General features: G+C 37.6%; 13 protein-coding genes across 22 annotated transcripts in view; 6 read left to right on the plus strand and 7 right to left on the minus strand.

The window, feature by feature from the left end:
* LOC125193956 (calcineurin B-like protein 3) overlaps positions 1-6,428 on the minus strand; it is an 8,225-nt gene extending 1,797 nt beyond the window's left edge. Inside the window, exons 1-7 of the mRNA XM_048091917.1 lie at positions 6,234-6,428; positions 4,707-4,861; positions 3,301-3,383; positions 3,090-3,149; positions 2,897-3,005; positions 956-1,008; positions 561-641 (exon numbers count right to left, since the gene is read on the minus strand). Coding sequence (XP_047947874.1) covers positions 561-641; positions 956-1,008; positions 2,897-3,005; positions 3,090-3,149; positions 3,301-3,383; positions 4,707-4,830 — 510 coding nt within the window. The 5' untranslated portion in view covers positions 4,831-4,861; positions 6,234-6,428. The remainder of the gene's footprint in view (positions 1-560; positions 642-955; positions 1,009-2,896; positions 3,006-3,089; positions 3,150-3,300; positions 3,384-4,706; positions 4,862-6,233) is intronic.
* A 1,092-nt stretch (positions 6,429-7,520) lies between these two features.
* Positions 7,521-9,743, minus strand: LOC125193955 (malate synthase, glyoxysomal-like). 2 transcript variants are annotated; one of them, XM_048091916.1, is made up of 3 exons: positions 9,309-9,743; positions 8,569-9,225; positions 7,521-8,247 (listed from the first exon to the last, which is right to left on the minus strand). In XM_048091916.1, the coding sequence occupies exons 1-3, from the start codon at positions 9,645-9,647 to the stop codon at positions 7,624-7,626; spliced, it is 1,620 nt and encodes a 539-aa protein (XP_047947873.1). In that variant the 5' UTR covers positions 9,648-9,743; the 3' UTR covers positions 7,521-7,623. The 2 variants fall into 2 exon arrangements, with proteins under 2 accessions (XP_047947873.1, XP_047947872.1); XM_048091915.1 differs by having other exon boundaries at positions 7,521-8,256; positions 9,309-9,739.
* A 4,214-nt stretch (positions 9,744-13,957) lies between these two features.
* LOC125192292 (BTB/POZ domain-containing protein At5g47800-like) lies at positions 13,958-17,083 on the minus strand. 3 transcript variants are annotated; one of them, XM_048089826.1, is made up of 7 exons: positions 16,864-17,083; positions 16,684-16,771; positions 16,139-16,199; positions 15,982-16,051; positions 15,490-15,879; positions 14,697-15,404; positions 13,958-14,626 (listed from the first exon to the last, which is right to left on the minus strand). In XM_048089826.1, the coding sequence occupies exons 3-7, from the start codon at positions 16,195-16,197 to the stop codon at positions 14,144-14,146; spliced, it is 1,710 nt and encodes a 569-aa protein (XP_047945783.1). In that variant the 5' UTR covers positions 16,198-16,199; positions 16,684-16,771; positions 16,864-17,083; the 3' UTR covers positions 13,958-14,143. The 3 variants fall into 3 exon arrangements, with proteins under 3 accessions (XP_047945783.1, XP_047945782.1, XP_047945784.1); XM_048089825.1 differs by lacking the exon at positions 16,684-16,771 and having other exon boundaries at positions 16,864-17,082; XM_048089827.1 differs by lacking the exons at positions 16,684-16,771; positions 16,864-17,083 and having other exon boundaries at positions 15,490-15,844; positions 16,139-16,187.
* Positions 17,084-17,330: 247 nt separating this feature from the next.
* LOC125195157 (SEC14-like protein 5) lies at positions 17,331-18,668 on the minus strand. Its single transcript, XM_048093349.1, has 5 exons — positions 18,426-18,668; positions 18,305-18,333; positions 17,858-17,941; positions 17,719-17,772; positions 17,331-17,420 (listed from the first exon to the last, which is right to left on the minus strand). The coding sequence occupies exons 1-5, from the start codon at positions 18,478-18,480 to the stop codon at positions 17,331-17,333; spliced, it is 312 nt and encodes a 103-aa protein (XP_047949306.1). The 5' UTR covers positions 18,481-18,668.
* A 2,320-nt stretch (positions 18,669-20,988) lies between these two features.
* LOC125197408 (U-box domain-containing protein 36-like) lies at positions 20,989-22,229 on the plus strand. Its single transcript, XM_048096145.1, has 3 exons — positions 20,989-21,385; positions 21,442-21,676; positions 21,759-22,229. The coding sequence occupies exons 1-3, from the start codon at positions 21,058-21,060 to the stop codon at positions 22,000-22,002; spliced, it is 807 nt and encodes a 268-aa protein (XP_047952102.1). The 5' UTR covers positions 20,989-21,057; the 3' UTR covers positions 22,003-22,229.
* A 121-nt stretch (positions 22,230-22,350) lies between these two features.
* LOC125192560 (serine/threonine-protein kinase D6PKL2-like) lies at positions 22,351-24,019 on the minus strand. Its single transcript, XM_048090170.1, has one exon. The coding sequence runs from the start codon at positions 23,649-23,651 to the stop codon at positions 22,734-22,736; it is 918 nt and encodes a 305-aa protein (XP_047946127.1). The 5' UTR covers positions 23,652-24,019; the 3' UTR covers positions 22,351-22,733.
* A 7,147-nt stretch (positions 24,020-31,166) lies between these two features.
* On the plus strand, positions 31,167-34,484 carry LOC125196339 (methylthioribose-1-phosphate isomerase). Of its 2 annotated transcripts, none has more exons than XM_048094829.1 (10): positions 31,167-31,276; positions 31,542-31,667; positions 31,848-31,903; positions 32,590-32,748; positions 32,843-32,942; positions 33,109-33,251; positions 33,351-33,456; positions 33,591-33,729; positions 33,815-34,083; positions 34,157-34,484. In XM_048094829.1, the coding sequence occupies exons 2-10, from the start codon at positions 31,584-31,586 to the stop codon at positions 34,226-34,228; spliced, it is 1,128 nt and encodes a 375-aa protein (XP_047950786.1). In that variant the 5' UTR covers positions 31,167-31,276; positions 31,542-31,583; the 3' UTR covers positions 34,229-34,484. The 2 variants fall into 2 exon arrangements, with proteins under 2 accessions (XP_047950786.1, XP_047950785.1); XM_048094828.1 differs by having other exon boundaries at positions 31,233-31,358.
* Positions 34,485-34,614: 130 nt separating this feature from the next.
* On the plus strand, positions 34,615-36,144 carry LOC125196341 (polyubiquitin). Its single transcript, XM_048094830.1, has one exon. It carries the CDS (start codon positions 35,326-35,328, stop codon positions 36,043-36,045), a length of 720 nt encoding a protein of 239 aa, XP_047950787.1. The 5' UTR covers positions 34,615-35,325; the 3' UTR covers positions 36,046-36,144.
* A 1,360-nt stretch (positions 36,145-37,504) lies between these two features.
* On the plus strand, positions 37,505-41,006 carry LOC125193584. Of its 3 annotated transcripts, none has more exons than XR_007171598.1 (5): positions 37,505-37,635; positions 38,085-38,386; positions 39,594-40,009; positions 40,100-40,349; positions 40,516-41,006. XR_007171598.1 is itself a non-coding variant. In XM_048091411.1 (5 exons), exons 2-4 carry the CDS (start codon positions 38,095-38,097, stop codon positions 40,309-40,311), a joined length of 885 nt encoding a protein of 294 aa, XP_047947368.1. In that variant the 5' UTR covers positions 37,505-37,635; positions 38,085-38,094; the 3' UTR covers positions 40,312-40,349; positions 40,516-41,006. The 3 variants fall into 3 exon arrangements, 2 of the variants coding, with proteins under 2 accessions (XP_047947368.1, XP_047947369.1); XM_048091411.1 differs by having other exon boundaries at positions 40,135-40,349; XM_048091412.1 differs by having other exon boundaries at positions 38,094-38,386; positions 40,135-40,349.
* Positions 41,007-41,540: 534 nt separating this feature from the next.
* Positions 41,541-47,674, minus strand: LOC125192961 (transcriptional adapter ADA2b). 4 transcript variants are annotated; one of them, XM_048090645.1, is made up of 14 exons: positions 47,545-47,674; positions 47,317-47,378; positions 46,870-46,925; positions 46,358-46,536; positions 45,875-45,940; positions 45,643-45,768; positions 45,491-45,566; positions 44,802-44,850; positions 44,656-44,714; positions 43,924-43,995; positions 43,607-43,817; positions 42,719-42,926; positions 42,018-42,263; positions 41,541-41,928 (listed from the first exon to the last, which is right to left on the minus strand). In XM_048090645.1, the coding sequence occupies exons 2-14, from the start codon at positions 47,364-47,366 to the stop codon at positions 41,737-41,739; spliced, it is 1,590 nt and encodes a 529-aa protein (XP_047946602.1). In that variant the 5' UTR covers positions 47,367-47,378; positions 47,545-47,674; the 3' UTR covers positions 41,541-41,736. The 4 variants fall into 4 exon arrangements, with proteins under 4 accessions (XP_047946602.1, XP_047946606.1, XP_047946605.1 ...); XM_048090649.1 differs by having other exon boundaries at positions 43,945-43,995; positions 47,545-47,640; XM_048090648.1 differs by having other exon boundaries at positions 47,560-47,633.
* A 1,842-nt stretch (positions 47,675-49,516) lies between these two features.
* On the minus strand, positions 49,517-52,820 carry LOC125192962 (nucleolar protein 56-like). Its single transcript, XM_048090650.1, has 8 exons — positions 52,549-52,820; positions 51,845-52,059; positions 51,587-51,744; positions 51,203-51,390; positions 50,875-51,127; positions 50,618-50,766; positions 50,398-50,532; positions 49,517-49,968 (listed from the first exon to the last, which is right to left on the minus strand). The coding sequence occupies exons 1-8, from the start codon at positions 52,751-52,753 to the stop codon at positions 49,730-49,732; spliced, it is 1,542 nt and encodes a 513-aa protein (XP_047946607.1). The 5' UTR covers positions 52,754-52,820; the 3' UTR covers positions 49,517-49,729.
* Positions 52,821-55,794: 2,974 nt separating this feature from the next.
* Positions 55,795-56,612, plus strand: LOC125192679. The gene is made up of 3 exons (XM_048090307.1): positions 55,795-55,947; positions 56,020-56,336; positions 56,417-56,612. The coding sequence occupies exons 1-3, from the start codon at positions 55,801-55,803 to the stop codon at positions 56,583-56,585; spliced, it is 633 nt and encodes a 210-aa protein (XP_047946264.1). The 5' UTR covers positions 55,795-55,800; the 3' UTR covers positions 56,586-56,612.
* Positions 56,613-57,262: 650 nt separating this feature from the next.
* Positions 57,263-59,794, plus strand: LOC125192687 (WEB family protein At1g12150-like). Its single transcript, XM_048090314.1, has 3 exons — positions 57,263-57,458; positions 57,764-58,008; positions 58,078-59,794. Exons 2-3 carry the CDS (start codon positions 57,781-57,783, stop codon positions 59,614-59,616), a joined length of 1,767 nt encoding a protein of 588 aa, XP_047946271.1. The 5' UTR covers positions 57,263-57,458; positions 57,764-57,780; the 3' UTR covers positions 59,617-59,794.
* Positions 59,795-61,154: the final 1,360 nt, after the last annotated feature.

The raw sequence follows: 61,154 nt of genomic DNA on the forward strand, positions 1-61,154 counted from the left end.
AACATCTCTAGCTTTAAAGTTTAGCAGTGAGTCAGTGACAACTTTGCTCCAAAATCATCTCAAGTTAAGTCTAGTTATCGCTCCGACTTGTCATTCCACAAGCACATATGAATCCAGGTTGTAGGTTGAACAAGTAAGCAGGCATGCATATTTTGATATACAGACAACATGGTAATTATTGCAATTGGACTAGCATACTACATGGTATGTAAACTATCCTAACTCTTGAAGTCTCAATTAATGCTAAATCTGCTTAAGAATTAGTAGAAGATAGCGATGACTGCAGACTGCCTAAAATCAACAGGAGTGTTCATTATTGTCTCCCTAATCTATCTCTGAACAGTAAAATTTTAAAGGAAATAATCTGGAGAGAGGAACATAGTTACTAGGATCCAAGTCTACCATTTAAGGGTAAAACGATTTTTTATAAGATAGTAAATAGCATTGGATAGACGAATTTCCTATCGACCTTCCATTTCATAAATGGGAATAAAAGAAAGGAGTATAGAATGCATGACACAGGTCTAAATCTGAATGAAACTGAGCTAGCTGGGACTCACCTTATCAATAATACTCTCAATAACTTCATCAGAAAGGTTCATGCCAGAGTCAGCCAGTGTCACCACCACCATTTGTTTGACCTACAACAACCAAATTAAAGATTGTAACCCCTACTGCCTTCCTTTGAAGTAATACTGACTAATAGATGGTAGGTTCACACTTCAAAAATAAATATTTGATTACAGTCTCAAGTATGAGGTAAAACAGATATGAAGGCCACAAATCTATGATATACATAGGAATCTATATTAGCAAGAAAATAATAAGAGTATATGATACAAAGTAATTCATGCATCATCCCACTGTGGGAGACAAAAAACTTGTAGTGGAAGGTATTCAAGGTATCTAACATTTTACTACAGAAGAATTTAATTATTAAAACTAATAAACTGACCTCCTGTCTTTCAATGAACCCTTGCTTCTTGAGATCATATAACTGGAAAGAAACTGAAACAACAAAAATTTGTGAAGTAAGACAGATTCAGATAATCCACCACCGATTGGCAACTACTGTACGAAACAACAGCCAAATATGACAGGTTGGTGTAGTATGCTGAAGAAATTAACCATCTTTTGGACTACAGAAAAATATCTGCCAGAATTACTTGCCTTTTTCCAGCATTTTTTGTATATTACTCCCTCCATCCCATAATAAGAGTCCTATTTGGTTTGGGCACAGGTTTTAAGAAATTTCAAGCAAAGTGGGTTGAATAAGTTAGTGAAATGTGGTTACCACTTTTATATATATATATATATATATATATATATATATTAAATACAGAAACGCATAACACAGTCACACGTAGGGTATTTTTAGGTCATGCTAACAAAGCATGACCTAAAATGATCTTAACATGACATAAACCCAAATTTTATAATATGACCTAAAACTGCTTAATTATGACCTTCCGTATTTTTGGTTAATTATTGACCATTAGATCATCTAATCCTAGGGCCAAGATTTGGGCTGCATTTCTTGATTTAAGCACATACTTGTTTTGATCACTCCCCTATATATAGAGAGTATTGATCTGCTGGGCGACAAATATAGGCGATTCGTGAGCGACCAGTGACGTGGCAACATCATTATCGATTTTCTCTCTTCATTTTTAATTCCCTCTCTCCTCTCTCCTGTATCTCCTCATTCTCTCTCCTCCTCGCCCCTTTTCTCCTCCTATGTCCATCTTCATTTTCTGATTGTGATCTGCCATCAATTTTGTAGTGTAATTTTAGAGTCGTGTGAAAATTCCTTCTTTAAAATGCTTTATCGGCTCGGCAAAATCTCGCCGTCGCTTCCCTATTCCCCTATTCCTTCTTGTAACTTACTTTCTATCTGCAACCTTTTCTTTGGATCTTGAACACAATTTCTCAGTCTTTAGCTTATACTGACAAGGAATTACTATATATTGTAGTGGATGTAACTGCAAAATCTATTTTTTGTGTTTTAGTGAAAGAAAATACTATATCAATCGAGTTTAAATGCAGAGCATGAACTTTTTTCTACAGAGATCTATTAAATGAAAACATATGTAAAAGCTTGCATACTTGATTTCACAAAATCTGAGGAAAAACTGGAAGAAACTCATTTTGATGAAAACATAAGTGCATAAATTCTTTGACAGATGCAAAAATAAATCCATGGGAATTGTAGGAACGATTTGTATACATTAAAAAGTTAAGAGTATTGATTCTATCATCTATGGTGAAAAGCTCCTTGATAAAGTTGGAGAATTTGGTGAGAAAGGAAATTACAGACGAGAGAGAATGAAGCCATGGTTCAGAAATTATACTCTTTAAAAGTTATAGATAGGAATGAGATGATTTAGAAGTCGGTTGAATAAAAAAATAGAGATTGCTATAATTGAGTATACATGAAATTCGAAAAATAGATTTAAAGAAGAATCTTGATTTTGCTGAATGGTAGTGAGAGAGGGGGATAGAGAATGAGCAGAAACGATGAAGGAAAGGAAAGGAAAGGAAAGTAACGGAGGGGAGGGGAGGGGAGAGAGGAGAGAGGAAATTAAAGAAGGAGAGAGGAAATTGATGATGATGATCGCCACATCATTTGTCGCTCACCAAGCGCCCATTTAGGGGCGCTCAGCAGAACAATCCTCTATATATATATATATATATATATATGGTTTTGATCTATAAAGACCAGATTTAAATACATAATATATATATATATATATTATATATATATATATATATATATATATATATATTATATATTAGTTTTATGGGACGGACGGAAATGGCAAAATATGACTCTTATTGTGGGACGGAGGGAGTGGACGCCTAAATCAGAGTAGAATCAACTGTAATAATGACTTACACTCAATCTTGTCATCAATAGAAGCATTTGGATGAAAAACTGATAAAGCCAGTGCAAACTCTTCAAAGTCTAATATCCCATTGTGTTTTGCATCAAATAGGTCAAACACCTTCAGAAACAAACTTCATCATGAGATTCGTTGAAAGAAAAACGATGGACATTTTATTTGCAACATTGGGGACATGAAACTAACCCTGTCAGCAAACATGCTCTCCTTTTGGTTGGTCTTAAAAAGAGCAAGCTGGAACTCCTCCTGCATGTATATAAATTTTGCATGCAGAAACACCACGTTGAGAACTAGGATGTATCAAATAACAGGATTGTAACAAGGACAATGATTCCTAAAACAACTACAGGTATAAAGTAAGCCCAGATAAGAAAAAAAAGGTTATATAACCTGTTACCTTATTAATAAGCCCATCATCTACCACAGCACTGCTGATCTTTTTAAACAATTCGTACAGTGCTTCTATTTCACTAACACTAACTGCACCAGAGGTAGAGAAAAAATAGCAGACTCCTATTAGTAAGATTCCTAGATTGAAAATGCAATTCAAAGAGAAGTACACTAGATTACCTCTCCACTCGACATGGAACTAACAAGATACACAGTTGATTACTTAAAATAAGACATAAACATACGAACTCTAATTGCTTCTTTAGGAAAAATTGAAAGTATATTCTACTATAATGAGGAAATTCATTTGTTCAAGGGCGCGGAAATCTCAATATTAACATTTAGGGACTCGGTTTCCTCATATGATCTGCAATACATGTACTATAATATGTCAGATCTAGTCAGGATACTAAGTTGCCTCATAAAGGTTGTAACGTGTATTTTGTAGTTTTAAAGCAATGGTTGGTAACCTAAAGGAAAATAGAGCGACCATAGATTCCATCTTGTTTACTTCCTCAAATACTCTAGCATAGGCTTTTACGGAGGAAGCGGCGCAGATGTAATTGTACATAGTGTGGACCGTGTAGTATTACTTCATGAGATAGGAGTCTGACATTACTCTGGTACAAATATGACCAAAGAAATCCCATACATTTAAAAGGATATAACAGAGGCTCACTTCTTATGTGAGGGATTGCATTGCATCCAACAACTCACATGATTTTCTCCAGCGTACCATTGAATAGTATACCAACTTCAATGATATTGATATGAAGTATTTCACTAAACACCAGCTCGTATGAACACCACCAGCCAATTTAAAATAAAATTTTCAATAAATTACCAAGTTAAATAAGCCTAACTTAGTTCTTATAGAACAATTAGTGAACTTCGTACGAGCGCACACACTTAAAAAACATAAATAAATACAAGCAAGTTTAATATCCAAGATTTACATAATTGATCCAATTTCTTCCTTGTTTATATTTTTTCCTCGCCTCCATCAACAGATAGATAATCAGACATGTGGGAAATTTATTAAAATCGACATTAAAATAAGCCACCACAGGTTATACTCCCTCCATTCCTTGTTAATAGAGGCATTTCTTTTTGGAGTGAAGATTAAGAAAGAGAAGTTTAGTGCGTTAAGTAGGAAGATAATATAGTAGGAGAGAGAATAAAGTAATAAGTTAACAAAGAATAAAGTAGGAAAGAGAAAATCTGTTAATTTTTGCCGTAAATGGAAATTACACTATTATGTTGGAACGTCCCAAAAGGAAATACGACTCTATTAATGTAGAATGGAGGGAGTATTACTTTTTGTTAGTAGGTGATTTAATTAAGAGAAGTAGAATGTATTACAATACATAAAGTTTAAACCATTTAGAGAGAAAAATAAGTAAGATGTCATACAAACTGTCGCGCTTGCTAGAGCTTCGGGATCTCCTAGGCCGCTGGGTTGTTTATTGATATCCGATTCGCAGCAATTTACAATAGCAGAAAGCAGATGCTTCACTCCATCTAGGCACTGCACCATGATCTCTTATAGAAACGTAAACACTCCATACCTATAACGATGTCGAATATTTAATTAATCAAAAGTTATCAAATAGGGAGTGCTAGTACATGTTAATGAATTTTAAGCCTATCCAGGATTGATTGATTTATTTATTACTACAGAATCCAGTCCAAAATCTGCAAGCAAAAGCATGTGGAAGCTGGAAACTAATCAAGGGTAGATTGGTCATCTATAAATGACTCTTTGTCCGAAGTGGCATGAAGGCAGATTAATGGCAACCTTTTTTATTACTTATAAAGTTTAGGTCTTTAATTAAAGTCAGTACTTTGAGCACGGCTGTATTCATCTTTCAAAACAATTTATGTTGCTGGAGACTCATATAGCACTTATTCTGTATCTCTCTCTATCCTAAGACCTTTCTTGTAGGCTCTTTAATGGTATTAGTAAGTCTCCGGGAGTGCCCTTAATAGCTTGCTATCAATTCTCTGAGAGACTACCTTCAGTTTAACATACAATGATACAAGAAGAAATTCATGTTTAATAGTGTAAAATTCTAGTTGAGATTGATTTTGCAGTAGTCGTACATAGGTGAATTATCAAAAAATATTACTGCAATCCTTAAAAATATTGTTAATATGTTCAAAAAAGAGCCAAACAAAACGTAACCAACACACGGAAGAAAAGAAAGTAAATTTAGTTAGTGGTGTAGGACTAGTTGGCCGTGGTCCATGTTAGTGGGACAACATAAAATATAGTACTCCTACGTCCTAAAGTAACTTGTCTATTACATGTGCAGCATTCGAGATACAGCTTTTAAGGCCTAAAGAGTAAATGGATTTTAACTTCGTTTGAAGGAAGCCACTATTGTAATCATTCAAATAGTTTAGTGCATGGAGTGACCGTGACCATGACCATGGACTAGTCCATCCAGTCCACTTAATCCTCTACAAATTTGTGAACAATATTAATTACTAATATCATTCCGAATCTGGAGCTGTGTTACATCTATGATACCTATAACATTAATTTCCAAGAAAATAGACATACAAACTAGTAGCAGGGTTGAATGGCCGTCTACACTCTCTCATAGGGAAAGGAACATCACCAAAATCCCAATATTTCTCACAAAAACCAAATCAAAGGTGATAAATTCCCTTACGATATAATCAAGCTATAGAGTCCAATTGATGAATCAACCACATCTAAAGGGTTTTCAATCGGGATTAATCACAAACCCAAAAACGACACTAATTAACCTTAGAATTAATTGCCATCAACACATTTGCATGCACACATCGATCTCTAATGGAAAAACAAACAAAAAATACATGGGTAGATTAATTGCAGAATTCAACGAATTAAGCCGTAAGCCATACCAATTATATAACAGAAGAGACATGCAGACATAGAAAGAGGAATACCTTTTAAACGGAAAGGGGGGAAAGGAAAAAAACATGACACATTGTGTGCAGGGGATTCAGATTTCGTGTAAAATGCATAAATATTCTGAAATTGGAATTCGAGAGGAGTCGACGTTTCGGCAATCAGAACGAAAAGATTCAAAATTATGAGCAGATGATCTGTACAAACAAAAGTGGAATGTAATGGGAGGAAATAATAAGAAGATGAGTGGGAACTCGTCAACGTGGCCAACTCTTTCGGATTCGGGTTAACCTTGTCGGGCAGGCTGATTTGTTAAATGAATAATTAATTAGAAATTACAATCATAATCCTGAATACGCATATGAATATCATTTCAATCGAACAATTATCGATGAAAATACACTTTTTTCACATGCATTTGAAAATTAACAAAAATTGAAATACATTTACGCATTTTAACTAATTAAGCATTAATAACTTTTAAAAAGAATATTATGCTAACTTTTAAAAGTTTGAAATAAAGAAAATAATAACATTTGAAATCTCTAGGGTAAAGAACAACATATCGCACTCGAAGCACGGTAAACATAAGAGGAAGTCGAACAAATCAACATTGTTTGCGTCCATTTAAAAAGTCAATTGACTGGTTTCCGTTTATCTAAACTGATGTGCCACGCTGAATTCAATTTAGCAACCATATTACTTTGGGATATAGTACCAAATTTCGGCTCTTACATATCCTATTACGAAGCAAATTGTCCATTTTTCTAGCACCATAAATAATGGTGGCAGTCCATGAGTTTAGTCACAAGCTTGTTTTCCACACAAACACATCTTCCATTAATGCAATTATGATGATTGAAATTTTATACTATTATGATCACCCCAAGCTAAAACTATCATCGTCCTACATAACCAATTCATGCAACTACACCACAAATTACACAAATCTTGGGTCCAAAGAGTTAGATAAACTAAGAATGTCCAGAAATGGACAATGGAGAAGGTGATGGTCAATGGAAGTCGAAAGGAGCTCGTCGATCAAAATCCAAATCGTTGATCATATTTGATGCTTGTGGCATGATTGACATCTGACTCTCAAGTGCTTTAAATTGATAAAATTGCTGGAAAATTGATCCTATTAAATTGATCGAACATTAGTATAATACTCATCATTATAATTTCGATGTTTGTTACTATAGTAGTACAAAATTATTTCATGATTTATTTTGTAACTGCAATGGAATCATATAAAGGGGAAGAAGTGCAAACTCGAAAATTGTAATTTCGAAAAGATATGCATAAAACACATGTTACACAAAGTATTCACACACAGAACAAACATTAGTTCACATTGACAAGTTGTAGACTTGGAGACAATCATAACATGAAGAAGCAACACAAATCCAATCTTCAGACAATGCAAGACTAATCAACCACAATAATTTTGCTATAGGCATCAAGGGTGAGAAAATCATCCAACTTTGGTGCCAAGCATTGCCTTGTGAATAGGTTGCAAGCCTCATCATACCTCCCACTATCAAATCTGTCCTTCCCGACCTCACTCGCAATCCTCGCCATTTCCTCAGCTACCACTCTGTCGAATAGGGAAGGTGTGACCTTGACGCCCAGCCCGTCTCCGTCCAAATCCGCCCCATATTTGATCCACTGCCAAATCTGCGCTCGGCTTATCTCAGCCGTGGCAGCATCCTCCATTAGGCCATAAAGCGGCACTGATCCTACTCCCTTGAGCCACGCTGCCAGGTATTGGATTCCGACCCTTATGTTGAGGCGTAGGCCCTCCATGGTGCGTACGCCTCTTGGCAGCTGGAGCAGGTCGGCCTCTGTGCAGGCGCCTGATGCATCTGCCTCGTCTTGTATCTGGTTGGCCTTGTCGCCCATCCTGCCGCTGAAAACCTCCATGATGGTTGGGATTAGGCCCGGGTGGGCTGCCCAAGTCCCGTCGTGCCCTGCCTCCACTTCTCTCAGCTTGTCCTTCCTCACCAGCTCCATAGCCGCCTCATTCGCCTCCGGATCATCTTTGATTGGAATCTGAGCCGCCTGATCCAATAATTAAGGACCATACATATATACTATAGGATTTTGATCAATTCAGAACTAATTCTAAATGCAGAACTTAGAACCAAAAGACAGGAAGGTCATTGTTAGACAACATTAAGTTCATTATTAGTCTGTTTTTAGTTCATTAACATTTTATGTGCAATATGTTTGATATGAATGAACCATTACAAGGAATTTTCTAAAATGAACTAACAATGATCTTTGTGTTATAATTCTGTGTTCTGCATTTAAAACTAGTTTTGCATATAACACAACCTCATATGTATGTTAATTTAGAAGAAGTTTGGTTACCATTCCTCCCATAGCGTGGACGGCGCGTCTATGGCAAGTCTTGATGAGCAAGTCGGAGTAGCTTTTCATGAAATGCTGAGTCATGGAGACTTGGACTCTGTCGGGAAGAAGTCGGTCGGGATGAGCTTGGAATGTCTTGATGTAGCTGAAAATGTAGTCCCATCGGCCGCAGTTCAATCCGGCCGAGTGATCTTTCAACTCGTGGAGAATTTCATCCATTTGAAAGACGGCCGGGAGTGTTTCAATGAGTACGGTGGCCCTGATGCTCCCGTTGTCAATTCCGGCCACTTTCTCCGCCTTCTCAAACACTCTGTTCCATATCATGGCTTCCCTGGAGTGTTCCATTTTAGGGAGATAGAAGAAGGGTCCAAATCCTTTTCCTTGAGTTTGGCGAAATAGGGAGTGATTGTGGTAGAAATAGAGGCCGAAGTCGACAAGGCAAGCAGTGGCGGGGTGGCCGTCGATGAGGATGTGAGCCTCCGGCAGATGCCAGCCTCTGGGGCGGACAAAGAGTGTCGCAGTGTGTTGGTTGAGCTTGTAAACTCTGTCCCTGCCTTTGTCATGGAACATTATAGTTCCATTGATAGCATCTCTTAAGTTAACCTGCCCTCTCATCAAGTTCTCCCAAGTTGGTGAAAGTGCATCCTCAAAATCAGCCTGTATAGGTGACATTTGATTCATTAGAATTAAGAGATAAAGTCAGAGTTTAAATTGATATCTAAATTTAAGCAGTTAATTACCATGAAAACCTTGGCTCCGGAATTGAGGGCATTGATGACCATCTTCCTATCCACAGGGCCAGTGATCTCCACCCTCCGATCAGCCAGCGGCTCCGGCACTGCGGCGCAGACCCAGTCGCCGTCTCGGATGAGCTTGGTTGCCGGGTCGAATCCCGGCAACTCCCCATTACTGTACCTCGCCTCAGCCTCCTTCCTGCAATCAATAGCATACTCAATATCTTTCTTAAACTCTCTCTGCAAATCCGCCACAAACTGCAGAGCATCTTTACTCAAAATTCCACCAAATTCTTCATCATATCTTCCCCTTATTTCAACTCCCTCCGGCACATCATACCCCATCGTCTTCAAAAATTTCTCAGGAATGTTCAAATATATATACAATACTAACTTCTAGTGAGTTGGTGGGGGTGGCACTTAGGGAGGAATATACATGTATAAAAATAGATGGTTAAACATATACTCCCTTATTGAGATTCGATAAAATAATGCAATTCTCCTTTTAAAAGGTAGTCTACAAAATAGATAAGCTATTGCACATTTGGTGTAGTCGTGTGAGGTGTGTCAGCTCGATGCATTATTATATGCTAATTAGAGCAAAGATTTGGACTTTTATTGGTACTACCGTTTCATGCTAAAGTGGGTGACGAGGACAATGCACTCACTATGAGAAGAAACAAAAAATTAAATTGATTATAAGTGCCTTGATATGTTGCACATTATCTTATTGCATGCTAGCATCAAATTTAGTGCTTTAGGTGATTTATTTTGTACTAACCTGACAGATTGAAGTGTTCTTCTGTTTTATTCGGAAGGGGTCGAGAATCAAAGGATTCTACCCTAAAAGATAAAATTTTAAATTATTGTTTCTAAACTGAACGAAGTTAGCAAAATATTTTAATTCTGTTGTTGCAAAAAGTAATACTACTATAAATTAGTCACAGATAGTGACTTTGGTAATCGTACATTTTAATGCTAGTTTATGATTTCAACTTTAGCATTTTCAATTTGTGATATTAACTTTAAATTTATATGGATACTAGGAATATAATCAACGCAAACTCTAAAAATAGTATAAACTTTAAACTATAATCTATTTTTAGATAAACTTTAAACTATAATCTAAAGTATTAGAAAATGTCAACAGATGATAAAATAATAGCAACAAAAAATGTCAACACAATATCAACCAACGGATTTGTGATATTAACTTTAAATTTATATGGGTCCTAGGAATACAATCAAATGCAAACTCTAAAAATTGTATAAAATTTAAACTATAATCTGAACTATTTGAAAATGTTAACGGATAATAAAATAATAACAAAAAAAATGTCAACATAATATCAACGGTTGATGTTGTGTTGATATTTTTTATTATTGTTATTTTTCATTTGTTGGCATGTTTAACGATTCAGATTATAGTTTAGAGTTTGCATTTTACCATTAGAGCATCCGCAATGGTCGGCTAGCGACCGGCTAGCCGATTCGTCACGCTAGCCGATCGGCTAGCCGAACCATTGCAATCGGCAGCGCAAAATCGGCGAGCGGATCGGCGTGGTCGCTCGTAGCTTGGCAGCTAGCCGATCTGCTAGCCGCCATTGTGGAGGCCCGATCGGCCAGCGATCGGCCAGCGCCGATTTTCGATTTTTTTTTTTTTTTTTAAATCATATATAAACGCGATTTTCGTTTCATTTTTATTTGCACCACTTGTTTTAACGAGTTTTCTCTCTCTCTAACTTTCTGTTCAAGAGCATCATCGAGTGATGGATCACAACAACAAGTCCGGTCCGTGACAGGCGGCTCTCGAACTCAGCGGTACCGTGGGATGCTACGGATGAAGCCGAATGGGCCGGGATTTAACATCCCTTGGAATCGGATGATGGGGATGATGGGCTGGTGCGCCGGGGGCGATGGGGGGGGAACCGGGGGGGTATGCGCGTGGGGGATCGGGCGAGCGAGCGGCGTCATCGGCGTCCGGGTGGGGGGTATGCCCCGAATCTCGGCGAGCGAGATGATGCTGCGGACGGATGATGGGGATGATGTGGCGGGGGGGGATGCCGGGGGTGCGAGGGGGGGTCACCCGGGAGGACGCGGTATATCGACCTGGCTTGAGTTTTAGACCGGCTTCGTCTTGCAAGCGTCGACCACGGTGGAGAGGCGGTTCTGCGCGATGACCTTGTCATTGCATGATATGGGGATCGATCTCGGGGACGATGATACTCCGTTCGAGCGACGCCGACGCGCCGAGGAAGAGACGAGGGGAAGGGGAAGGGCAAGGCGGTCGGCGGAGTCATCGCGCCGCTGTTGACCCGCCCGCCCGGCCGAGGAAGTGGACGGAGGATGAGTACGCCACGGTAGCCGAGGGTGGTTGGAGGTGTGCGGCCGATCCAGCAGTTCTGTGAACAACCAGCGGGTGCCGTCAACATGTGGGTGAAGATCGGGTTTGCTCTTTATAAGAACCCACCCTTTGCCCGCACGGGAAGGACTTTAGCAACGAGGAGTCGGAAGGGGTGGGGAGCGCACGAGGAGCCGCGGTGGGCCGTTTGCGGGTTTATGCACATGCGCCCTCCGTCCCGGCTCAGTGTAAGCGGGGCGGGGACGGCGCCGGAGGATGGACACGAGTCGGTTACTTGGAGGAAGTATAAGGAGTTCGCGCTTAAAGGAGTGCTTCTTTGTTCTTTGAAGGACTCAGAAGTTCGGGCCGGCGAGGTGCGTACGGCTGGGTGGCCGAAGAAGCGGCGACTTAACTATAGCGCGGCGACTTCACGGCCGGCCGGCCGGCCCAGCGGATCCCGTCGACCTTCCCCCGGATGCTTTGAGGAGTTTCCATCCCCTCCGCCCCATTTGCGGGTCGCCCGCCCGCCGGTTGGACGAAGCGGGCGCGGAGCGGGCACGCGGGGCGGATCCCCTGCTCCGCCGCGAGGTCCTCCTCCGCCCTCCCGGCGCCCCACTCGAGTACACTGCATTCGCGTAACCAAGCGCGGGCTCGGATGTTACGGGTCTTCGAGAGTGGAAGAACGCATGCCCGACCCGCGGAGAAGAGGTTTCTTTACGAGATGCTCGAGAGCATGCGGGTTGAGATCGCGAGGTCACGGCTGGGGGGTTCCGACGTGGGCTCGGATACCACGGGTGGCGGCAGCGGCGGCGACGACGACGAGGAGGGCGGCGACGGCGACGGCGATGAGGAGTAGAGAGTGGCGGGGCTCGGGTGTTGAAGCCCTTTTTTTAAAAAAAAAAATCATGTACTTTTTTTTAAATCTTTGTAATTTTTTTTAATGGAATGAATTATTTTTCCGTATATGTGTCGTAAATTTAATTCCGTATATCGCAATTTTAATTCCGTAAATGTAGTATATTTTGAATTATTTTTATTGCGGTGGCTTTATGGCCGGCCTAAATACTGACGTGGCGAGGTGGTTTTTTTAGTGTTACTGACGTGGCGAGAGGAGAGAATGTGAGCTGCTGGCCTATGGCTGGCACTAAGCACCATTGCGGATGCTTTCTTATACACAGGCCCTATCTATCTATTAAAAATTTGGACGCAGTAAATTTGGTTTTACATACAAATTTTGAAAACTATATGAATAAATAAATAAATAGGGTCATATTATAATGTTTATAGCACTCTAATTCAAAATCAAGACTAAAGCTTCACCCTTAGATTTTAAAATGAGTGGATGAGATTAAATCTTACAAATCTCAATAAATAGTAGACAAAATATCAATAAAAAGGTAATATCGTCATTATGTTATCATATGATAATTTTCGTGAATGTTTTTTTATATCAACATAGTGCATTACAAATATCAATAATATGACATAAGAATATCAACATTAATACAAGAAAATATCAACACATATTTATTGAGATTTTTACATGGTTTTATTGAGATTTTTTGATGTATTTTGTTGATAAAAATCTGGTTATCAACTTTTTTGAAAACTAAAATAAGAAATATCAAATGTCATCATCCGAACGTCGTCGGAACATATGCAATTGAGATCTCGTTGGAATCCTTATAAAATTATCTTTAATTTGATATATTTTTTGTGAAAAAATAATTTAAATGAGAGAGTAACGTAAGTTTAAAATTTTGAGATGATTTTAATGAGAGAGAATTGACATTAATATCCTCTAATTTTATTTATTAATTTTTTAATTTAAAATTATAATCCACGTGACATTATTTCAACCACTAGATTTTCTAATCTAATAGCTAAGATTTAGTATTAGTTTGAAATTACTAATTAGTTAACAATTGATTGTTCCCTAAATATATAAACTTAAATATTACTATATGTGTTGCTTATGCAATTGATTTAGAAGAAGAGTTACTTGTGCTTAAGTAAACAAACTATTAATGGTGCATTTTAATTATGCTCACAAATTTAAAAATTGTACATATAAGTATTCAGCCATAAATATATTAAAGTAATTTTCTACAAATTAAATCTGAGTTGAGATGGGATTTTACCACTTCGTTAAAGTGAAATAACACCCATAAAAACTGTACAATATCATTCACCTTGACATTTCATCCTATAACCTCTTATGACATGAGGAATATTTCAAATAGCAACAAATCATATTTAAGCAACATAAAAATACCAATCATACACTATCACTAGTGTTATATATCCCAATGTATAATCACATAAATATTTTAAAATTCTATTATTCAAATCTGTCAAGAATAATAACTTTCTTCTACATATGACGCACTACTACTAACTAGTATGTTTGCATAGGTTCACAATCTCACTCCTACAACAACTCCAACGAAAATCAATACAGAGAATGGAGAAGGCATAAAATCATGTATAGCTATCTTTCTCAGCGTTTAATGTGTGTCATCTTCGAAACACTTCTCATTTGAGCTCTGTTGCTAGGATTTAGCTGAGGTGCAGCAGCGTCTCCCGGGCCTTCGTTGGTCTCCTTCTCCAGCTTCACCTTAAAGCTAGGCTCCTGGCTGAGCTGTGCCTTGCTTTCCAACTTCCTCATGGAGTGGTGAAGTGCTCCACTTGTCCCATGCGCTTTAGGCCTAGTACCATTGCCTTGCTCCTCTGCTGCACTAGTTACTTTTAGCTTGCTAAGATCATCTCTAACGACCGAGTTTTCAAGCTGCTTCGAAGATGTGTGTTTTTTGTCTGTGGTGCTGTTGCTTTTCTCCTGCTCGAAGAAGAGAACCTGCACCACCGTTCTTAATGGCAGCCTCTCGTTCTTGACAGCGTGCGATCGCACTTCTGGAGACAGTTTTTGGCAGTCTAAGAAGCTGCAGAGGTGTTTCTTATCTGCTTTGCTCACATCAGGATGCTCCTGTTTGTTGAGATCAGTCAATGTAGATTTTGGAAAATTGAAGTAAGTACTATTTATCAAGTATGCATACCTTGAGATAAATATTGATTGCTTTGTAGAGATGGTCTTGTTGAGGTCGTGCTGTTGCTGGAATACTTTCAATCAGAGACACCATTTTCTGAGCTGGCATTCTTGCATCCTTTGCAACTACTTGCAGGTACGAATCAATGAGGTTCCCCACCTTATGCATTGCTCGTAGAGACTGGCTTTCGCCTGCAGTGTTGCGCCGTTTCCACTGCCTCAAGAAGCTTCGTGCAACCATCTTAACCAGATCAATGTCATGTGAGGTTGCAGCATTAGGGGATTGAGCTGGCAGCAGCAAGTCGGGCAATGTGGCCTCGTCTAGCTGCAGCCCGGAAAGCTTCAGGAGTTCTGCTTTCGACACTGAAGACGCTCCAAGAGAGTTAGCACTGCTGAGGAGCCTCAGCAGGAATCTGATCGAGACAGACCCTTTTTCTGCTGGAATGAGCCTCACAATTGTCTCAAGGATTCTCCGTTTTCTGTTGGGAGAGTCGCGGGAGCCCTCTGAGGAGTCGAGCAGCCAGCATTGTGCATAGACGTGCAATGCCTCGCCAATGAGCTGCGGCTGCAGCATGTTGGTTGAGGAGATTGTAGTCACTATGCTGCTCCACATGTCCATGCCAAGGCAGGATAAGTCCTCCGTCCACCAGTCCTTTGGCACTGAATCGCGCCTTTTCCTAACGTACCCCGGCCTCGTGTACGTGTAAGACCACTTAACCTGTAGAGAGGGCAGATGTTTCATGCCAAATTCCAATTGTGGAACTCCAGCCTCATGACATTATTGAAGAAAAGGGATATCTAACCTTGGTTGGAGGCGTCAGAATCTTGTCGACTATGGACTCAATGCATCGTCTCACAATGCCAAGATTTTCACACCACTCGTACGCTCTCTCAGCGCTCTGGAGCGTGATGAGAGAATCCTTCCACGCTTGGAGGATGCACGATGAGAAGAAGGCCTCTAGCTTCGCGATGAAATTCCCATTTTCAACTTTCTCAGTCATTCGCAGGAAACTAGCAGCACAGAATGCTGGCACAAAGTTGTGTGCACTGAGGTTGATCGTGATCCCGTAACAGAACTTGGCACAAAGCTCAAACGCCTCCTCACCTCCCGGGACGTCATGTAGCTCCACGGCACCATCACCTTGCTCAGATAAAAGCCTTTGCAATAGGCCACATTTTGGTACAAGACAAGACTGAGCTAGGTACAAAAGATTCAAACATAATCCACCAAGCATTACAACTGCTTCAATTAAATCTGATCATTCTAATATTAGCAATTTAACTCAAGAATTTACCTTGTGGAGAAGATAGCTCATGCCATCTATCCTAATGGTGAGGTCAGTTGGCACATCTGATATCACAGTCCTGATCAAAATTTCAAAAAAAAAAAATTATCTGTGACACGTTATATATTATTGAACAGCACTTACATATATCCAAAATTCGGTTTACCTCGTCGCCTCCTCTGTGTAGAAGGTGTCTGGATTCAATCCAAGCTTCATAAACTTCATTTCTGCAAGAAGATTTTGAGAGCAAAAATCACTTGCTACATAGTATGACTTAGTGAAATGTTTCTTCAAATAGATTGAAAATCACTACTTGTTAACCAAAAGTGGCTTATAATAAGAGAGATTATCACACACTTCAAACATCAACTCAAAATTCTTACAAAAAGTGGGCCTAATTTTTAATCTAGCACATGGATCACCTAAAAACAAGGAAATGGAATCTCTCCTACATCTTTGATAAAAATGACTTTTGTGGAGATGGGAATCCTGGTAAAAGTTGAGAAAAACTGGTGGTGGGTAGAGGCTGTCAAGACAAGTATTCTTTCACAAAACAAAACTCAGTAGTCTTGCTATTTCATCAAAATGAGGGGAGCAGACTAAAGCAAAAGATATGAGAAGACACCCATATATGTCGACTATAATGCTTTAACATTTGGAACCTAACACCACAAACACAAATTCTTGAAAAGTACTGTCAACTTATCTTACATAAATATGGCAGTTGCCCAAATTTTGTAGCAGCAATAACTTTACTTTTTCAACTCTGTATTCTTGCCTTGCTTTAACTATCAGTTTGCTATGGGAATCACACAAGTGACCAAACCACATACACTACAACTTGTCAATATGCAGAATTTGGAAATTTAAACATCAAGATTTCAAACATACCTCAAAATTGAGTACAAGAGCAGCAGCTTCAAGATTTTAGAGGGTTATATGCATATTAGAGATTTTAGAAGCTTCATCTCTACTTGCTAAGCTAGTACAGAGAGTAGAAAAGAGTTACAAGGAAGAGAATGACCCCAAAAAGCAGTATGGGTAGTGTGTAGTATTAAATGTGTATGTGGGCTTAGTCAACATGAGAAGTAATAATAAGCCACTTGAACTATGTCAGAAAAACAAATACCACGTCGACTATTATAGTATTGTATAACTAGTTAGCTACTCTAAATAAATGAGTAGTGCCCACAAGAATAAGATAGGATAGGACCAAGGAAAAATGGGAAATCGATCTTTAATTCCTACCAAGGCAAAAGCTGTTTCTTTAATTCCTTTTTTTCTGTGAGTGTATGAGACTACGAAGATAAGGATAGTATGATCAGACAAGTGATGCATAGTCATGTATTCCTGTTCCATCAAACGCTCACCTCTTTTGAGTAACCCGACAATCCTACAAGCTGAGAATCACGTATCCCTCTGTAAAGTTCCTCAGGAACAATTGGTTTCTGCAGTAATATGCAGCAACAAAGTTGTGAAGTATTGAGGGAAACAATATCCCAGCAAGTGTTCTATTATCGTAATGGTTTTTAGGACATGATAGAAAACTATCAAATGTGTATCAATATGTTTATATATTTGGTGAAAAATGTTAAGACTCAGTGTGATCAGCCCTCACTATATGCCAAATGGAGCTAGTGAAGACCTTGAATACAAGAACATTGTGCAATATTAGCATAATTCAATTGTAATATTCAATCAGCTATTTTATTATCAACACATGTTATGTTGAAACTTGAAACATACCGCTAGCATATTATCAATGTCGTTCTGGACTCTCCACTCCAAGCAGTCAACCAACTGATATATGACCAGCAAGCAGTTAAAAATACAATTCAGCAGAGATGCTTATCATATTACATAAGAGAAAAGGATTTTTCCAAACCATCTTTCTAGCCTTTTGAACATCCCCTTCTCGGGCCTTCAGAAAACGTGTAAAAGTTTCATGAGGATATCCTTGATGCACATTCTGCAAAAATATGGCAGAACTAAACATCAGTTGCTTTGAGCCCAATTTTTTTTCAGAAAACTCATTTTGCCTCGTCCATTTTCATCAAAAAGAAAAACAAGTTTATGTCACATAATTGCAATGATTCTAAACGCAAGACAACAACCAAGGTCAGATTTTTATTTCAAAATTACATTTCCTTAACTCAATACAGCAAGACTAAGTTTCTTATAACAAAACTTAAAGCAAATATGTACTATGTGTCTAGCAAAACAAGTGAATGAGTGTTTGATACCAAACAATAGTGTATTTGTAGAGTAGAATGAGAATTGTTGAAGAAGCAGAAATAATTACAAAACGTTAAAATGGAAAGGGGAAACGAACCTGGAAAGTTTTTTTAAGTGATTCGTCCACTGCAAACCATTCCATACCAAAAAAAAGAATGAAAAAAGTCAGAGAAGAGACAAAAATAAATAAAATATGGGAGAATTCAATAAATATGGACCTTCCTCCATTAGTGCTTCAAGTTGATTGATGAGTTCTTGAGTAACCTGAGCCATTCCCTTTTTTCCGAAAAGATTTCCAAGAATAAACTTTTATAATCGCTAAAACAATCTACTCCATCACTTCACATGGACTTAGTTTTGTTAAAGGAGAAGAAAAGATAATGATTCCAGATTTCCAGTGGAGAAAAGAGAAAGCTCATTGAGGTCAAGATTGAAAAGTCACCATCTACATTCATTAGTTGATATTTGTTGTATTTCTAGTTTTACTTTATGATTTAGTAAACAAATCGGGACAGGATCATTTTCAACGTGGAAATTTGTAAACGACAATACAGCAGTTTGTGGCATTGGCAAAACGAATTAATCGAATTCACTACATGTTAAAACTCTGTTTTTTTTTTTCTTTTCAATCGTTTGAAATGTCTGGTAGACAGTGGTCTGCAACCAATATCAGTATACAATATCTACACAATTTCGTTAAGATAAAAATAATTGTACTATATTTTAAAAATAAGTTAGCAATTACTGTAGGGCCAGTTTTTCTGAAAATTATTGGGTTGAGATAAAAGAGCCCAACAAGATATATGTATCTGATTGAATCTTATTGGGCTGATTACATTAAAATTAAAATACATGCTTATGATTGCAAAAACACCTATAATTAATCTTTAGGCCAAGGGCTCCTGTATATATGCTAATTACTAGCACTACTACTTTTATACACCATATATTTTCTTAGAAACATGTATGTAGCTCCAAATATTTCATTAGAATACTTGAAAGTTAATTCTTTTTCTTGAAAGTTTTTGGATTATGGGTGGGACGGAGTAAAAAGTAAACATCCATCATTAATTTTTATTTTAAAAATGTACATAAGTTTATAAATCGTCAAAATGTCCCCATAATTCATTTAATAAAAACTGAGATAATTATTTGTAAAATCCGCATTTTATAAGCTGTATAAAAATTATTTTTCCAAATAAAAGCTCAGCCCCTACTTATACTTGTAAAATATTTAAAGGGCCTAAAAAAGTGAAAAGGCATATTCTCTAACAGGAAAAAAATATATAATTAATTATTCAACTTCAAAGGGAACATGTCAAACATGATATCAATATCACACACGCATTGAAAGTTGACTTCCCCACAGCCGAGATACTCGTACGTATTCGCATATTCCATTTTCTGGTCTTTTTCAGATTTAAATAATGTGATAATGATGCTATCAAAAATCGACTACCTAGACTTGATCGCATGCATAAACTGTGACATAGTTATTTGAATTATAGTTTAATACTGCCTCTATATCATAATCCAATATGAGAAGTACATAGGAATATTCTTACAGCATTTTATTATAAATAGTATTTATCGATAATACAGTATAGTATGAGTTGTATTAATACAGAAAACAAATACACACGAGTTGTTGTGCAGTGCAACAACATAACAATGACAAGACTAAGTTTGGCTTGACATTCACTTTCGTGTTTCAGAAATATTTCTTCTTATTAATTTAAGCTAAGCATATCGGCCATAATAATTTATAAACCATAATTTGATATTCAACTTAGGGTATAGGATATTCTTATATCATCATGCCAATATATTATTTTCGTGTCTAAAATCACAAACTAACATAGTAGGAGTACAAGTTTTTGTGTGTTTATAGCAACTCACCATAGCTATATTTGATGTGCACATAGTAAACTCGGATTTCAATTGTTCCCACACATGACTAGCAAATCATACTTGAAAAATTACAAAACTAATTAAATTGTATTGTGTGCGTGCACGCATGTAGTGTGTGTGCAATGTGTAGTGTGTGTATTCGTGTGTGTGCGCGCGCACATGCGTGTATAGTGTACGTATTATGTGTAAGAGTACAATGTGTCTATCGTGATTGTGCAGTATGTATTGTGTGTGTATTGTTTATGCGTATGTCAAGTGTGCAGTGTGTGTAGTGTGCACGCGCCATGTGTGTTGTATAGTGTGTGTATTATGTGCAGTTTATGTATTGTGTGTGTATATGTGCAGTGTGTGTGAGCAATTTATTTGTTGTGTATGAAGTGTATGCATGTGTGCAGCGTGTGTATTGTTTGTGCACTATGTGTATTGTGTGTTGGTGTGTGGTAGTGTTATGTTTGTAAGTGTATAGTGTGTATAATGTTTGAATGTGTGCGCACTATGCGTGTGAGTATTGTGTATATATAGTACTCCATGTGTCTATGGATATGCAATGTGCTAAAAATATCTAATTTTATAACTATTTAAATTTCTAATTATCTACTCTAGATATGATATTTAAACTATAGGGAGAAATGTAATTTAGTTCTAAATTCAAATATTTAGATTTAGAATCGAAAACTCTAATCGAATTCCACGTCTCCAAATTCCGAACAAAAAATCAATTCTAAGACCAGGAAATTCCTAAGGGACCCACGAACTGAATTTGAAGAGCACATGACGAATAGTTGGAAATTTGGTGGCAATATAAAGGGGAGTTAAATCTGGAGTTTTGCACAGGAGACAAAAACCAAGCTTCTCATTTTCACATATAGTTAGGCAAAGTCAAAGTTGCATTAAAGCTACACATCCTAGATTTCTCCACCCCAATTTTCAACATTGTTAATGGCGTCAATGGCGTCCAGCTCTGGAACTGCGCACGAGGAGTGTGTGAGTGAGATCGAAGAAGAGGAGATCGAGGAAGAGGAGAACGAGGTCCATGTAAACTACCAAAGCAAGTACGAGCTTGGAACTATAGCGGAGGAGGGCAGCTGGTGCTTAAGCTACGAGGAGAGAGAGAATGTATTATATGTGGCGGTATGGAGGGAGATCGATGAGGCGTTGAGCATGGACGCCTTGCTCTGGACGCTCAAAAATGCTGTGCTTGATCCCTCCTCGGCTTTCATCTTCCTCATCCACGTCTTCCCTGAGATCAAGTTCATCCCTTCGCCTTGTAAGTTCATCTCTCATTCTCTCTCCTTCATCTCTCTCTCACTGATGAGTTTGCAGTGGGGAAGTTGCCTATAAATCAGGTGAACCCGGAGCAGAAGAAGGTGTTTTTGGCCCAAGAAAGTGGGAAGAGGAGAGATCTTCTCCGAAAGTATGTCAATGTATGCTCTGCTTCCAATGTTAAAGTGGAGACTGTACTTGTTGAAAGTGATATGGAGGCTAAAGCCATACTTGATCTCATTCCTATTCTCAATATCACAAAGCTCATTCTTGGAGCCAACAAGGCTACTGTGAGGTTGTGCATTCTCTAACCACATATACATATACATATCTCATACTAGTATAATTTTTCACATTGGTTATTGGTAATTTTGCAGAAGGATCAAGTCCAAGAAGGGGAATGGAACAGCAGATCAGATAGTGCAGAAGGCACCTGAATTCTGTGAGGTTAAGATCATATGTAAAGGTAAAGAAGTTACCGAGCTGGAGATGACAGAGTCCTCATCTTCTTCTCCTTCTCCTTCTCCCTCGCCCAGGCTAACTCATTCAACTCCCACCTTTGCTCAAAACAAATACCAAACAGCAAACGACTCAGCTGCCTGCGGTTGTTTCAAAATCTGAGTCATGTCAATCCAAGCACAGATCCGCCCCAAAACTGGTTGCACTTGAAGAATGATATTTGAGACTATCAAACCTTTCTTGCTTCTTATGAATATAGAAACTGTAAACAATTTCATTTGTCAGGTAGTAACAAGTTTGTAAATCCTGTGTGATCTTTTACCATGACGACTTATATTTATGTTGAACCTTTTGTCATCCAACTTTACACAAAGCCTTTAATTTAGCAAGGGTGAGGAAACACACCTTTACAATGATAAGAATATTGTCAAAGTATAGTTGTCTGCTGCAACTAAAAGTAATAGTTGATCAAGTCACAGATGTCTGAAAATTTGGGTACATAAACAAGCATATCAAAATACGGGTCTAGAAATTCGGCCCCACCTTGTTTTGCATTCATCAACCTTTTTCCAAAAAGTTACAAGAAAACTATACATTCATTGACATTTGATTCTCAAACTAACAGGAACGAACCATACAATTTTTACAGCTTCCAAATGTTCCACACAATGTGGTTAACCACATGGAGATACATTTTCCCAGTCTAAAAAATAATAGAAATAGAAAAAGGGGAAAGAGAAAAACTTCTTCGCGTACCATTTAAGGGCCGCATGGAAGGGCATTTATGAGTTTAAAGCACGGGAGGGAGCAATAATTGTACTGATCTTCACCAACCTACCTCTCTTAATATGATCCACAATCATTTCTTAATTTAAGGCAAATTTGGTAATTAACTAGAAGAAATCAAACTCCAAATATGTGTTGCTCTTCTGATCCGTAGCAGCAGCAGTAGGAGTCTTATCATTCTTTGGAATAGGCGTTTGATCGTAATCAACAGCTTTTGGGATGTCTGGAGGGCTGGTACAGCGTATTAAAGCCCAATTAACTCCTTCAAAGAAAGGGTGTTGCTTTATCTCAGTTGCGCCTCTTTTGAAGCCTAATCTATGCTGAGGCTCTTTCACAAGCAAACCCCTTATCAAGTCCCTAGCAGGGAAACTGACAACAGGGGACTCTGGAAACCGTAGGGGCTGTCCAACAACATTGAACAATGTGGCTCGATTCCCGGATCCTTTAAATGGAGTCTTAGCAAACAAGAGCTCGTATAAAAAGATCCCAAAAGTCCACCAATCAACTGGACTTCCATGACCTTCACCTTTGATGATCTCTGGTGCCAAATACTCGTGTGTTCCGACAAAAGACATTGAACGAGCATTGGTTGGCTCAGCAATCAGCTCTGGCAATGGGTTAACCTGATTTCCGATATCATTTTGGGGCTTCCTGCCCTTCTTGGATTTTCTTGAAAAGAGGCGAGGAGAAAAGCACATTGTTGGAACAACACAAGATGGCTGAATGCAAGCTGGTTCAATGCATGCCGGCTGGGCACAGTAAGTGGAATTGTTTTTCTGAGGATCGGAAGTAATGGATGGGGTCTTTACCAAAGTTGGGTTAACAGCACAACGAAGAGAAAGATCAAAGTCTGAGAGCATTATATGTCCATCATCCCTAACAAGAATGTTTTCAGGCTTAAGGTCACGATAAACAATACCAAGCATGTGCAAATACTCCAGAGCTAGCAGCACTTCAGCAACATAAAACCTGCCACAAGGACATTTGTTAAAACGATGGTGAATAGATTGAGCAGAAACACTCATATTTTCAATCAGTCTCACAATGTATGATGTGTGGATTTCACATGTTGAGTTTTCTTCACTAATTATAAAGTTAAGGATAATGCAAAGGCGATATGATCTTAAATAATGTAATTTCGACAGTTCTTACTTCTAAAGCAGCCTTAATCACACCAGAATGGCACCACAATCTCATACTAGTATCCAATGTAAAAGTGATCATTTTCGCTAGAATTATATAAGAGACAATTACGGCTGAGACAATTTCCAAATATTTCAACATTTTAAGTACTGTGATAAAACATTACACAGCATAAATGGATAATATCTTTAACTATATGTCATGAAATCAAGTAGCATGTGAAATGGATTCCCAGGAAGTATTAACTGAAACTCAATTTTTAAATATGTTAAAGTGATAGTATTTTTTTAATATTCTGTCGGCTCATTTTCTTTTATAATCTGCTGGGTGAAGAAAAATGATAACATATAGTAATAATTCATGTGTAAAGTAGCATAATGTGGTCTGCACGTCTATGTTGTTATATGCACAAGTATATATAAGTTGAGCTCATTCCATGTACTACTCATTCAATCATGGGGAACTGCATTGGAGTTTCAGATAAGAAGTTGTGCAGGAGAAAGTTGTCATCGTGGTCTTCGCGGAAAGAGGAGATCGAGATTCTGATACAAAAGCGAGGAAGCAACCTTGTCCGAATACCGAAAAGAGTGAAGATAGTGGTGAGCAAGAAGCAGTTGCAGAGATTGATGGTGAGTGTGGAGGAGGTACAGTTGAGACGTATGGTGCTGCAGTCGTTGCTCAGACGATCAAGGAAATGGAGGCCATCGTTGGCTGCGATTCCGGAGGTGTAGGAGAGGGAGAAGATATGTTTCTTTGCTTTGTTTGCAACAACTTTGCAGACCTAGTTTTTCATGGATGGCTGCATTGCTCCAGTTTTTTTGTTTTTTGGAGTTTTTAGAAGCTATACAATATCTTGGCAGAGAATGTACATATATTAATGCTCTGCAGATTGAACTCTTGTTCAAGTAGAAAAAGGTTTTTTTTATATCCAATCACATTTGGTGGCACGGAGGTGCCCATGACTAATTATTACTCCCTTTGTTCGCGATTAGGAATCACGTTTCTCCATTTCAGTCCGTGTGCGAATAGTAGTCCCGGTTTATTTTTACTATAAATGGTAGTAATATGCTTGTCAAGAAATGAGACTTCTGTTCGCGAGTGGCGGGAGTATATGATTATCTATTTAGTGGCTGTTCGGTTCATGAAACAAAATTGTCTTGAGATGCAGTGTAAGGTACACTAAATTAGACCTTGGCTAGGATTAAATTAGTCTTATGCATGGTTGTAAAGTAGGGTGGAGAAGAGAATAATGAGGAGAGGGAGATGGACAAATTAGTAGGAGGGGGTGAGGTGAGATGGTTAGTCATGAGATTAGGTGAAAAAGAGTCCATTCAAATGGGCCAAAACAGGCCCAAATCTACAATTGTTAACTAAAATTTGATTGAAAATGTGAATGGAGAAGATAAAAGTTATCTTGGTAATCGAACGGTCACTTAGAATTAAATTATAAGATTCAATCTCATTAGTAATTAAATCATGAGATATATATTATAAACCGAACAGCCTCATAATAAAGTACTATAATAATTCAGGCACAACATAAGCTTTTCTAATATACATACGGTGCACAAACTGTACATTTTATTCCTTCAAATAAACTACGAATGCTTGTATTAATAATTTAATACTCTCTCATTGTCTTGGTAGACGGTAGTTGGTACATTGACTTGCTTTCTTTTTGGGATGTTTTAATTATAGTGTCTCCACCGGCGGACGTCCCGGTAGGACGTTGCCAACGTCTGACCGGACGTCCGCCGTAGTGAGCGGGACGCCCGCCCACGCCCGTCCCGAGTGCCCCTCCCATGGCCTCGCCCCTCGCGCGCACGTCCGACCGGACGCGCCACAGTGGAGAAGGTCGGACGTCCGAGATTTTTTAATTTTTTTTAAAATTTTTTTTAATAAACTCTATAAATAGGGCTCCCCCAACTTCATTTCATTCACACCACTTGTGTTGACAAGTTTCTCTCTCTAAATCTACAAATTTCATTTCTACTACAATGGAGTACAATAGGAACTCCCCCACCACGAGCGGAGGAAACACACCCTCGATTCCAACCGGATCGGAGGGAAATTTTGCGGGGATGAATCCCCAAATGGCGGGGATGGCGGGGATGGGCGGTATGCCGGCGATGACTCCCCAAATGTTCTACAATATGTACATTTGGATGAGTCAGATGGGTCAGATGATGTCAGGGGCAGCGGTATGCCGCCAAATATGTCGGGGATGGGAGGGACGATGCCAGGGGCAGCGGGGATGGGCGGTATGCCGCCAAATATGGCGGGGGTGGGTGGGATGATGCCCGGGGCAGTGGGGATGGGCGGTACGCCGTCAAATATGTCAGTGGGTGGGTCGATGCAGCACAGGAGTCCGAGGACGCCTAGGGAATCTGTCTATCGGCCATAAATAGATTTGTTGGTCGATGATTCCCCTTGTACTGTTCCGGAAACTCAATACGCCGGCATCGAGACTTTCTCTTTTGAGGATCTGTGGCTATCGCCGATCCGTGAGACTCCCGATAAGGCGGAGCCTGCTGCAAGGGGCGGGAGCAGAGGCAAGGCCAAGGCCAAGGCCGGGGGAAGGGGCGGGGGCAGAGGCAAGAACAAAGTCCCGAGCTCTTCCTCGCACACGGGGGCAGAGGAGGAGGAGGAGGGTGAGGATGAGACTGAGAGGAGGATGATCTTGTCCGTGTGGGAAAATGTCGCGCTTGCAAAGGCATGGCTCGATGTTGTAGAGGATCCCTATGTCGGGCCGAACTAGTATGTTGACCGAATGTGGCATCGCATTATTAGTGCCGCCTACCTCATAGTCAAACCGTCTAGGGCGAAGCCTCGTACTCCCGAGCAATGCCGGAAACAGTGGCTTCGGTTGAGGCCTAAGCTCAGTCGTTTTGCCGCCCTCTACCTAAACAACATGCGCATGGCAACCAGCGGCATGTCTGAGGATGATGTGAGGAAACGAGCCTTGGCCCAGTACCCCGACAAAGAGTTGAAGTTCAAAGACTTTGACCAATGGGAGGCCTTTCTCGTGGTCAGGGAATCGCAAAAGTTTGCGATTGGTGTTGAATCGGGCTGGAAGCGGACGAAGATCAACTCTTCCGGTGAGTACAGTAGCAGTAGCAGTGTTGGTTCGCACGAGCTCCCGAAGCCGAGGAAGTGGCCCCGCTACCACGAAACAGACTCTCGCCGTCGTCGTCGCCCGATGGGGCAACAGGCTGCGCAGCGGATGGCGAGGGGAAGCGGCAGTGGGTCCTACGAGGTCGAATCGGAGGCCCCAGGAGGCCCAGAGAACGACCGCCTCGCCCGCGCGCAGCTAACGAAGACCCTGATGCAGAGCACGAGTAAGTGGTATAGCGCGCAGGATCCAGTGTTTAAAAGGCTGTGCAAGGATGTGATCGACCAATGTTGGCGCGATTTAGGGATGCCACCCATTGATGATTATGGCGTCGAGATCGGGGCGGGGACGTCGGAGGCGGTAGCGGCACGGGCGACGGGGACGAGGACGAGGAGGAGGAGTGAGAGCCGAGGGTATTATGTAATTTTATTTTTAAATTATGTAATTTTTTTTTAATTATGTAATTTTTTTAATGAAGTTTTCGAATTTTTCCGTATTCCGTGTCGACGTTTTAATTCCGTAAATTTTAAGTCCGTAAATTGAATAATTGTGGGAAGGGCTAGTAGAAGTCCTAGTGGGAAGGGCTAGTGATGTGGCAGTGGAATGAGAAGGGCTAGTGCTGACGTAGCAAGCAGTTTTTGTGAGAAGGGCTAGTGGAGGTCCTAGTGGGAGGGACGCCACCGAAGACACACTTAGGTTTTTCTATCTTGAAACTTCTTTTAAGCTTTTATGGGAATTCAAACTTCTTTCAAAATATTAGAACCAAATATTAAAGGGAGGAAGCAACAAGAATAATAATACTACGTCTAAGACCACTGTTATCTTTAAGAGTTATCTTTAAGAGAAAGCAAAAAAGTTAAAGATTTGATTCTTTATTATCGTTTAATACAGAAAACGAACATCACATTGTCGAGAACATTGGTTCTTTTCAAGAATCATTAGAGTATCCGCGGCGGGATGCTCGTCCGCAATGACGGATTCGGAATTGACACTCGTGGGGTCGAATATATGACTACAAAATAATGAAATATAATATTTAATTAATTATTTAATAAAATATATTATAATTTAAATAGTTTATTTTCTATTTAGTACTATATTTATTTTTAAGTTGCATTAAAATATTTATTTAAAATAATCACTTTAATGTTTATTGATAAATTAGAAAAAGCGAATAACGAAGTATTACGTTAACATGATATTATCACCAATAAAAAATTATTAATATAATTATGTTATGTTAATCAATAAGTATTTTAATTGAATAAGTCTACCCATCACAATTTATGTACAGTAAAAGATTCTAGTTTTAATAGTAGGCCCAATTTTAGCCCATTTTATCAACTATAACGCGTCTTCTTCCCCAGTAGATCTGAATTCTGACTCTGCCCTCTCCATTCTCTCAACTATTCTTCCCAAGACATTCTCTATCTTTCCTTTTATTTCCAGCGAAGGATGAAGGATTGTGGTTGAAATCCGTTGTTCGGGGTCAAGGCGGAGCTACGGTGGGGTCGAACGTGGAGTTTCGCGGGATCTCGGAACTCCATGAATGGAGTTTCCGGCAGTGCTCGTCGGACGATGGTGGGGTCGACCGACCCCACTTGACCCCACCTGGGTCCGTCATTGCTCGTCCGTTCGTGCCACTGGCAAGGCTGCCGCTGCAGCTCGTCTGTCCGTGCCAGCGGCACGGCATTGCTCTTAAATAAGAGCACGTTCGTGCCGCTGAGCAGCCTTACGTGGCGGCACGCGATTGGCCAACGACAATTTCATTTTTTTTGGTAATTTTTTTTTTAAAATTCGAATTTAATTTAAAAAATTATTTTTAAATAAAAAAAATATTTTCCCACTTCTCAATAAATTATATCCATTTTTTACACACTTTTAATTTATTTTCAATTTTTTTCCCCAAAATTCACATTTTAATTATGTATTTTTATATTTTAGGATTTTAATTATATAATTTTTATTTTTTAGGATTTAATTATGTAATTTTTATATTTTAATATATTTTTATATTGTAGAAATGTTTTTAGTAATTGAAGTATTTAAATTGAATAATAGAATAGTGGGGCATCTTGGGGAGTGATCAATTGCTAACTAATTAGCAATCCCAACCTAAGACTAAATCTTAGCCATTAGAATACAAGATCTAGTGGTTGAAATAATGACACATGTATTATATTTTTAATTAAGAAAATTAATAAATTAAATTAAAGGGTATTAATGTCAATTCCCACTTATTAAAATCATCTTAAAATTTTAAATTTACGTAACTCTCTCGATTTAAATTATTTTTTCGCAAAAAATATATCAAATTAAAGATAATTTTATAAGGATTCCAACGAGATCTCAATTGCATATGTTCCGACGACGTTCGGATGATGAAATTTGATATTTTTTATTTTAGTTTTCGTAAATGTTGATAACCAGATTTTTATCAACAAATACATAAAAAAATCTCAATAAACCCACGTAAAAATCTCAATAAATATGTGTTTATATTTTCTTGTACTAGTGTTGATATTCTTATGTCATATTGTTGATATTTGTAATACAATTACACTATGTTGATATAAAAAAACATTCACGAAAATTATCATATGATAACATAACGATATTACCCTTTTGTTGATATTTTGTTTACTATTTATTGAGATTCGTAAGATTTAATCTCATCTACTCATTTTAAAATCTAAGGGTGGAGATTTGGTCTTGATTTTGGATTAGGGTGCTATAAGCATTAGAATATGACCCATGGAACCCTTGAGCTTGTCCTTGCGGAAGAACACAGATGTGAGTGTTATGTTCTTGCCTAAGGACAAGGAGTAAAAGTGGGTCCGGACCCACCTCCGTGCTCTTATTTAAAAGCACAAATGAGGATGCTCTTACAACTTTGTATCGGATGAAAAATCGACGTGGAGAAATAGCAACATAGTACTAGTTAGGGATGTCCATTGGGCTAACCCGCTCGGGTTCGGGCCAATCCACTCGGATTGTCGGGTTATTTGGGCTGTGAATTTTTCGGGTTATAAATTTTTGGCCATAACCCTAAATTTTCGGGTTTCGAGCTAACCCACGGGCTATTCGGGTCGATAGTAATCTTATATGTTACTTTCTATCAAATCCAATATTCTAAATTATTAAAAAGCATATTGTCGCAAATAGTAAAGTATTATCAAAGTGATCAAGAGAAAGAAAATAATAGCAATTGAAAATTGAAACAAAATAGATAAACATATCATTTAAATTAAAACACAAATGAATCTGACTACAATTAAATGAAAATCATGCATTTTATATTACTCTAACTTTCAATTTGATAGAGAAGACATAATTACTATATATTCTTAATATCAATGTTGTATTTAATATTGATATTACCAAATATATTTTATATAAGTATATAATTCAAAATTTTAATTATATTTTTATATTAAATGCTCAACTCATGGGCTAACCCGCAACCCACCCGGGCCAGCCCACATAATCTGCCGACCCGAACGGATTAGTCCGTGTAGCCCGCTTCTGAATATAGGTTGCCATTTTCCGGTCCTAACCCTATGATTTTATCGGGTAGCTCAGGCCGATCCGTGGGTTTCGGGCTAGATTGACATCCCTAGTACTATTACTAGTTGGTTGGAGCGAAATCGTGCGTGGGAATCAGGGAATAGTGAAAACTGAAAAATCGTGTCCTAGGAGGAATATCAGGTTGAGAGAAATAGAAAAAATCGTGATCTTTGACAGTTGGGATTCATCTCAAATCAAATAATATCAATTTCTTCAAATTATCACTTTAATATCTTTAATTCATGCCTAAAATAAATATATACTGTCTCCGTAACTCTCTCGCGGTTGAGAGTCAATTTACGTGGAAATAAAAAACATTGTTTCCATTCACTTTATTTTCATATCTGATTGACGAAATCTATATTCGAAAATTTAGGAATAACCCAATTAATGTTTTAAGTGGAGAAATCGTCTTCTGGCATGTTTATAACATGGTCTCATATGTCACATGCTATTTTATGGGCATAATTTTTAATTGAAAATATAAATTATTTTTGTTGGAATGTTTTTAAGAGAAACATTGTTTTCAACCTCAAACAATTTCCATACTGTTGACTATATTTTGAATATCAATTTTTTTTTTAAATTATAAATTACTACTCCAATTGTCAGTGTACATTTATTTTGTTAAAATATGCGTCATTTAAATAAAATATAATTAACCGAAAAATAAAATATGTATAGTCAATTAAATGAATTCCAATAGTATACGATAATGATTGAAAATGCTACTTTAGGGAATGAAAGTTCCGTTTTGGTGCAGATAAAAATTCCATAACCCCCCGGCTGAGCGAGTTCCTCTCTTCACCGCCGCCAACGCCTCACCTCGTAAGCTCTCCCCACTCTGATTCAGTATCATCAGCTAGCACTACGCAATTTGGACGTGATTACCCCCATTCTTTTAGATAGTGTGAGCTACAGTTTGAACTGAATTTTCGATTTAACTAGTAAATGGACACAATAAAAGTTCCAAGTAAATGAAATATTTCTGGAGAGTTGGCTAAGGGAGGGATGGATGTGTCATGCCACCTCTAATATTTTAATGAAGTCATCTCAAACATTGTATATTGCATTAACCTAATATTTGTTGCAGATCAAGCTTAACTGAAAGAAGCAGAACAAGACGGAGTTAGCAATGGCTGATGAGGTTGGAATAGAGCAACAGAAAACCCTACAATCCATCTGCTACAAGCGGGGATTGCTGCAGTTGCTTGATCAGGTGCCTTTTTCCTTTCTTTTTATGTTTTGTTTTTCTTAAAGGTTATTGCTTTTGTTCAAGCATATGTATTTTGGTGGTTGAAGAATTGTTGCCTTATTACTATTATCTTCAATTTTCTCGTTTTATTTTCATTTGTACCAAGTTTCATTTAGGTAACCTCATTTTTTGCCCTTTCTGCAGAGAAAGCTTCCACTTGAAACCATATATCTAAATATCAGAGATTCAAAAGATGGATGGTATTGAGTTCTTTCATATTAACTGATTTATTTCTCTTTGTGGCTCGTTATCTTATTCTTGTAGTATCTGGGTGCTTATTGAGGGTGCGATGATGAGTTAGAAGTAAGACTGAGACAGCACATGTTAATTAGAAGCAGAGATTGGTCCATTTGGCACTCTTCCTAATTGTCTGGTTATGTCCATATGAATCAATTCTTATTTTTTTATTGTTTCTTAATTAGCGTGGGCTTTATGTGTTTTGCATGGGCTTGTTAAATTCTTTTTAATGTTTTTCTGGACTATGCTTGCTGGTTTGGCTGTGTGCAGAGCATTCAACTCTGTGGCCCTGCATAGGGGTAGTTGTTCTTCTAATTCAGCAATTTATCTTTTCCTCTCAGCTTAGCTTCATCAATCAAATTCAGCATGAAACTGAATAATTTTGATAATTTGACAGACTCATGTATAAAGATGTGAAGTGCATTAGTCTGGTGGAAGAGTTGTCTTTAATTTCATCTTTCATTTTTTTCATTTACCTTGGGCCTAACGTAGACTTACACAGAGTTTTAAGCATTTTATGACAGCAAAGTCTATAATCAATTTACCTGATAATCAAAAGCTTTATTTACATTATATCAATGGAAATCTATTGCCGTAGAATTATAAGCTATAATCATCATCTATTTGCCTGTTAAATTTTTGTTATCAGGGTTGCCATTAAGGACATGGTTGTGCGTGGTGCACCAGCCATTGCCATAGCTGCTGCTCTCTCCTTGGCTGTAGAAGTTTCCAATTTAGGGGCATTTGGTGGGACTCCTAATGATGCAGCATCTTTTCTAAGCCATAAATTGGACTATCTTGTATCAAGGTTGTTATTCCCTAGAAATATCTGTATATTAGTATAATCATGAATTTGCTCACATTCTAATTTAATCTGAGGAAACTCCTGGTTTTGCTTGCAGTCGTCCCACAGCTGTAAATCTTTCAGATGCTGCAACAAAACTTAAGGAATCTGTACACAAGGCTGCAGCTACTGCTTCTGATGGACAGGCAGTCTTTCAGGTGTGTATTGTTATACTCGTATGGATACAAGCAATTCCCTTCCTAATGGCCCTTGGCTTTGTGGGCTGTATTGCATTTGGACGTCAGTTAAAGGGTAGTTAGACCAATCCTGACTGCATTTTTGTGTAGCATGCATTGAAGTAATAGTTGATTTATTGTTATACAGACTTACATTGAAGCTGCTGAAATTATGCTCGTTGATGATGTTGCGTCCAATAAGGCAATTGGACACCATGGAGCTAGTTTAATTCAAAAGCAGCAGGCAGCTTCCTCTAGTCTTTCTGTGTTGACTCACTGCAACACAGGCAGGTACTTCCTTGAGCATCTTACTGGTTTGTACCCAATACTTTCTCACAAATATCATCAGTGTAAACTGAACTAGTAAAGAGTTGTTTCACTAATGAACAGTCTAGCAACAGCTGGATATGGAACTGCTCTAGGCGTGATTCGTGCTCTTCATGAGAAAGGAGCTTTAGGAAGGGCCTACTGCACCGAAACAAGGCCTTTTAATCAAGTGAGCAAATTAAGTTTTATTCCTTTGACATGATCAAGAAAATATGCTTGCATATTATGGTTTGTGAGGAAATGGAACTAGTAAAATATATGCAATTATGTTTTGGGGATTTATGTTTTCCAATATCACCTCAGGGGTCAAGACTAACAGCTTTTGAGTTGGTACATGACAATATTCCTGCTACCTTAGTAGCTGATTCTGCAGCAGCAGCATTAATGAAAGCTGGGCAGGTGAATGCTGTGGTGGTTGGGGCTGATCGTGTAGCAGCTAATGGTATGTATCTTAAAACTGTTCTGTTGATAGATTTATTATACTGATATAGATACTAAAAGTAATTGAGTTCCTTTATTACTACTAGGTGATACTGCCAATAAAATTGGAACATACAGCCTTGCCCTGTCAGCAAAGCATCACGGCATTCCCTTTTATGTGGCTGCTCCTCTGACTTCTGTGGATTTGTCCATTTCTTCCGGGGAAGAAATTGTTATAGAAGAAAGGTCTGCTAAAGAACTACTTCATGCCCGTGGAGGACTGGGTGAACAAGTGGCTGCTTCTGGAATTTCTGTCTGGAATCCTGCCTTTGATGTTACACCGGCTACTGTGATTTCGGGCATTATAACAGAGAAGGTGCTTAGCTACTATCTACTAATATGTTTTGTATTAGTCTTCTCTTCCTTATGACTCTCTTTGTTTTTTGCAGGGAGTCATCACAAAAGATGGGAGTGATTCTTTTGACATCAAAAGTTTCACGAAAGAAGTGGCGAGCAAGTAAGCAACATCGAATTAGATGAGGTATGAATGATGATAATGCTCAAGGAGTCATGTTGGCTCCTAGCTTCTTCAAAATAATTTGGTTGATCACCTCTCTCCTATTTATGTGTTACTTTAATAAATGCTCATGCTCCAAGATGTGTAGTTTGGTTTTTAAATGAAGCTGGGCTCATGTACAAGCATGCTCAATGAGGAATATATGACATAGATGAGATGACTCGTATGATATAATGTGAGCACCTCTCAAATTTTTAATATGTTTTCTTATGTCTCATAAATCATTTGTACTCTTTTATTGCACCACTCAAGTTTCTTTGTTAAAATATGGACGAAGAAAATAATTGTTTTGTGAATCTTAATGTTATGCTCCATCCGTCCATAAGGAGTATGGAGTACAAAATATTGGATTCTACTTCTATTTTACTATTTTAGTACATGAAGGGCATTACTAAGGGTCTTACTAAGTAGAAATAAAAGTGGTGTTATTTTTTTGTAAACGGCTGTTTGGAAAACCATTATGAAATATTAAAATTAATCTATACATATACATAGATTCTAATAATTTTTACTTTTTTATAAATATAATTTGTCTATTGTAGTATTAAAAAAAGGTACTCTATTTAAGATTGATATTATTATCACAAAAGTGTATATATCTTCTTGAAAATTCTTTACTAGTATATCTATAAAATTGATATAGTACATAATTTGGTAAAATAAAATATTACTATAATTCTTTAAAATTTGATACTTTAGGAAAATGACTCACTTATGGTGGTAAAGAGGGATTATATATATGTTTTCAACTTTTGTCTTCTATAGCCAGCATATTGAGTACCCTTATATCGTTACAATTTCTGGCTTCAATACGAGAGATGAAGTGTACAATTTAAAAAAATTCTCACACAATTCAAAAGGAAGCTAAAAATATAAGTAGAAAAAGGTATTTAACTATTTATGCAGCATGCAAAATTTGCATGAAAAATCAGTTACCCATGAGTGCGACCCACATCACAGCTGGTGCCAAAACCTTCATATCTTGTGCATGAATCTTCATCTCATATACAACCAACCAATCTCTCCAAACCACACAAAATCATGAAGATCATAATCTCAACGAAACTCTGCAAATTCACCATAGACGTTAGCACCCATGAGCCAATCCTGGAAATAAAAAACAAAATCCAGGGGCTCCTGGGAATCCCTGCCCAGTCCCAGACCCTGACGGTCTGGGACTGGGAGCTAATCGACGGACTCGACCTAGAAGACTACCCCCTCATCTCAGACGGGACCAACATCAACCTCTCTACCACGAGCGCCAAAATGAAGATCACGGTCAAATTCTCAGCAAGGAAGATGGAGGTGGAGGCGGAGCAGAGCGACACGGTGGGGAGGCTGAGAGAGAAGATCCACATGATGGAGCGGACACCGATGCGGAGGATGGCGCTGTTCTTCAATGGGGCAGAGATGGAGGATGATTTGAGGAGTTTGAGGGAGTATGGGGTGGGAGGGGGCGGGGAGGTGGTGGTGCTGATGAAGGCGATGGGGGAGGCGACATCGAGGAGGGTGGTGGTGGTGGTGCAGACGTCGGCTAGCTTGATGGACGGGGCGAGGATTCCGGTGGAGGTGAAGGATTCGAGTAGGGTTGGGGAGGTGAGGGAGATGCTGGTGGAGAGGAAACTGCTGCCGTTGGATGAGTATATACTTATACATAAGCAGAGGATTATGCGTGAGGATTTTAGCCTGCGTTGGCATGGTGTCGAGACTGGTGATGTTTTGTATGTTTTCAAGGGAAGCGTTAGCCGCGCTGGGATCTAACCTAGCCTATTCATTGAAATGTGTTGTGGAGAATAGATATGAAGGATTGTTAAATAATTAATCCCAATTTTTTGGGTTATAAATTAATCATGAGTTGGATAGCCGATTTATTAAGTTCCTTTTGTTTATATTCTATTTATGGGTTAATTAATAGCGAGGATTTTAACATTAATCTCATTGAGTGTACACCATAAAGATAATTCAAATTCTGATACAATACAACTAAGCATTTTGTTAATTTTTGTTCTTTAGCTATTGTAAATGCAATGCTTGCGTGATTGTAAGAATTTGGCATGATGAAAGTACGTCATATCCAATATCGTCCACCTCTCATATGCACCGATATCTTCTCATGATGAAAGAAGGTCCAATGGACCCAACCATCACATTTGGCGCAAATATTCGCCAATGTAACAACACTTTCTTGCACCACTAGACCACTGTACCGTGGCAGGGTACTATTCTACCACTAGACCACCGGTGGTCTTGTTATCACTTCCATAAACAAAATGAATACTGTAAGATACATAAGTGCAAAGTTTTAGCTTTTACATATAGTAAATTTAATATAAATAAGTATCTTCTCACTTAACCCTCGGAGTAAAATCTCTAGTTGACAGATTAAATTCTTCAACTAAGTTTATTACTAATAATCAATTCACCGGGAGGAAGTTGGTAAGAGAACTAAAATACAACTAAATATGTCATCGACCTAAAACGGAAAACTCTAATATACATACTTAATTAAATTCTAAGATGCTCTTTCAAATGTAAGAGCACACGTGATTGTGAAAGTTTAACTTTATCTAATATGGTCTCACCAACTAACCGGAAAATCAAGAATGTCATCTTCTCTTTTGGGCCTTTGCCTCTCCCCTCAAATCCACTGCCACCGTCGCTTATTAATTTGTTATCTATATGACTAATGTTTCACTATCTTTTTCGTCGGAAAAACCGGTGAGAAACTTTGGGAGAATCGGCGGCTTCAAAATAGTGAAGATTGACAGCTTAAAAAGTATTGAACCAAACTAGAAGAACTTAACAAACATAGCAAAATCCATCCAAACATTTTAGAAAAAAAGTAAATGTGATAACTATTTAGGTTTAGGAGTATCACTTAGTATATTAGAATAATCAACACAAAATATGGTAATTGTGTAAAGTTTCCCTTTTGTCACCCTTATTTCTCGAGTATTGCTAAACTTAAGCATTACTATCGACACAAGTTTGATTAAATCTCAAGAAATTTTCAAAATTTAGATTTAAATTTGAATATTAAGTACTTTTTGTAAACCTAATCGACACGTTACAATGTTGGTACTAGCAGTACAAATTTCAAACTAATGCATTTAACTTAACCACAATTTAAACAAAATCAACTCTCACTATTGAAGCTGGTTACAAACTTAGAATGACTCTTATTTGTGGTGGAAACAGCAATTCACTGCAAAAAAGCGAATGCTGTACACAACTCATGCCCATTTGCTGCTCCCTCTCTCTCTCTCCGTAAACCCTTAAACCCACCATAAATCACTACAACCTTTTCATCTCTTGCCAACTGCACAACCTCTGCGCCTTTTCATATTTCAGGTTCACTCTAAATGGAGTAGTATTTTTATATGCTGCTAGGCTACCTTTTAATGTTAGTTGGGAAGCTTGCTCACTTTTAGTCACTTTGATCACACTGACGCTTGATTTTTTTTTCATGTTTCAAGAACTAGGCAAACGAGGTTTAAAAGATTGTTGTTTAGTTTAGTTAATACTACATTTTAAGGTTGTCTTGTCGATTGCCCATTTCTGTTTTTTCCCACTCCGAGGTTTATCTGATTTTCACTCTCCAATTATTTTGATTTTGTTGGAACTTTTTAAAATTTTCAGTTAGTCGATATTTATGAGATTACAAGGCTTTCATTGAATCATATATTGCTGAAAATGAATTTTGTTCATGATACTCGAAATTTATGAGATTACAATGCTTTCTTTGAAATTATATTTGTTGAAATTGCATTTTGCTCCTGATACTCATTGTGTTTTGATAGGTTGATCAGGATGTGTGATAGTGGAGTTATAAGGGCATGGGAAGAGTGTGTTGTGGTGCCAGAAAGGGGAAGTCGCATTGTTCATTATAACCTCAAAGATAACATTGGGAATTCTGTTGTTGCTGTGGTTGGGAGGGAGAGGTGCATCAATCACATGGTCTATACAGTTTCAGAGGACTACTTGCGAGTCTTTGGGTCCGCGGGCGGTGTTTATGCGGGGAAGAAGTGGCAAGCAAGACGAGAGGTTGTTGATTGGCTCATCACGGTTGTGGCAAGAGGTGGACCAATCATGGCTAGCTCAAGTATGTCTTGCTCATTCAACCTTGATACTTATAATTTATCCAAGTTAATGATTTTTTTTAGAATAGGTTATGGGTAAGTAACCTTCTCTGAAATGATAGCTATATCATGGAATTGTGCATTATCATATATAGATACCCATTCATTCTTTGTTACCTTTTGAGTTATATTGTTAACCAGTGCCAATGAACGTTTTGGATACTAGTTCCGGTCATTGTAACGGTCCTAATCCGTGCAAGTAAGAGCTGTTTTCTAAGCATGGATCTTACATTGCTCGTGGAGACCAACAATAAGACTTACTGTTGAAATTGCAAGTGATGGTATATCCATGAATATATATCCAGCAGCTTAGTAATGTGACATTCGAGAGAAGTAAGAAGGAATTAACAGGGAAAGTGTTTGAAATGTTTTGATAATAATTTCTATGTTGTTTCAGATAATCAAGAGCTAGAGCTGTTCTACTTTCACTTTCTTGAATCAGACTTTGTTTTACTTGGTTTTCATGCATTTCTTAAGAATGTGGTTATGTGAACATTTATCCTCTTCTTTACCGATAAATGGATGAAAAGTGTATAGGACTGAGAAGTGATGATTCTCTTTGCACTTTAACTGTTTTGCAGAATGTGTGCTAGAACTATTCGAGCATTTTATAAATCACACAATGTTGTTGTTTTATCTAGCTCTTAAGTAGTACACTAATTGGCATTCGCTTTCACTATATGTCTTTCCATGCCATTTTGATTATTTGATAGGATAAGTTATCTATTTAGAGTTCGAATATATTGTTTCAGCTACAAATTTTTTCAGATTTCTCTTTCTTCATCTTCATCATTCCAGATATGAATCCTTACAGTGCTCATAAGCTCTTACTTTTCATCTAGAGAGTTAAGTTTATTCTCACCATCGTGATGTCAACATCCGAGACAACATAGATTTTCTAAATGTTCTCTTCAGACTGCTAATGTTAAGATCAAAAGGTAATATTGAGTTGTCTTAACGTAACTTAGCTTTGACATCACTTTAGATCTTAACATTTGACAGCATGTTAAGACTATACCTCTAAATCGAAATAAATCTTACCCTATGGAAGAACTAACCCAATAGTTTATCATGTTTATGGCAAGACATATCAAGTTGCATGTCACAGAAATTTTTGGTGCAATCTATTTTAAGTGATTGACCTGTCCTATCCTTAATCTCAATGTCTAGTCTCCCGCCGAAGCTGCAATTCACGAGCTACAGATGAAAAAGTCAAACGTCCCAATCCTGAAAAGTATCCACTGCAAACTTCCAAGAGAGTGAAAAGATGCAGGCTGAGTGAGATCCTCCACAGCAACTGCACTAGCAAGACAGATTTAACTTCAGACAATCGTGCAGTTAAATGGGAACCGACATGTAACAGAGTGAGAATCAATCTTCCAATGAAGATACCGGTTATTGCTCTTCCTGCACCTGAGCCACCATGTAAAGTATTTCCCAAGTTCAACAAAAATATCGAGCTTCTTAGTCAGGACAGCGGCATGCGAGGCTGCTGGTTCAGGTGCAGGATCTTGCTTTCATCAAAAAGCCGTCTGAAGGTTCAATACAAGGATGTTTTGCAAGCCGATGGAGTTCAAAAACTGGAGGTAGTCATACACGATTTCCCCTTTCTGTAGTCAAGTTCAGTTTAATTTAAGTATGCACAAAACAGTCAAATGCTGCTGATCACCTTGTAGTTCTGTTTACATATCCTCTTTGCATAAAAATATAGGAATGGGTTACAGAATCACGAGTGGCAGATCCTGATAAACTAGGCATCAGATGTTTAGGCCGTCTTACAATCAGGCCTCAGCCATGTATGGATTCTTCAGTCACTACATTTGTGGTCGGAGCTGCAGTTGGTGTGGTGGTGCAACAGCTGGTGGGAAGGCGTTGTAATTGGATATGAGACACCGACGAATACTAATCTTCAAGTTTACTTCCCTGGTAAGGTTTTGAGCTACTCAAACTGCACCTCTATCCTATGTGCTTCCATATCTCTAGTAACTGACCGTGTTTCTGAACTAGTTTAATCAGTTGTTTTATTGCATTTAGTTTCGACGGTTGATGCCCACAATGGAGGATTTGATTCAGTTACCCTTAATCTGTGCAGGTGAGAACAGATTCTCAACTGCTGCGAGGAAGCATGTGAGAGTTTCAAGAGATTGGATTGACAGCAAATGGGTGAACATAAAGGGAAAACATGATATACTATCTTTCTTATCTTCGATATTTAGCCCCGGCCCAAACCTTACACCACAAGCTGCATTCGTTGAGGCTAATAGCTCTGCAGCAAACAGCGTGGTTGCCACCCATTGGAAACATGAAGGTGACAAGTGGAAGATACCGAGTTCAACTGCTGGCGAGACGCCTAATTTCAAGAAACGACTTATAAACAGATATAATGAAGAGGTGATGAAGTCTGGCAGGCTCTAACAGTGATATATGACCAGCAACTTTTGGCTCTGTGAATTTGTAGATATGAATACTTAGAGAAAATAGATCATGATGGATTGTGCACATTTTGGTTGCATTCTCTGCAAATGTATACATCTTTTGGCCTCATAGTGTATACGTTGATGTATGTAACTAGTCATTTTACCATTGCTTCTAACCGATCACATTCACATCATTGTCCGAGTTTCTTTTGAAGTAGATATCTAAATGTCGAGTATATTCTGAAGTAGATATCCGAATGAGTATAACTCGTAACAATCTATCTTTGGGAACATATGAGGATTCTTTCACTGTTTGGTGTTTAACAGGCATCAATCACACAAAATTAATAATTAATTAATTTATTATTAAAAATTATATTTAATTTTTTAATATTTAATTCCATCCCTCCATTTTCGGATTCTGGATCCGCAACTATTTGTATGCATGTGAAATAGTAACAATTAGCTGGTGGTTCCGAACTAAAGTTTCACAGTTGCATATTTCTTGAACCGTAATCGAGATGGCCCCTGTTCGGTTTCTGTTCTAGTTGGCCTGAAACTGTAATCAGCGGTTTCGAACGGATGGTCAACATCCAGCTTTGATCCAAACAGCCGGTTTGTAAAAAACAATGGTGTCGCTTATTATAGATTTCTAACGAAAATCAAAATACTGTTCACATTTAGTTGAGATAGACTAGAATTAGTAGAAGGTAATCACAGATATTTTCACTAGTTAGAAGGCAGGAGAGGTTCAAGATACAATACAACAGCCAATAATGGTGAATGGATTCAATTACATGGCATATTAGCCTCATCATGTTAAGAATGAGTCATCAAAATATACAACATAATGCCACTGCAGCTATCTTCTCCCCCTTGATTGATGATATTGCGAATCATAGATGAGCAATACCCTTTCTGAGAAGGATATCGTAGACCCTGTCGATTTTCATTTGTTCAACTTGGAAGAAGGAATGTGCGTCAGATTTCTTAGTGATATTGCCACACAAAATTTGGGTCGTCAAGTCCTCCTGAATCTTCAGGTAATGTTGTGGGGATAGCCGGATGTCGCGGCAAAGTTGTTTCTCCTACCACCAAAATGACACAAGGCATTGAATTCAGATAGTTAAACACACACAACGCAATTTTTCGTGACAACCCAAAACTCCACACTTACAGATTCAGAGAGTAGATTGGCTCCGGAAATTGGCACGAAATCTGAATCTGTCCAAGAGTTGGCTTGGCCTGCTGATGTCGTGGTTGAGTAGGTACCAAATGAATCAGAAACACTCAGACTTTCCTGGCTGCTTGGGCCTGCCTGAGAATTTTCCTTTCGGTTAATAACATCATCACCTTCCCGCCTCTTCTGCTCAAGATATCTATCGGCCTCAGCTGATGAACGGCACCCAGCAGCTCGTGCTTCCTAGATAGAGACATCAATGTTCCAATTTTAAAACGAGGAGAAAATATTCAGAGGCATTAGCTGCCTTCTACATTGCCAGCCAAATTCTTACTTAGATGTTTCTGGACCTAATTGCTTCCCATTGATTAATGTTTTTTTTTTCAACTCATCAAATTATCTATTCTTCAGTTAAATGTGAAGTTCATACACATTTCAGCGTTTTATCTATGTATTTCAAAATTAGGCAGAAAGGGCAATCCAATGGATAGACATTTGCCTAGGGTGACATGATTTTACCACTAGGAAGAGACGTTGGCATACTACAGTGGTATGTGAATCAAATTAGAAATTGCAACTCGAGAAACTTGTTAAATTGATATCTTGTCTGCCCAAAATGTCTAGTCTGGTCACTTGTAAATGAAAACCGTAAAAGTAGGGAACAAAATCAATGATGCATTCCCATCGTAAGAGAATACCTTAAGTTCTCGAATTCGTTTTAGAATTCTATGTTCTGAGACGACAGTTTTTAGTAGTTCTTCATGCTCATCCTTCGAATGGAAACGCATGAAAACATCATAACGTCGGCACAATTCCTTCTCTTCATGAGAAAAATCATCAAATGGACTGGGATGTAGCAAGTTCCTTTCCAGAATAAAATCCTTTCTACGTTTTCTCTCATCAAGCCTGTCAACAACAAGAACTCAAAAGATTGTGAGAATATCTTATCATAGGAGTAAAAGGCTGGAGACCGACGAACACACATAGAAACTGGAAAGAATTGAATGGAAATAGTAGAACTGAACGAAAATACAAGAAAATAATCCTCATGCGGGAGGCCCCCGGTGTTCTATCTTGGATCTTTTCTCAATTGCCGATATCCATATATGCATCATCTTAGTTACTAATGCAATAAATTTATCATGGACAAAAGATAAAATCACAGTAATTGAACTGGAAGGTTGTCTGTTTTTGACCAGGCATACGCTAACCTCACTAGTTTGCAAATTAAGAGAAGTGTTTGTGAAGTTCACATTGTTGTTTACATAATTAATAAACATGAGAACTTGGGTTGCACTATCAACCTAAGGGGATTGAACCTATAAAATCTTAAAAGACAATGAGCTATAGATACAACAATTAACTATAATTCTCTCAACACAATTGTTCAACAAATTTAAGCTACCAAAATACAGACATTTTACTGAAGATGTTATCAACCCAAGGGGATTGCATTATCAACCTAAGGGGATTGAACCTATACAAGACAATGATGTATAGATACATCAGTTAATTATAATTCTCTGGATACAATTGTTCAACAAATTTAAGCTACCAAAATACAGACATTTTACTGAAGATGTTACCTTTTTGAATATATACGAAGTACTCTCAGTTTCAATTGATGCTCCTCGTCTGTATCAGTTTCCTTGAATTCCATATCAGCCAACAGCTGCTCAGCTTCATTATCATATTCAGGGTCGAATTCTTGTCTTTTGGGATTGTAACCACTTGAATCCAGCAAAGATGGGCCTTCAACCTTTGCAGATTTAGGTTTGTTTACACCAAAACTGCGGCCTGAAATATTGTACCAAGTAATATAAGAGTAAGCAACGACCCCCCCCCCCCAAAAAAAAAGTACGGTAGGGCAACATAGCATCCAGAAGAACTAAACATCACCCACCCTCCATCTTTAGAACATCACCATGATCCTTGGCAGGGACAGTATTGGACAGCTTTTTATTAACTTTTGCTCCTGCAAAATCATTTGCATCAGAACTATCAGCAAAGCACATTTAGGCACACATTCACACATTTTTTGCATGGTTTTAATTCAAATATGAAGGGAATGCGTAATAGGTAATCATATTTGTTTAAATAAATGTGCTCATCTTTGTGAAAATCTTCAAGTCTGTATTATATCTATTAGAACTAAAAAAATCTATTACTCGAATATAGTTCATTCTACAAAAATACTTTTCCTAAATACTATCAACTTAATGCCCCACCATCAAAATGTGGCTACTTTGTAGTATCACAAGTCTCAATTGAATCATATAAAGGTATGAGTCTCAGGGTGTCCACAGGTGTTCTCTTATATATATTGCTCCGTCCACGATTAATTGGAACAACCTTCCCTTTTCGTCCATCCACGATTAATGATCATATTTACTTTTTACTACTTTTGGTAATGGACCCCACATTCCACTAGCTCATCTCACTCACATTTTATTTTAAAACTACTATATAAAAGTAGGACCCACCACCAACTTTTTCCACATTTTCTAAAAAACCCAAGTTGAGTCCACTCATGCCAATTATCATGGACGGAGGGAGTATATGGATAGTAGATTACATAGAACTGAATATAGGAACAAAGATATTGAAGATTACATTCAACTGTAATTCAAATGACCTGGAATGGAGTTGGAAGGCAAACGACCTGGAGGACCACTTTTGTATTGATCTTCAATCCTTAAAAAGGGTGAAAAAAGACACAAAAAATAAGAAAATGATAAAAATTTGTATGCAGAATCTGCAAACAAGTAGAAAAAGTTATACTTGACTCTTGAGGGAGAAAATGGTGATTCCTCCTTTAGCTGAAGTTCCCCTGGCAAAAGCCAACCAAGCACAGCCAAACAGTTGGATGGGTTTAAAGCATAATCTCATACAGCAGCATGCCCATATTCACAATTGACTAACACAGAAAATGCTGAAATGGCATATTACATGCACATATGAAATTGTGCAAATAATATAATTTCTTTAAAATGGTAAGCTCATCCCTCAGTTCATTACAGGCCAGAAATACACTAATCAATTATCAAAAACAGGATAAACCAATACCATTAAATCATTAACAACCTGCTCGCAGAACTTCAAATTATTCAGAAGAAGAGGAAAAGAAAATAGCAGGACTCCAAAATCAAAACACTTGAGATCCAAAAACAGGTCCGCTAAGCATGCATCATAAGCAATTCAACTCATGCATCTGATGAACATAACTTATTCACCAATAGAATTAGTACTTTGCTAAGTCAGGCTGACTAGAAAATACCTTAGAGTTGTCTACTAAAGGGTGTATCGATGATATGTAAGATGACAATACAGATAACGGATCAATTTTTTAATCAAACAGGACCTAAAATTTTAAGATGAAAAGTATTCAATTGCAAGCAATTCAAATCGACACTAAAACTGCACATTGCATATCAAAACCTGAAAAGCAGAGGTCAAACAATAGTACCAACCTTTTTTATCCTCAATATGCCCTTTAGCCATCGCGAGGAGTTCCTTTCTATTTTTACCCATAACATGGGTCATATCCTGAGAAAAGAAATGCAAGTCATTTTTGAAGTGAAACACAACCTTAAAAATATTGCATTCCTGGCAGGAGTCATACAGGTAGAGGGAAGCAAGGAGAGTTAAGATAAGCACTCCTGTAATGTTCAATGCATGCTTCTTTTGTCTTGGTCCCGACATGCTCAGCAACTTCTGCCCAGTTTCCCATGCCATACATTTCGATTCCCTGATAGGGTAGCATTCATGAAGGCACACAGTAAGATAAGACATTAAATGCTTTATGGTTTACGTAGCATTGATCATCAAGAAACTGAAATCAGATAAGAGATCACCTCCAGAAGTAACATTTCCTCATCAGCCTTCCACTCTGGACAGATGAGAGGAAACGACAGGATATCCTGTAGAAATAACTTTTCATATACCATCAAATAATAACTAATAACTGTCCCTAGTTATGATGTGTACAAATAATAATTCCAATATAAGAAATACATACTATCTTATCCATAAATATAAGAGATAATAATTTCTTTTTTGAAGTAGTCTTCTTATGACATACATATATGATATAACTTCCAGTAAAAAAAGGAAAATACAAAAATATTCGAAATCACGTCGATATCCATATTAAATATATAACGTATCATGTGCATGCACAATAAAATCATTATAAACATTTAGATATGGTAATCGACGGGCTTCCACGTTTAGAATTCGTCTAAATAAAGTAAGGGAAATGTATTTATATGCATGTGTGTTTGCGTGTGGAGTTGAACATATAAGATTGAGCAGAAGTCTTAAGGTGAGGCACTGACCATAACACGATAGGGGTGGCCACTTTTATGTGGATGAACCTCAGCACCTACTGAGAAACACTCTATGCACAGGTCAAAATCAGAACATACAGCACATTTGATACGAATTCTTCCAGTAATGTCTTTGTTGCAATAGTTACAATGATATAATGCTCTTTTTCCATCACTGCTTCCTTGACCTGAGCAATCAAGCGCATAGGAAAAACATATTAATAAATAGGAACACATGATAACAGTATTCTTATAGAAGCTGTGAAAAGTAAACATAATACATTAACCCTACATCTATACTAATCAGGTATCCCAAAATACTAGTCTAGCCGTAAAGTCGTCAAGCACAAGCTAGTCACTATTGAAGGACTGAGTCAGATATTAATAGTAGTTATATGATCGTTTTGTGGAGGATGCAAGAAACAGAAAATTATGACAATGATTCGATATAGATATCAATATACTGCATAGCTGCATATTATTCACCCAAAACTTCTACTTATATGAGAAGACATTATCACCTGCAGTAACAGATTCTAAATTTTCTCCACTTGGAGCATTCTTCTTTCTCCTTGATCTGCCAAAAAAATGCTTAGTACTTAAAGAAAGCATAGAAGAATTGCAGCAGAAAAAAAATCGCGCAAACGAACTGTCATAGTAATTGATTAAAATAATTGCGATAAAAAATAAAATATCTACTCTCCACATCGCTCCAGCTTAGAAATGCACGAAGCAACAGAATTAGAAGATGTAGTATGACCACATATCATATCATGAATGTCGAAAACATTTGATACCAACAACCTCCAATCTCCAGCTTGGCATTTGAGGTTTTCACACTTGAACATACTAAGAAATAATGCATAAACATTAAAATGCACACCATTAACTATGCAATAAAAACTTTTCCATTTCAACTAATGTAAAATGCAGGATACATACGAGAAAAAGGAAATAAAAAATCATACCTTTGACTAGGATCTTCCTCAGCGTGAAAATTCCCACGCGAACGACCCATTATATCTGGCTTCTGTGCACAATTACATATGATCTAAATCGAAATTTTCAATGAATTGATCGTGAACATTGAAATTCTAAAGAAAAGTGATAGTAAACAATTTAGTTCATGGTAAATGCATGCTTGCAAGAACCCTAATTCAGAAAAATGGGTACATATAAAACCCAAAATTACTTACTATCCGTGGGCATACGTTGTATATACGGATGAATTTAGTTGTTTCCCTATTTTGTGATTTACTAAAGCTTGCTTCACTGTGTTTCGTTTGTGTGCTCTTATCTGGAAATCCATTTTTATTTGTACATGAATAATCTTCTATTGACTTTTACTCTTTTAAGCATATCTATTGTATTAAAATTAGATAGCTCTAATTTAGGGCTATCAATATTCAACATTATATAAAAATTAGATATGAAAATATATAAAATAAATGGATTTTGGTCAACATGTTTCTTATTGGATCCATCCGTTAGGACTTAGGAACTTCATAATTTTGGATAAATTTCAAGTTGGGTTCTATTTTAATCATGTTATCGTGTCATGTCAACATAAGTTATATAGTGTGATTAACATGTTTGTGTGCGAGTCATGTTCAAGTTTAAAAGGGGTAGGGCAGGTTTGTGTCAAGGTCAAGAGTTTCCTTAACAAATTCAATTCGAGCCCGGCCTTATTAAATCAACTAATCAAGTCATTTTCTAATTGATTCAATAACAACGATAATGAATAGGAATGCATTTAATTTATTGACAACCAAGCATACAAACATTTGAACATGAACATGGTAATAAATTATATTTACATTGTATATAATAAAATCCAAGCATTAGTGGCCCACCTCAAATTCAATTAAGGATGAAATTATCTTGAGGAACAATCTGTGTGGTACCAAATGGATTAGAATCAGTGACAAACTTAAGCCGATTGAAGAAAGCCACATACATAACCAATTTTGTCTAATTGAAGGTGTACATCAACTTCGAATGGAATAAAACAATTCCTTGTTAAATTGATTTTCTCATAAAAATTCCATTCATGTGGTGACTATAACAGAAAAGAAATTGATTCCTTTATCTTTTTTTAAAAAATATTAATGTAAATATACGTTGAATTATTAATGGTGTTTAAAAAGTATAGATGCACGATTCTAATTACTATTGATTGTGTAACGGGTACATTTAAAAAAAATGATTTACTCACATTAGTATTATTCAAGTATTTGTATGTTTTTAATAAATAAGCGTCACATATATGAAAATAAATCAGATATTTACAATGATTCAACAAACCCTAAACCCTAATGCAAGCAATATATTTTTGAATCCGGCTTCATCCAAAGTTTCAACTTTCAACCATAAAAAAATGAAATCAATACCAATCGAGTAAAGGCACATCAGATTGAAAGACATATAGTAGTATAATGTCAATATTAGTTGGTAGCTGATTTACTATCCTAAAAATGTGAGAGTAATGAATTACTACTACTATTAATTAATTTTAGCAGTTTCAGATCTTTCAACTGTAACTATGCAACTTCTTCTACATTTTATAATGAATAGTTCTTGGGAAGAATTCGTCTACATATGAAAAGCAGAGATAGTCTTTTATAACATGTTGCATTGGTTATTTATTTATAAGAATAAACGTACTTTAAAATCCAGAGTTTCAAATGAGAGATGATATGTGAGAAAAAAAGTCTTCAAGTTTGTGTCTATTTCCTTTTTATTTCCAAATTTGTGTCTATTTCCTTTTTATTTTCAATAGGTCACAGTTTCTGCAGTGGGAGTTTCCAAGTTTTCCAATGCAAGATTTCAAAACATTCGAATCCATTACACACCAATTCTTTTATTGGTTGGGAATCAATGAAGTGGAGATTGATCAAATATCACACAGCCTTGGTTGTGTTTCTACTTTCTTCATCACCATTGAAGTGTAATTATTTGGAAATGAGAAGCTGTTAATCATTTATTGGCTGGAGACTTAGTAAACATCATGCATTGTTTTCTCAGAAGCAACTGCTCTTTGGTTTTGCTAATGCAAGTGGATCTCTCTGAGAGTAATATGCCAATTTTAAAGCTATAATTATCATAATATTAGCCTTAACTTAATTGTAAAGTGTAAAGTAGTAGGAGTAATAAAAATTTGGGAGTGGGTAGGATATAAATACTTTGCTAATCAAATATCCAAAACTACAATCGTACATTGTTTTGGAGTTTTTAACAATTTTCCAATGAGGAAGTCACACCATAGTAGCAAAACCCATCATTACAGATAACTAATTAATTAGCTTCATAGATATTTGAACTCAAGTCTAGAGACAACAAACAGAGCCATCTCATCTTCCAAAATTGCTTCCCACTTCACCTTCAAGATCTAGCCTTCTTCTTCTTTTTTCCATCGGTAGCCGCTGGGGTTTCTTCCAAGTCTTTGTCTTTGCTCTTCTTCTTTTTCTTCTTTTTCGCAGTTCCATCTTCTACTTCGCCTCCATTTGCATCGGGCATTTCCTGATCTTCGTCCTCTTGCTTTTTCCTCTTTTCTTTCTTCTTCTTCTTTTCTGATTTTGACTCCTCTTTTGAATCTCCATTTTCAGTCATAGGCTCATCCTCTACAAAGGTTTGAAACAAATCCAGTCATAAGACATCAATATAAGCTACCAAATCTAACACACGAGAAAAGGTAACATATCAGTGCATTGTGATCACCTGCAGGATGATAAAATAGTAACACCGCATATCAAACAGAGACATCTCATTTGGTTCAATCAAAGATACATTACAATTTAGAAGTCAGCATGCAGTGAATAATAATAATAATAGTACATGAGCTAGTACTAAGTGCAGGTAACAAAAGGCATTGGCTAATTAAGGGAGAACTAACACAAATGAAGCAGTAAATTTCATGTGTACAGATTGATCAGAATAACATCATCCCATGACAAATAGGCAATATCCATATTTATGCACTCGGAGATCAGATTCTGAATGATTGTTTATTTTTTTATTGATTCAGGAATCAGGGAGGGGAGTGTTCAAACCTTTGCTTTCAACGGTGTCAATGACAGACTTCATGACATCAATATTTTTACGAGGAGCAACCCCTTTATCATAAAAGTCTAGCCGTTCTTCAACCTGCTCACGGAGTTTCTCTCCGAAAGCATTAGTACTTGCATCTGCATCAAAAAGGACACCATAATTCAACCATAACTTTTTATCCACAAGACAAGATGAACCAATGGCAAAAGACCATCTAGTTACCTAAGAAACAGTCAAGGCGAGAGGCAATTGAACACTTGTTAGCAAGATATCGAGCCATACGGCCTTTATTTTTAGCAGAAGCACGGCCAATGAATGAAGAATGAAATATAAGACCATACTTTGGAGTGTTTCCATGCGTTTTCAATGCCCTGAAGACATTGCATGAGCATAATCAGAGAGTGCATAAATTGCAACAATAATATATTCATGTTAATCATGCTTCAATAAGATGCACATAGCCTTCTCAGCACCGGTACCTAAATAGAGCCTTCTCAGCACCAAGGATCTGAAGAGTAGAAGAAGGGCACTTTGCCAGGTTTGTAAGACTACCAGCATGGGAAATCAAACGAGCACCAACAACCTCACCAATCAACGCAGCCAAATTAGGTGCAATGTCACTCATTTTGGAAACAAGATAATCATAGAGCTTCTTCCTATACTCAGCAAGATCCAACACTCTTTGTGCAAATTGTTTGACATTAATCAAATCTATTGGTGACAAATCCTGACCTGTAAAAAGAAGAACAGCACATTAACATGGGATTAAGTAACATACCGTCACACAAACAAATGTTAGAAATGTACCCATGGATGCCTTGGCAGCTTCTATAATCTCCTTAGCTTTATCTTCATCTCCTACTATGTCAGTAAGACCAGACAATTTGTCTTCAGACAACTGTGCTTTATCATCCACATATTTTGCAACTTTGGCATACAGATAATTGTCATTAACAATCTTCACCAACTCAGGGAAATGCCAAGAGTACCACTCCCTGGATGAAACATAATTGAAATATAAGATTTATAATTACAAAATTACAGGTAATATGTAATTTCACCTTCTGAAAAATATATGAACTATTAATACAAGTTAGAAAACATTCAGAGGCAAGACATAATTAGGAGTAAACGCTGCTAATAGCGTTAGGAAACAGTAGAGAGAAGAACTAAATAGAAGGAATATACTACCTCACTCTCATGGAAAAGGAATTGATATCTTTATCAAGAGTATCTAGGAGAAAGATAGCCTGGATAACCATGTTGTCCACACGGTTCACATTGAACTTCACCTTTGCTCTACTGTAACTGTGACCCAGACCAAGTTGAGCCTTTTCCAAATCTCCAGGCTGTCCAAATATAAATTGAAGAAGAGAAGACGACACACATCATTTTTGGACTTCATAGTCCACATTAAACGAAAGGAATGAAAATCAGCAAATTTCTTACCTTCAGGTTTTCAATGAACCTATCAAAATGCAAACGGATGCCACGAATGAGTTCAAGAACAAACTCATTACTTTGGCAGGGAATCTTAGTTACTTCAAAAATATGTGATCCAAGTTTTGGCTCTGCCACTCCCAAACTAAACTTTGGCTTCTTTCCCTCTTTGACCTTGGGTAAAGTTAGCTCCAGAAAGTTTCTCAGTTCATCAGTCATTTGACCTTAATTGAACATCAGACACCAGCAAAAGGAAAAGAGTTCAGTTAAATCGTAATTAAAAACAAATAGCAACAAGCACAATAGTTTATGAAGTGGTCAGCTGCATTGGTTTTAAATTAATCTGGACAGAACAACAAGGGAAAAAAAAATTCAGGTATGCATTTTGAATTATCCGACCCCAGCCCCCTCCTAAAGATACACATACATGTCAAAGAGTTTCATTAGGCAAGAAAAAACTCAGGATTTTTCACAACACCAAGAATGAGATAAATTGAGTATGTAACTACATAAACAGAACTTCTCACTTCAGTTCCCTAAGAAGTCATCCCCATAACGCATGCGAAAACACCAACTTAAAAACCAATCGCAACAAGATTAAAGACAATTCCTCCAAAATACACCACAAAAAAAGAAACAACTACAACTATATGAATAATCCTTCCAAGGCCCAAGCAGATATAAAAATTTTCTTAAGATTCCTAGGTTTTTACCTTCAGAAATGGCGTTGCACTGGTTGAGCGCATCAAGGGCGGAGTCATAGGGGGTGAAGGCGGCGAGCTTGACGACCTTACCGAAGCGGTTAAGGTCGACGACGGAGGTCCGGACAGCCTCCGTGTTCTGGCCAATTTCATCAATTCCATCAGCTGAAAATAGAGCGTATCCCGACGCCGACTCGTAAAGCAGGTAGAGCGTCATAGCACAAAACTCGTCTTTCGACTGTGAGGAAGAGAGAGGAAAGGGGCGGGGGGAGGTTTATGTTGTGATTTTAGGTTTAGGGTTTTTCGGCCCTATTTGTGTAGCATGGGTCGGGCAGGGCCCACCTTCATATTACAATTTCCAAAATTGAGTTTTACATTTTTTGTTTTTCTTTTCCGCAAATTTAAAATCACAAATTTGGTTTAATTTTGGTATTTGTCACCACTTTTTAAATTTATCTATGATATCACATGTATTTTACAATTTGTTATTTTCTAAAACAATCTAGATAAGATATTTTCGACAAAAAGAAATGCAACTTGGATAACTATGAAATGTTTTTAGATATTTTATACTATATTTAAAGGTCATCGCAAGGATAAAAAGACACATAGAAAATCGTATTAACTTAGTTGTGCCAAGTAGGATGAAAAAACATGTACATCAGTATATTAGTCGAATATGGTGATTGACCTACCATAAAAAATAACAAATGAAATATAAAGTTTATGATATTGCATACTAATATCTCTTTTTTGTAACTCTTTCTCTAACTATTTCATTTATGGCGTCCCAAAGTAATAAAATCATCTTTTTTTAGATACATTTGTTTTTAACTTTTCACTTTATTTTTTTCACTTTATTTCTTCCATCTCTATATTTAACCTTTAAAATTTTAATTTCTTAGATCCCGTGTCTAAAAAAAGTGTTTTAAATAACTTAGAACTAAAAGAATATAATTTTAGGGGTTTAGTTCACCACATAAGGTGCGACTAAGAGCATCCGCAACAACAGTCCATTTGGAATTGAAACGAGTCTACGCTGTGGAGAACCCATCCCGGTGGACCATGGTGGCGGGACACACACCCTAGTTGTGTGATGACACCCATTCGCTGCCCTGCGAGTAGACGTTGTTTAGAGCAATTGAAATTTTATTTTTAAATAAAATAAATAAATTTTGAAATATTTTTTACAAAGTCATTTATTTACTTTCGTAATCTATTAAATTGAATCCTTCGATATTTACATTCATATTCAATAAAATTACTTCCTTCGATTGTTATAAATTCATACCCAGTAAATATAAAAAAAAATCATTTATTTTGAGATATTTTTTTAAAACAAAATAATGATTCTCAATTTATAATCATGATAGTTATGAATCTTGACCTATTTTGAAAAAGAATGAATGTTGAAATTTTTGTTGGTAGCTCCGGGGTTCCATTATATATACTTCCATTATCTATCAAAAAATATTTTGTGAATGAAACAAGTTTTAATGCCTATTAAATAAAAGAGAGTACTAAAAAGAAACCGTGTGTAAAGTACAAGAAGAGGGGGAGAAAAATCGGTAGAAAATTTCTCATAAATAGAAACGATATTAACCAAAATAAAAAATTAGATTAGTACTACTTTGTATGATAAAAAAATATACTAAAAAATCAAAAAAAGATTTTACATAATTAAGCTAAAAAGAGAAAAAGTCTAAAAATGGATGGACGCCATTGTAAACACCACTTCGATCGGAATTTTATGAAGCAAAATCAGTGAAACCGTGGTAAAAATTTTCACAAATTAAGAACACTAGAATACCCCAACGTCGAGAACACAAAAATCAGTAAAAATTGACGACACGCCTATCAACAGTTAACAACGGAACTAAGAGGATAAACATGAGTCAACTGATAAAGTCGCCATTTTCGCATGTTATTTTAACAATGTGAAACGTGAAATAAATTAACTTATACAACAAACAACTAGTGATACTCAGATAAATTATTTTATCTTAACGAAATATGGCTACACTATCCCTAAGAAACAATCTATATACAACTATACGAGCACAGTTTACTTGGATATGGGCTTACGATATTGGTTGGATTCCTTGAGGTATAATAAAAATTAAACTCGAATAAATTGTTTCACACTTCGAGAATTCTCTTCTTAGAAATCACGTTGAACCTTGTAAAATTGCTTGAGAGTTTGAGCTTAAGATATTGGTATATCGGGTATTCACGGGTAGGGATGCCAGTGCAACCCGCAACTCGTGGGCTGACCCGAATAACCCGTGAAATTTATAGGGTTAGGGTTGGAAATTTCTAGCCCGATAAAAAAATCACAAGCTGATTAGCACGCACCTAATTAACCCGCAACTCCTTAGGGCCAGACCCGAAAACCTGATAAAATTTCTATTGTTCTATTTGTTCAAATCCTAATTTGACACTTCATTGATTATATTTATAACATGGATAACCAAAAAATTAACTTTTAATTTTACATTATATATTAAATTTTTATTAACATAATAATAGATAAATAAATTAGAAACTTCAAATTTAAAAATATATTTAAAATTTTAAAACATTCTTTAAACTTTCTCGAAATATGTTTATGTTCATTTTGCACATCTATCTCAAATTTATCATAATTAAATGTCGTACGTTTTATAAATATAGCTAATTTCCGTCATTATTTATTGGGTTGATCACAAGTTAATTTTATCGGTAGCAACCAGATTAATCTGTCGGACTAGCCCGAAACCCGAGCTTTTAGGGTTAGGGTTGAACTTTTATAACCCGAACCCGATAGCCGGCACCTGATTGACCCGAAACTCGCTAGGCCGTCCCAATAATTGACATCCCTATTTACAGGAAATATGTTAAGTACAGATTTTATGAATTAGTGAAATGCGGGATATACTTAACATTTATAGTTTAATTGAATTGAAACTTTTATTTGCTAACATATCGAAATTAAAAATGTGTGAGTATTAATGTATTATATTCACGAAATCATGACCCATAATAATAATGAGATTACATATTTATTTATGATTTTAAATATATTGAAATCCTGCGTACGAATTTATTTTCCCATGCATACAAAATAGCAATTGCAACTCTATTCATAGACAATATACACACTTGTAGATCTCTTTCTTGCCTACCAAGGCAAACTAAAACCCTAACCCGTCCCATCCTCTCTCTATATATAAGGCTACCTTAATAGTATCAAAATTAATTAATTACGAGATCAATAATCTAAGGATGTTTCGCGCCGTAGCTTTGTCTTCTTGTAGACTTATCCCAACTGCATTTCGCGCATCCGCCAATGGCCGCCGTTTCTCAACCGCCGCCGCTAATAGCATGCTGGCCAAAGCCTTGGATTCCAAAATCAAACACATTACTCAATCGGTATGTTATGTTGCAAATAATGATCAATTTCTTTCTGTTAACTTAATTAATTATAATTTAAAACTTGTTTAGAGGCCAGTGGCTCCAGCCGGATTCCCTTTCGAAATAGACCACCCTCTCGGCGGCGACATCACCATGACGAGGGAGCTAGACGGAGAGGAAATTGAAATCGAGGTCAAGGTGGTTGACGACGAGGACGAGGAGAGTAACGACGAGGATGAGGAGAGTAATTCTAATCCCTCAGTAGATCTGGAAATTGATATCTACAAAGATGATTATGGAAAATCAATGAATTTTGAGGCAACTGCTTCTGCTGATGGCATTGTGATCCAGAAATTGACTACAAAGGATGGTGATAATAATGTTATCTGCTCTGAGATGTGCATTGAGTGAGTTGTTGTTTACTATACTTACTAGTAATAATTTTGTTTGTATTTTATGATACTAATAATTTTATAAATATATATAGGCCGGAGAGCGAATTGCAGACCGTGTTGGGAGAGTTTCTCCAAGCAAGAGGGATTGGGAAATCGGTTGCTGCATTTTTGTGCGACTACGCCATGTGGAGCTCACAGGAATCCGATCGACTTGATGTGGAAATATTGGAGAAGATGAAGAAAGTTGTTTCCGACTGGTGAATGCTAGATTATATTTTAAGAATTGCTGTTTACTACTACTTTTTTTATTATCTATTTCAATAAGACAATGTTATATAGCGTCTTTTCATATATGTTTATACTTAGTTATGGATAATTTTCATTAATAATAATAAGAAGAAGGAATGAGAACACCTTGAATGTCTATGAGGCGAACATGTCTTTGGTTTCTGTCATAACTTGATAATTAATTGACCGAGGCGACAATGCTTCATTTGAACAGGAAAATGAGAGTTTGCAATAAATTAAAGTTTACAACAAATCAACAATGATAATTGATGCTAGCACGTTAGAGTCGGACATATATGCAAAATTATACATATACATTGCAACCAAGTGACCAACTGTCGACAAATGAGAGTTATCATGTGGTGGCTCAACTATTCACGTGCATGAAAATATATTTCTAAGATGTAAATCTAGTTAATCAGCTATAACGAATTAGTATTAGTTAAAAACAATTCATGAAAAATATATATGGAATTTATTTTTAAGGGAAAATAAATTTGATTGAAGAAGCCCAAAAATCGGAGAGACGATGGCAAAGTTGGTCTTCCACAACCACAACTTATCTCCCAAGAAAATCTAACACTCCCATTATCCCACATTTTATTATTATTAATTTTTTTTAATTCCATATCTTTTTCTTTTTTTGTTAGTTTAGCTTTTAGGAGGAGGAAGAAAAACTTTCGTTTTCCATTTCAATCAAGAAATCTCCCCCCTGGCGTATTCAATAGTATATTAATAAATATAGGAGTAATTATATATTTGTTGCTGTCTGTTTCTTCATCAATTGATCTTAGGGGAACTGCTTGGAGCTTTCAATTCTTTTCCCCATCATTTAATTTTATTACAGTAAGTTCGCTTTTCATTTGGTGCTTAATCATTTGTTATGATATTTTTTTCATCTTGTGTATCCATAGTTGATCTCAATTTGTGAGGGAAATGTGTAAAAGTGCAGTATTTTATTTGAAAAGCTTAAAATGTTGGATGGAAAGATAAATAACTAGTCTAACTAAAGATAATGATCAATTTTCAACTTTGGTGATTTAATTTTCAGATATTAAAAAAGTGTGAGACCTATCATGATTTACTTGGCAATTTTGTCGTGAATATATTTGGTGGTTGCATGAAATGAGTAAGTATGGTTGATGATGCAGTTTGTAGAAGAAGAATAATGTTCGGATTCAGTGTTAAAACATTGCAAAATGGGTTTGGATCACCGAGGTCTCCGAGCACAATTGGCCGGGGGGAATCTCCTAGGGTGTCGTCGTCTCCGAAAACCGACGTCGGAGAAATCGACACGCGCGCACCCTTCGAGTCGGTCAAGGCCGCCGTTAGTTTATTCGGCGAAACTATCTCGCCCCGAGCAAGGCCCGTCACCAAGAAGACTAGGGCTGAAGAGGTTAACTATACTTGACCCTTAAACATATTTGCTTCAAAGCCTACTAAATTTGGGATTGTTTACACACAGCAAAAACTGCTTGAGAAAGAGACCCAACATCACATGGTGAGTAAGGAGCTGGAATACTACAAAGAGCAGCTGAAAAGTGCAGAAGCCGCAAAGGCACAAGCTCAACAAGATCTTCGCAGGGCCAACGAAGCTCTGCAGGATCTAACGGGAAAGCTTGAAAATCTCAGCGAATCGAAGCAAGAAGCTATCAAAACCACCGAGGCTATGAAACGGAGAGTCGCGGAGCTGGAGGTGCAGCAAACCGAAGCTCAAATGGGCAGCGACACGTGGAAGCTCGACCTCGACCTTGAGAGGGAACGCTACAAGGCTGCGTCGGGAGAGCTCATCGTTTCCAAGCAAGAGCTTGCCAACTTAAGGCAAGACTTCGATGGAGCCCTCGAGGCCAAACTGGCCGCGTTTCAGAAGATTGAGGATGCGCGACAAGCCACCAAAGCCAGCGGGGAGAGGCAGAACATGCTCTCTAAAGAAGTGTCTATGCTCCGACGTGCTCTCGATCAAGTCAAGTTCGACTCCCTCCAAGCGCAGGAGGAACACCTCAAGCTCATCGCTGAGAAGGAGGTGCACTTGTTGGTGCATAAGTCGGCCAAGGAAGTGGCTGAGATGGAAATCAAGGCCCTCAGAGAGGGGCACGGCCCTGAGGAGAATCTGTCGCGTAAGCTTGAGGAAGCCACCGGGGCGATCAAGGTTCTACAGGAGCAGCTTAATGATGTGCGCGCTTCCGACCTCAACTCGTTGCAGACTGCAGTCACGGAGCTTGACTGCGCTAGAAAGGAGCTGCAGCAGCTCGTTGCTGAGGAAGTTTCGATGCACACTTCTGTGGAGTCGCTCGAGCAAGAGTTGGACCATGTGAAGAGGGAGCGCCCAGAGTGTGAGAAGAAGGTGTCGGAAGCAGAGTTGGAAATCGAGCAGATGAGGGTCGAGATAGCAGAGAGGACGGCCGAGCTTGAGACGGCCTTGTCTAAGAATGTTCGCGATGAAATGCATTCGGCTCTGGACAATTTGCTGGCAGAAGCTGAAAGGGCTCGGGTGGAAGCAGAGAAGACGCAGAAGGACGTTGAACTACATAGGCTAAAAGCCGAAGCAGCAACCATTGCAGCTAAAGAAATTGACGAGAAGCTGCAGCTCGCGTTGCAGGAGGCTGAAGAGGCTAAAGCTGCACAAAAGCTTGCAGACAAACAGATACAAGATTCTCCCAAAGCAGACGGGGCAGACAAGTTGAAGGGCCCGGGATCTGAATCTACAAGGAAGATCAGACTGTCAGTTGAGGAGTTTAAGACGATGAACCACAAGATCGAGGAAAGCAGAACTAATGCTGATTCGAAAGTGCAGTCTCTCACAGCTGACTTGCAAAAGATAAAGGCGAGCCATAATGAAACCTCGCAAAAGACAGAGGAGATCTTGAAACAGAGTGAGGACTTACAATTGGAGATTGAGGACGCGCTGAAGAGGGCAGAGGTGGCGGAGGCCGAGAGGAAAGTAGTTGAAGGCGAACTCCAGAAATGTCGTATAGTAGTCGGAGAGCCATCTGGAATATTGTAAATGACAAAAAGTGCAGCATAGCATATCAAGAAATACCAGAATATCCCATCCTCATGTAAAAGTAGCATAGCTGTTTGATTAAGTGTAGGTAGGTAGTATTTATCAACTAACCTTTTACACTTAAATCAACTATTATCTGATTTCAAATAGAGTTATCATTAGGTTGTTTATTCAAACAGAGAACTCCATAGCTATATGCACTTTAAAACAGCCTTGTGCCCATGAGTTCCAACAAAAGAATCATAGAATTAAACCTCAATACATATATTAAATAGATCTCTGCATTCACCCTTGTAGGGAAACAGCACCAGAATATATGTGAAATTTTGTATATTTGCTTTACAACATATGTTAAACGGATGCAAGATTAGGACATACTTGATAATATAGAGAAGCCGGCGTCTGCAAATGGCTTCATCTGTGGTTGGGTATTGTGCACTTGTGCAGACAGCTTTGAGTAGGTATTTAGGCAAACTACATCAAATTACATAATAGTATATAGCTAAAGGATCGATAGCTAGAATTATAAGCCAATATATTTGTGCAAGATGTGATTTCAGCACCTCAAAACCAGAGATTGGTTATCTAGAACTTGTAACTATTAATGTTTAGATCCTTGAGAAATATTGAGATCCTTGAACTTCTTTAACTCGGATTCCAAAGTGTCTGCGATGACTTCTTTATCAGCATCTTCGGGCAAAGTTACATGAACAGACCCTTGCTTTACCGGTGGGGCAGGTTGACAAAGCAAGAATTGTTGCTTAACATAATTGTAGAGTTGTTGGTGAAATGGATGGTCCAAGGAATAGCAATTTCCAGCGCTACTTTCTGAATATTTTACAGAGTCAGAAGATCTCTTACGGCAGAAATGGGGAAGGGATGAATAATCCATTATCTGCACCAAACACAGTACCTTTGGTTAACTTGCCAAATTTAAGGAATTAAAAAAAAAGAAGAAACAATTTAAAGAAGAGGAAGAAATTACCTTAAGTAGATCATCCTCTCCACAACTTGAGAGTACATCAATTTTGTTCCTTGTTCTTTCCTGAAGAAGTGGCTTTACTACCTGTTAACAGCTCCAAGATTACACTCTTGAATAAAATATTGAAAAAAGAAGAAAGAAAGTTTGTTACTGGTCTTGTAATGATATATGTAGTGTTCTGTCATAAGAAAGCGTGACAGGATTCACACGAACCTTCCAACAGGCTGAAAAGACGTATGGCGCATTCACAATGTAATAAGTTTGTGCTTTCTCAGGGTAGTTAAGATCGTCAATAGAAGTAATTGTAGTCAGGAGCTGCAAAAGAACAAATATGAGTATTGTTAGTGATAACATACAAATGTTAAACGAATAACTATAGCTATTAACGTGCCTTTATCTGGTTTAGTGCTGAGAGTTTCAAGCCAGTCATATCTAGTATCTTTATACATTTGCTGATATGCTTCCCATACTTTTTTGTCGCAGCAGGCTGCAATAAGAAATTAAGAATGGTGAGTCATAGAAGTGAAAAAGATCGAAGAACTTAGAGAGGAAGCAC

The sequence above is a fragment of the Salvia hispanica genome, chromosome 6 (genome assembly GCF_023119035.1).
Source record: "Salvia hispanica cultivar TCC Black 2014 chromosome 6, UniMelb_Shisp_WGS_1.0, whole genome shotgun sequence".
In the NCBI taxonomy this organism is placed as follows: domain Eukaryota; kingdom Viridiplantae; phylum Streptophyta; class Magnoliopsida; order Lamiales; family Lamiaceae; genus Salvia; species Salvia hispanica.

Bases quoted from the DNA above. Each gene is read 5' to 3' on its own strand.
- LOC125193955 (XM_048091915.1), bottom strand. From the start codon at position 9,647: ATGGGGTATGATGTGCCGGAGGGAGTTGAAATAAGGGGAAGATATGAT. The intron at 9,226-9,308 runs GTAATTAACTGC...TCACCTATACAG, and splicing joins CCGGAGCCAAGGTTTTCATG to GCTGATTTTGAGGATGCACT. The intron at 8,257-8,568 runs GTAACCAAACTT...TTATTGGATCAG, and splicing joins TCCACGCTATGGGAGGAATG to GCGGCTCAGATTCCAATCAA.
- LOC125192292 (XM_048089826.1), bottom strand. From the start codon at position 16,197: ATGAAGTTTATGAAGCTTGGATTGAATCCAGACACCTTCTACACAGAG. The intron at 16,052-16,138 runs GTAAACCGAATT...AATTTTGATCAG, and splicing joins TACACAGAGGAGGCGACGAG to GACTGTGATATCAGATGTGC. The intron at 15,880-15,981 runs GTAAATTCTTGA...TACCTAGCTCAG, and splicing joins TGAGCTATCTTCTCCACAAG to TCTTGTCTTGTACCAAAATG.
- LOC125195157 (XM_048093349.1), bottom strand. From the start codon at position 18,480: ATGGCTCAGGTTACTCAAGAACTCATCAATCAACTTGAAGCACTAATG. The intron at 17,773-17,857 runs GTTTGGAAAAAT...GTCATATATCAG, and splicing joins TTCAAAAGGCTAGAAAGATG to TTGGTTGACTGCTTGGAGTG. The intron at 17,421-17,718 runs GTATGTTTCAAG...ATATTACTGCAG, and splicing joins ACATTGATAATATGCTAGCG to AAACCAATTGTTCCTGAGGA.
- LOC125197408 (XM_048096145.1), top strand. From the start codon at position 21,058: ATGGCGTCAATGGCGTCCAGCTCTGGAACTGCGCACGAGGAGTGTGTG. The intron at 21,386-21,441 runs GTAAGTTCATCT...ATGAGTTTGCAG, and splicing joins CAAGTTCATCCCTTCGCCTT to TGGGGAAGTTGCCTATAAAT. The intron at 21,677-21,758 runs GTTGTGCATTCT...GTAATTTTGCAG, and splicing joins GCCAACAAGGCTACTGTGAG to AAGGATCAAGTCCAAGAAGG.
- LOC125192560 (XM_048090170.1), bottom strand. From the start codon at position 23,651: ATGAGTGTTTCTGCTCAATCTATTCACCATCGTTTTAACAAATGTCCT.
- LOC125196339 (XM_048094829.1), top strand. From the start codon at position 31,584: ATGGCTGATGAGGTTGGAATAGAGCAACAGAAAACCCTACAATCCATC. The intron at 31,668-31,847 runs GTGCCTTTTTCC...CCCTTTCTGCAG, and splicing joins TGCTGCAGTTGCTTGATCAG to AGAAAGCTTCCACTTGAAAC. The intron at 34,084-34,156 runs GTGCTTAGCTAC...TGTTTTTTGCAG, and splicing joins CGGGCATTATAACAGAGAAG to GGAGTCATCACAAAAGATGG.
- LOC125196341 (XM_048094830.1), top strand. From the start codon at position 35,326: ATGAAGATCATAATCTCAACGAAACTCTGCAAATTCACCATAGACGTT.
- LOC125193584 (XM_048091411.1), top strand. From the start codon at position 38,095: ATGTGTGATAGTGGAGTTATAAGGGCATGGGAAGAGTGTGTTGTGGTG. The intron at 38,387-39,593 runs GTATGTCTTGCT...CTCAATGTCTAG, and splicing joins ACCAATCATGGCTAGCTCAA to TCTCCCGCCGAAGCTGCAAT. The intron at 40,010-40,134 runs GTAGTCATACAC...ATAAAAATATAG, and splicing joins ATGGAGTTCAAAAACTGGAG to GAATGGGTTACAGAATCACG.
- LOC125192961 (XM_048090645.1), bottom strand. From the start codon at position 47,366: ATGGGTCGTTCGCGTGGGAATTTTCACGCTGAGGAAGATCCTAGTCAA. The intron at 45,769-45,874 runs GTGATCTCTTAT...CTACCCTATCAG, and splicing joins AGGAAATGTTACTTCTGGAG to GGAATCGAAATGTATGGCAT. The intron at 43,996-44,655 runs GTCATTTGAATT...ATGATTTTGCAG, and splicing joins GCCTTCCAACTCCATTCCAG to GAGCAAAAGTTAATAAAAAG.
- LOC125192962 (XM_048090650.1), bottom strand. From the start codon at position 52,753: ATGACGCTCTACCTGCTTTACGAGTCGGCGTCGGGATACGCTCTATTT. The intron at 51,391-51,586 runs GTAGTATATTCC...TGTTTCATCCAG, and splicing joins TCCTTTTCCATGAGAGTGAG to GGAGTGGTACTCTTGGCATT. The intron at 49,969-50,397 runs GTTTGAACACTC...AAACCTTTGTAG, and splicing joins TGACACCGTTGAAAGCAAAG to AGGATGAGCCTATGACTGAA.
- LOC125192679 (XM_048090307.1), top strand. From the start codon at position 55,801: ATGTTTCGCGCCGTAGCTTTGTCTTCTTGTAGACTTATCCCAACTGCA. The intron at 55,948-56,019 runs GTATGTTATGTT...AAACTTGTTTAG, and splicing joins TCAAACACATTACTCAATCG to AGGCCAGTGGCTCCAGCCGG. The intron at 56,337-56,416 runs GTGAGTTGTTGT...AAATATATATAG, and splicing joins TGCTCTGAGATGTGCATTGA to GCCGGAGAGCGAATTGCAGA.
- LOC125192687 (XM_048090314.1), top strand. From the start codon at position 57,781: ATGTTCGGATTCAGTGTTAAAACATTGCAAAATGGGTTTGGATCACCG. The intron at 58,009-58,077 runs GTTAACTATACT...GTTTACACACAG, and splicing joins AGAAGACTAGGGCTGAAGAG to CAAAAACTGCTTGAGAAAGA.